The sequence below is a fragment of the Callorhinchus milii genome, unplaced genomic scaffold, assembly GCF_018977255.1.
Source record: "Callorhinchus milii isolate IMCB2004 unplaced genomic scaffold, IMCB_Cmil_1.0 Scaffold246, whole genome shotgun sequence".
NCBI lineage: Eukaryota > Metazoa > Chordata > Chondrichthyes > Chimaeriformes > Callorhinchidae > Callorhinchus > Callorhinchus milii.
In genome coordinates this window covers 4,363-75,730 of record NW_024704987.1, presented here as the reverse complement: position 1 = coordinate 75,730, position 71,368 = coordinate 4,363, and the positions used below count along the sequence as shown (strand labels likewise).

The 71,368-nt window shown below is 51.0% G+C and overlaps 2 protein-coding genes across 2 annotated transcripts; one reads left to right on the top strand and one right to left on the bottom strand.

The window, feature by feature from the left end:
* Positions 1-21,600: 21,600 nt before the first annotated feature.
* Positions 21,601-36,420, top strand: LOC121851955 (mucin-3B-like; the record flags this gene model as incomplete). Its single annotated transcript, XM_042346021.1, has 13 exons — positions 21,601-21,744; positions 22,748-22,783; positions 23,249-23,290; positions 26,716-26,820; positions 27,531-27,649; positions 28,079-28,137; positions 28,788-28,903; positions 29,252-29,314; positions 29,839-30,001; positions 33,206-33,370; positions 34,671-34,768; positions 35,493-35,577; positions 36,100-36,420. Coding segments are annotated over 13 exons (1,235 nt in total), but the record flags the coding sequence as incomplete, so codon positions are not given.
* Positions 36,421-38,570: 2,150 nt separating this feature from the next.
* LOC103191591 (mucin-3B-like) lies at positions 38,571-49,023 on the bottom strand. Its single transcript, XM_042346020.1, has 11 exons — positions 48,997-49,023; positions 47,771-47,956; positions 47,248-47,352; positions 46,269-46,387; positions 45,724-45,782; positions 44,709-44,830; positions 44,190-44,255; positions 43,021-43,183; positions 41,589-41,753; positions 39,430-39,515; positions 38,571-38,899 (listed from the first exon to the last, which is right to left on the bottom strand). Exons 2-11 carry the CDS (start codon positions 47,946-47,948, stop codon positions 38,853-38,855), a joined length of 1,110 nt encoding a protein of 369 aa, XP_042201954.1. The 5' UTR covers positions 47,949-47,956; positions 48,997-49,023; the 3' UTR covers positions 38,571-38,852.
* Between the last annotated feature and the right edge of the window lie 22,345 nt (positions 49,024-71,368).

Sequence of the window (71,368 nt, the reverse complement as noted above, 5' to 3'; positions counted from 1 at the left end):
CATAACCCCACAAACCCGTCTCCCCATAACCCCACAAACCCGTCTCCCCATAACCCCACAAACCCCTCCTCCCCATAACCCCACAAACCCGTCTCCCCATAACCCCACAAACCCGTCTCCCCATAACCCCACAAACCCGTCTCCCCATAACCCCACAAACCCGTCTCCCCATAACCCCACAAACCCGTCTCCCCATAACCCCACAAACCCGTCCTCCCCGATTCCTGTCCAGTTCTCTCTTAAAAGTTGTTATCGAATCAGACTTCACTGCCCTTTCAGATCATTCCAAATCCCAACAACTCACTGAGTGAAAACATGTCTTCTAACCCTCCCCTCGGCTTCTGTTGGTGATATCTTCAGACTGTGACTGCGGGTCACTCACCTACAGCGGAAACAGCTTTTCCCCATCTCACCTGTCAACACCTTTCATGATCTTGAAGACCTCTATCAGGTCCCCACGTAACCTTCTCTGCTCTAATGGGAAAAGTCCCAACTTGTCCACTGTCCTCATAGCTGAGGTTCCCCATTCCTGGTATCATTCTCGTGAATCTCCTCTGCGCCCTTTCCAGTGCCTTAATGTCTGTGGAGTCCTGTAGCTCAGTGGTTAGAGCACTCGCTTTGCAAGTGAGAGACCTGAGTTCAATTCCAGGCAGAGGGCGAAACCTTGGGCAAGTTTCCTTACTCCACACAGAGCCTAATAATAATCCTCCAAAACCCAAAACAATAATAAATTGGTCATTTTCAATCTACGACTGTTTGTGGGACATTGCTGTGCGCAATTGGCTGCCGCGTTTGCCCACAAATATACAGTTAATTCACTTTACAGCATATTCTGTGAAGCGCTTTGAGACGTCGAAAAGACATGAAAAGCGCTATATCAAATGCAAGGATTATTATTATTATAATGTCCTTCCTGAAGTAAGGTGCCCAGAACTGGATGAGATACTCCAGCTGAGGCCTAACCAGTGTTTTGTATAGATTAACCATGACCCCTACTCTTATACTCTATGCCCCTACAAATGAAGCTCAGTACACCAAATGCCTTTTTTACTGCCCTATCTACCTGTTCCACTACCTTTAATGAATCGCTTACTTGAATGCCCAGATCCCTCTGTACGTTCACCCGCCTTAAGATTGAGCTCCAAGTCTATATTGCCTCCGATCATTTTTCCTCCCTAAGTGTATCACCTCACACTTATTTACATTGAAATCCATCTGCCACATGTTAGCCCATTCCACCATTCTGTGTATGTCTGTTTGCAGTTGGTTACAGTCCTCCTCACTATTTACTACCCGACCTAACTTGGTATCATCTGCAAACTTGGAAACAGTGCTCTCTGTGCCCAAGTCCAGTGTGTTCTTGGTATTGTTGGTGCATTGTTGGTGCATTGTTGGTGTTGTTGGAGTTGTTGGAGTGTTGTTGGTGTTGTTGGTTTTGTTGGTGTCTTGTTAATGTTGTTGGTGTGTTGTTGTTGTTGGTGGTGGTGTTGTTGTTGATGTTGTTAGTGTTGTTGGTGCTATTGGTGTTGTTGGTGTATTGTTGTTGTTGGTGATGTTATTGGTGTGTTGTTGGTGTCTTGTTGGTGTGGTTGGTGTTGTTGGTGTGTTTTTGGTGTTGTTGGTTTGCTGTTGGTGTGTGTTTGGTGCTGTTTGTGTGTTGTTGGTGTTGTTGGTGTTGGTATTGTTGGTGTTGTTGGTGTTGTTGGTGTTGTTGGTATGTTGGAGTTGTTGGTGTGGTGTTGTTGGTGTTTTGTTGGTGTTGTTGGTGTTGTTGGTATGTTGTTGGTGATGTTGATGTATTGTTGGTGTGTTGTTGGTGTTGGTATTGTTGGTGTTTTGTTGGTGTTGTTGGTGTTGTTGGTATGTTGTTGGTGTTGTTGGTGATGTTGATGTATTGTTGGTGTGTTGTTGGTGTTGGTATTGTTGGTCTTGTTGGTGTATTGCTGATGTTGTTGTTGTTGGTGTTGTTGGTATGTTGTTGGTGTTGTTGGTGATGTTGATGTATTGTTGGTGTGTTGTTGGTGTTGGTATTGTTGGTGTTGTTGGTGTGTTGTTGGTGGTGTTGGTGTTGTTGGTGTTGTTGGTGTTGTTGGTATGTTGTTGGAGTTGTTGGGGTGGTGTTGTTGGTGTTTTGTTGGTGTTGTTGGTATGTTATTGGTGATGTTGATGTATTGTTGGTGTGTTGTTGGTGTTGGTATTGTTGGTGTTTTGTTGGTGTTGTTGGTGTTGTTGGTATGTTGTTGGTGTTGTTGGTGATGTTGATGTATTGTTGGTGTGTTGTTGGTGTTGGTATTGTTGGTCTTGTTGGTGTATTGCTGATGTTGTTGTTGTTGTTGGTGTTGTTGGTATGTTGTTGGTGTTGTTGGTGATGTTGATGTATTGTTGGTGTGTTGTTGGTGTTGGTATTGTTGGTGTTGTTGGTGTGTTGTTGGTGGTGTTGGTGTGTTGTTGGTGTTGGTATTGTTGGTGTTGTTGGTGTGTTGTTGGTGTTGTTGTTGGTGGTGGTGGTGTGGTGTTGTTGGTATGTTGTTGGTGTTGTTGGTGTTGTTGGTATGTTGTTGGTGATCTTGATGTATTGTTGGTGTGTTGTTGGTGTGTTGTTGGTGTTGTTGGTTTGTTGTCGGTGTTGTTGGTGTTGTTTGTGCTGTTGGTATTGTTGGTGTGTTGTTGGTGGTGTTGGTGGTGTTGGTGTTGGTTTGTTTTTGCTGTTGTTGGTGATGTTGTTGGTGTTGTTGTTCTTGTTGTTGATGTTGTTTGTGTTGTAGGTGTGCTGTTGATGTTGTTGTTGTTGGTGCTCTTGGTAATGTTGCTGTTGTTTTTGGTGGTGTTGATGGTAATGCTGTTGTTGTTGGCGTTGTTGTTGGTGTTGTTGGTGATGTTGTTGGTGATGTTGTTGGTGTATTGTTGTTGTTGTTGGTGGTGCTGTTGTTGTTGGTGTTGTTTGGTGTGCTGTTGGTGTGTTGTAGGTGTTGTTGTTGTTGGTGTTGTTGATAATATTGTTGTTGTTGGAGTTGTTGGTGATGTTGTTGGTGTTGTTTTGGTGCTGTTGGTGTTGTTAGTGTTTTGTTGATGTTGTTGTTTGTATGTTGTTGTTGGTGGTGTTGGTGCTGTTGTTGGTGTTGTTGGTGATGTTATTGGTGTGTTGTTGATGTGTTGTTGATTTTGTTGGTTTGCTGTTGGTGTGTTGTTGGTGTTCTTGGGGTGTTTTTGGGGTGTTGTTGGTGTGCTGTTGGTGTTGCTGGAGTTGTTGGTGTTGTTGGTGTTGTTGGTGTGTTGTTGGTGTTGTTGGTGTTGTTGGTTTTGTTGGTGTGTTGTTGCTGTTGTGTTGTTGGTGTTGGTGTTATTGGTATTGGTGTGTTGTTGTTGTGTTGTTGGTGTTGTTGGTGTCTTGTGTGTGTTGGCGTGTTGTTAGTGTGTTGTTTGTGTTGTTAGTGTGTTGTGTGTGTTGTTGGTGTTATTGCTTTTGCTGACGTTGTTGGTGTTTTGTTGGTGTTGTTGGTGTTGTTTGAGTTGTTTGTGTTGTTGGTGTAGTTGGTGTGTTGGTGTTGTTGGAGTGCTGTTGGTGTTGTTGGTGTGTTGTTGATGTTGTTGTTGGCATTGTTGGTGATGTTATTGGTGTGTTGTTGGTGTTGTTGATGCGTTGTTGGTGTTGTTCGTGTTGTTGTTGTGTTGTTGGTGTTGTTGGTCTTGTTGATGTATTGCTGATGTTGTTGTTGGTGTTGTTGGTGATGTTATTGGTGTGTTGTTGATGATGTTGGTTTGCTGTTGGGGTGTTGTTGGAGTTGTTGGTGTCGTTGGTGTTGTTGGTGTTTTGTTGGTGTTCTTGGTGTTGTCGGTGTGTTGTTGTTGTTGTTCTTGTTCTTGTTGGTGTTATTGGTGTTGGTGTGTTGTTGGTGTGTTGTGTATGTTGTTGGTGTTGTTGGTTTTGTTGTTGATATTGGTGTTTTGTTCGTGTTGTTGGTGTTGTTTGAGTTGTTTGTGTTGTTGGTGTAGTTGGTGTGTTGGTGTTGTTGGAGTGCTGTTGGTGTTGTTGGTGTTGTTGATGTTGTTGTTGTCATTGTTGGTGATGTTATTGGTGTGTTGTTGGTGTTGTTGATGGTTGTTGGTGTTGTTCGTGTTGTTGTTGTGTTGTTGGTGTTGTTGGTCTTGTTGATGTATTGCTGATGTTGTTGTTGGTGTTGTTGGTGATGTTATTGGTGTGTTGTTGATGATGTTGGTTTGCTGTTGGGGTGTTGTTGGAGTTGTTGGTGTCGTTGGTGTTGTTGGTGTTTGTTGGTGTTCTTGGTGTTGTCGGTGTGTTGTTGTTGTTGTTCTTGTTCTTGTTGGTGTTATTGGTGTTGGTGTGTTGTTGGTGTGTTGTGTATGTTGTTGGTGTTGTTGGTTTTGTTGTTGATATTGGTGTTTTGTTCGTGTTGTTGGTGTTGTTTGAGTTGTTTGTGTTGTTAGTGTTGTTGATGTGTTATTGGTGTTTTTGGTTTGCTGTTGGTGTGTTGTTGTTGTCCCCATAGCCCCGATCAACCCCACTCCCCCTCTCTCCCCCATAGCCCCGATCAACCCCACTCCCCCTCTCTCCCCCATAGCCGGATCAACCCCACTCCCCCTCTCTCGTCCCATAGCCCCAATCAACCCCACTCCCCTTCTCTCACCCCATAGCCCTGATCAACCCCACTCCCCCACTCTCTTCCAATAGTCCTGATCAACCCCACTCCCCCACTCTCGCCCCATAGCCCTGATCAACCCCACTCTCCCACTCTTGCCCCATAGCCCTGATCAACCCCACTCCCCCACTCTCGCCCCATAGCCCTGATCAACCCCACTCCCCCACTCTCGCCCCATAGCCCTGATCAACCCCACTCTCCCACTCTTGCTCCATAGCCCTGATCAACCCCACTCCCCCCACTCTCGCCCCATAGCCCTGATCAACCCCACTCCCCCGCCCTCTCCCCATAGCCCTGATCACCCCACTCCCCCACTCTTGCCCCATAGCCCTGATCAACCCCACTCCCCCACTCTCGCCCCATAGCCCTGATCAACCCCACTCCCCCACTCTCGCCCCATAGCCCTGATCAACCCCACTCCCCCACTCTCGCCCCATAGCCCTGATCAACCCCACTCCCCACTCTCGCCCCATAGCCCTGATCAACCCCACTCCCCCACTCTCGCCCCATAGCCCTGATCAACCCCACTCCCCCACTCTCGCCCCATAGCCCTGATCAACCCCACTCCCCCACTCTCGCCCCATAGCCCTGCAGACTTGTCTTCCCCAACTAATTATCTACTTATAGAACTTGAATTCTGCTTGAAGGCTCAGTTGAGGACGGGCAGGAGGCCGCTCATGTGGAACATAAACACCGGCAGAGTTGGGCTGAATGGCTGTTTCTGAGTTGTATATTCTAATGTATTCTCGTGTATACTTCTCTCTTAAAAGTTGTTATCGAATTGTCTTGATATACAAACAGTCGTGGATTGAGTGACCAAATTATTGTTATTTTTCTTTTTTTTGAAGGGATTATTATCCCCAGAAAAGCCATCCGCCAATCGACTAACAACCACGGTTCCTACTGCCTGCTAGTTTAACATGGGGTGCGTGTGTGAGGAGTGAGGAAACTTGCCCAACTTTTCTCCGCCCAGGAATTGAACCCTGTAACCATTGAGCTACAGGGCTCCACAGAAGGACAGAATCAACGTTTTCTTGTTGTGTGTTAGATTATCAGTTGGAGGGTGTGGTGGAAGCCCAGTGTGTTGCTCCGTGAGACAAAGGTTGCTGTTATTGAGCGAGCAATGTTTGGTGATAACACTATAAAGCCTGACGCCCACTCCCTGTCCCCTCAGTAGTGCCTTTAGATACAGAGATGGCTTTTCTCTCGTGTTGTGCAGCCCCTACACGTAGTCTGGCTCTCAGCTGCCTCCTTCTCACTAGTGTGATCCTGGCTGCAACTAAACAAGGTGAGACTCCTCAGCACCTTCTCGTTCCAGTTTGTGGTGGGCCACAGCCTCCCTCCCTCTTTTCCTCTCCCTCATTCCCTCTCTCTCCCTCATTCCTTCTCCCTTTCTCCGTCGTTCCCTCTCTCTCTCTCCCTTGCTCGCTGCCTCTCTCCCTCCCTTTTTCCTTCTCTCCACCACTCCCTCTCTCCCCTTCTCTCTCTCTCTCGCTCCTACTTTCCCTTGCTTGCTCCTACCTTCCTTTCCTCCCTCGTTTCCTTTCTCCCCCCTCATTCGCCCGCTCCCTTTCCACTAAACTCTGATCCCCATCACCCCAACCTCCACTGGTTCCCTGTCACCCCACTAAACCCCGTCCCCCCACCACCCCAGCCCTCGCCAGTCTCCACTGGCTCCCTATCACACACTTTGAATTCAAGATCCTCATCCTCACCTACAAGGCCATTCACGGCCTCGCTCCCTCCTACCTCTCCGACCTACTATCCCCCTACCTACCTGCTCGTACCCTCCGTCCCTCTGGCTCCGGTCAGCTCCACATCCCCCACCCCAACCGCTACCATCGGTGGCCTTCAGCCTCTCAGCCCCGAAGCTCTGGAACTCCATCCCCAGTGCCTTCGCCGCTTCCTCCCTTTCCTCCTTCAAGGCCGGTCTCAAGACTTTCTCTTTGACCGAGCCTTCAGCTCCCCTCTCAACTCTCTACCGCCTCCTCGGTCCCTCCCTTCCCTCCCCTCACCCTGAGCATTTCTCCCATGCTCATGTCCTGACCCAACTGTCCAGCACCTTGGGACGTCCACCCGACGTGAAAGGCGCTCTATAAATGAAATCTTGTTGTTGTTGGTGTTGTTGTGGTAAACCTGGTCCCTCCAGCCCTCGCCAGGCTCCACTGGCTCCCTATCACACACTGAACCCCGTCCCCCCATCACCCCAGCCCTCGCCAGTCCCCACTGGTTCCCTATCACAGAATGGATCCATTTGAAGCTCCTCTCACTCGTCTGCAAACCCCTTCATGCCCTGGCACCTCCCTTCCTCTCCCACTTGCTTACTCCCCAACCCACTCCCCGTTGCTTCCATTCGGCTGGCTCCAACCTCCTGCTTGTCCCGCGTCACCTCCCCTCCACCTTCAGCCACTACGTCTTGAAGTTTTGGAATACCTTCTCCCAATCCCATTGCCCTGACCCCCCCCCATCCCCCGCCCCCCACTCCCTTCTTTTTAGATCACTCCTGAAGAACTTCCTCTTCAAACGTGCTTCCGGTCACCTTCCCCCCCACTTCTCTCCCCTGGCTCTGCATGGTGCTCTGTCATTGTTAAGTGCTCCGAGATGCTGCCCTGCGTGAAGGGCGCTGTGTAAATGCAAGTTGTTGTTGTTGAAGTTATGTGATGTTGGTGTAACAGTACATGTAATTGTCAGACATCGGGGGCAAGAGCCAGTGAGAGTGGGAGAGCGGCTGAGCTGCTGTACTTACTGTGTTACTCTGTTTTGTGTTTGGTTAACGGCTTGACTTGAAAGTTGGAATTAGGAGGCTCAGTGTAAGATCACATCACACGGATAATAATAATAATAAGATAATATACATAATCCTTGCATTTGAACCAGTGCCTTATCACGTCTTTGAGTCGTCTCAAAGGTCTTCACACTGTAAAGTGAATTGACTATATAGTTTGTGGGCAAAACTTGGCAGCCAATTGCACACATTGACCAAATCATTATTATTTTTAATTTTTTTGGTAAGGGATTAATATCCCGAGGAAAGCGATCGCCCAATCAACTAACAAGCGGGTTTCTACTTACTGTTCTTAAACAGAGACGCGGGTGTGTATGTGTGTGCGGGGTGGGGTGGGGGCGGGGGGAGGGTAACAAAATTTGCCGAATATCTCGCCCTGACCTGACCTGCCCGGGAATCAAGCTCAGGTCCTCTCGCTTGCGAAGCGAGGACTGTTGAATGTCAACACAACGCAACTCACCTTTCACCTCGCACTGATTCACACTGGGAGACAAAGCTAGGAGTGGTGGGGTGGGGTGGGGGTGGGTGGGGGCGGTGGGGGAGTGGGAGCAAGCCAGGTGGGGTGGGGTAGGGGAAAGGTGGCCGAAAGCATGGTCAAAGAGAGGAGTCCTGTGGCTCCGTGGCTAGTGGCCTTGCCTCACAAGCGACAGGACCTGGGTTCGATTGCCGGGTGGGTCAGATGGGAGCGAAACGTTGGGCAAGTTTCCTCACTTCCCCCCCCTCCCCCCACCCTCCCCCCAACCCCCCACGCACACACACATGCCTCTGTTTACCTAGGAGTAAGTTGGAACCCAGTTGTTAGACGATTGACAAATTGGGGTGGGGGGGGGGGGGCAGTAATTTCTTCCAAATAAATAATAATAATTTGGTCACTTCAATCCAAACGACTGTTTTGGAGACATTTCACAACGGGAAGGCTGTTTGGAAGGTGCAGTTGAAGAAGAGGGTTTGAGATGGGTGTTGAGCAAGCAATGGAGGGGGCGAGGTGGAGGGACTGTGGGATGGAGTTCCAGAGGGTGGGGCAGAGAGGTTGAAGGCCCGGACGCCTAAGACTCTGCTCTGAATATCTCTGAAAGAGGTTGACCCCTCCAGGTGGATGGGCTGTCACTGCAATCCCTGGCCAATAAACGGTGCCACACGATGGTCACAATTGGACTGGCAGAACAGTTCAGCACATCAACAACAACAACAACACATTTACCCAGCGCCTTTCGTGTCAGGAGAACGTCCCAAGGCACTGGACAGTCAGGGATTTGGACCCGAGCTGGTGTTTGGAATCAGGAGGGGGTGGAGGACAGGTCGGAGATTGGAGGGTGACCAAAGGCATGGGCAAAGAGGAGGGTCTTGAGACGTGTCTTGAGTAAGGCGAGGGTGGGGGCAAGGCGGAGGGACTGCAATTCAGTTCCAGAGGATGGGGGCAGAGCGGCTGAAGGCCTGCACACCAACGGTGGGGCGGGCGAGGCAGGGAAGTGAAGCAAGCCGGAGCCCGCTGAGCGGAGGGAGTGAGCATAATGGTGGGGGTTAGGGGGTGGCAGAGGTCGGGGGGAGCAAGACCATGGAGGGCTTTGAAGGTGAGGACCAGAATCTTGAACTGTATCCGCTGTGTGGGAAGCCAGTGGAGTCAGGTGAGGATAGTGATAGAGTCACGGAGCCTGGTGGGGGTGAGGATGGGGGTGATAGGGTCGGGGAGCCTGGTGGGGGCGAGGATGGGAGTGATGGGGTCGAGGAGCCTGGTGGGGGTGAGGATGAGGGTGATGGGGTTGTGGAGCCTGGTGGGGGTGAGGATGGGGGTGATGGGGTCGGGGAGCCTGGTGGGGGTGAGGATGAGGGTGATGGGGTTGGGGAGCCTGGTGGGGGTGAGGATGGGTGATGGGTCAGGGAACCTGGTGGGGATGAGGATGGGGGTGAGGGGGTCGGGGAGCCTTGTGGGAGTGAGGATGGGGGTGATGGGGTTGGAGAGCCTGGTGGGGGTGAGGATGGGGGTGATGGGGTCGGGGAGCCTGGTGGGGGTGAGGATGGGGGTGATGGGGTCGGGGAGCCTGGTGGGGGTGAGGATGGGGGTGATGGGGTCGGGGAGCCTGGTGGGGGTGAGGATGGGGGTGATGGGGTGGGGGAGAGGACATGGGCCGCAGAGTTAGTTCTGGATGATCTGCAGCCTGTGGAGGGAGGGGTTGGGGGGTGGCAACAAGCAGGAGTTTGCACAGTCGGGTTTGGAGTAAGACAAGTAAACATGTCTCTGTTTACCAGCAGTCAGTAGGAACCCGGTTGTTAGTCAATTGGAGGATCGCTTTTCTGGGGGTAATAATACCTTCAAAAAAGTATAATAATTTGGTCACTCAATCCATGACTATGTGTGGGACACTGCTGTGACCAATTGACTGCTGCGTTTCACCCACAAAATACACAATGAATTCACTTTACAGTGTATTCTGTGAAGTGCACTGAGACGTCTCGAAGATAAGGCACCATATGAAACGCGAGGATTATTATTATATGTGCAAGCGCCAGGAGAGTGGAAGATGAACTAGATGGACATTGGTGTATTTTTCTTTTCTTATGTTCTTTTATTACGTAATATCCAGCTGGATATTATCCAATATCTTTATCGGAAAAGTGAAATTAATTTCTCCCTGTTTCCCGCTAACTGATTGCCTGAGTTTCAGTTCCCTTAAACATCATACGATCAGGAATGCTAGCAGGTGAGTAATGAGCTTTAAATTTGAACAGCATTCTTCAGCAGTAATCAAAGTGGACATTCAGTCTTCACTGCTAAATAAATGACTGAAGATTTAACCGTTATTCTGTGCAGAAAAAATGCATTTTAGCATGAGATTTTCATATGTGGGGTATCTGTAACTCTGTAATGCAAATGGTGCAGGTGTGTATGTAAGTATGTGTGTGTGAGTCTGTGTGTGTGTGTGAGTATGTGTATGTGTGAGTATTTGTGTGTATATGTGTATGTATGTGAGTATGTGTATGTGTGTATGAGAGTGTATGTGTGAATGTGAATGCAGGTGTACATGTGTGTGTGTGTTTGAGTATGTGAGTGTGTGTGAATATGTGTTTGTATGAGTATGTGTGTGTGAATATGTGTATGTTTGAGTGTGTGAGTATTTCTGTATGTGTGAGTATGTGTGTGTATGTATGTGTGTGCGAGTATGTGTATGTGAGTATGTGTATGTGTGTGAGTATGTGTGAATGACTGGTTCTACAGACTCACCAACACACTCACTAACAACAGGGACTGGATCTACAGGCTCATCAACAACAACAGGGACTGGATCTACAGACTCAACACCAACCCCAGAGACTGGATCTACAGACTCACCACCAACAACAGGGACTGGATCTACAGACTCAATACCAACCCCAGGGACTGGATCTACAGACTCACCACCAACCCAAGGGACTGGATCTACAGACTCACCACCAACCCCAGGGACTGGATCTACAGACTCACCACCAACCCAAGGGACTGAATCTACAGACTCACCACCAACAACAGGGACTGGATCTACAGACTCACCACCAACCCCAGGGACTGGATCTACAGACTCACCACCAACCCCAGGGACTGGATCTACAGACTCACCACCAACCCCAGGGACTGGATCTACAGACTCAATACCAACCCCAGGGACTGGATCTACAGACTCACCACCAACAACAGGGACTGGATCTACAGACTCACCACCAACCCCAGAGACTGGATCTACAGACTCACCACTAACCCAAGGGACTGGATCTACAGATTCACCACCAACAACAGGGACTGGATCTACAGACTCACCACCAACCCCAGAGACTGGATCTACAGACTCACCACCAACCCAAGGGACTGGATCTACAGACTCACCACCAACCCCAGGGACTGAATCTACAGACTCACCACCAACCCCAGGGACTGGATCTACAGACTCACCACCAACAACAGGCACTGGATCTACAGACTCACCACCAACAACAAGGACTGGATCTACAGACTCAATACCAACCCCAGGGACTGGATCTACAGACTCACCACCAACAACAGGGACTGGATCTACAGACTCACCACCAACCCCAGAAACTGGATCTACAGACTCAGCACCAACCCAAGGGACTGGATCTACAGACTCACCACCAACAACAGGGACTGGGTCTACAGACTCACCACCAATCCCAGGGACTGGATCTACAGACTCACCACCAACCCCAGGGACTGGATCTACAGACTCACCACCAACCCAAGGGACTGGATCTACAGACTCACCACCAACAACAGGGACTGGGTCTACAGACTCACCAACAATTCCAGGAACTGGATCTACAGACTCACCACCAACCCCAGGGACTGAATCTACAGACTCACCACCAACCCCAGGGACTGGATCTACAGACTCACCACCAACAACAGGCACTGGGTCTACAGACTCACCAACAATTCCAGGAACTGGATCTACAGACTCACCACCAACCCCAGGGACTGAATCTACAGACTCACCACCAACCCCAGGGACTGGATCTACAGACTCACCACCAATCCCAGGGACTGGATCTACAGACTCACCACCAACCCAAGGGACTGGATCTACAGACTCACCACCAACAACAGGGACTGGGTCTACAGACTCACCAACAATTCCAGGAACTGGATCTACAGACTCAATACCAACCCCAGGGACTGAATCTACAGACTCACCACCAACAACAGGGACTGGATCTACAGACTCACCACCAACGTCAGAGACTGGATCTACAGACTCACCACCAACAACAGGGACTGGGTCTACAGACACACCAACAATTCCAGGAACTGGATCTACAGAATCACCACCAACCCCAGGGACTGAATCTACAGACTCACCACCAACCCCAGGGACTGGATCTACAGACTCACCACCAACCCCAGGGACTGGATCTACAGACTCACCACTAACCCAAGGGACTGGATCTACAGACTCACCACCAACAACAGGGACTGGATCTACAGACTCACCACCAACCCCAGAGACTGGATCTACAGACTCACCACCAACCCAAGGGACTGGATCTACAGACTCACCACCAACAACAGGGACTGGGTCTACAGACACACCAACAATTCCAGGAACTGGATCTACAGACTCACCACCAACCACAGGGACTGAATCTACAGACTCACCACCAACCCCAGGGACTGGATCTACAGACTCACCACCAACAACAGGCACTGGGTCTACAGACTCACCAACAATTCCAGGAACTGGATCTACAGACTCACCACCAACCCCAGGGACTGGATCTACAGACTCACCACCAACCCCAGGGACTGAATCTACAGACTCACCACCAACCCCAGGGACTGGATCTACAGGCTCAACACCAATAACAGGCACTGGATCTACAGACTCACCACCAACAACAGGGACTGGATCTACAGACTCAATACCAACCCCAGGGACTGGATCTACAGACTCACCACCAACAACAGGGACTGGATCTACAGACTCACCACCAACCCCAGAGACTGGATCTACAGACTCACCACCAACCCAAGGGACTGGATCTACAGACTCACCACCAACAACAGGGACTGGGTCTACAGACTCACCTCCAACCCCAGGGACTGGATCTACAGACTCACCATCAACCCCAGGGACTGGATCTACAGACTCACCACCAACCCAAGGGACTGGATCTACAGACTCACCACCAACCCCAGGGACTGGATCTACAGACTCACCACCAACCCAAGGGACTGGATCTACAGACTCACCACCAACAACAGGGACTGGGTCTACAGACTCACCAACAATTCCAGGAACTGGATCTACAGACTCACCACCAACCCCAGGGACTGAATCTACAGACTCACCACCAACCCCAGGGACTGGATCTACAGACTCACCACCAACAACAGGCACTGGGTCTACAGACTCACCAACAATTCCAGGAACTGGATCTACAGACTCACCACCAACCCCAGGGACTGAATCTACAGACTCACCACCAACCCCAGGGACTGGATCTACAGACTCACCACCAATCCCAGGGACTGGATCTACAGACTCACCACCAACCCAAGGGACTGGATCTACAGACTCACCACCAACAACAGGGACTGGGTCTACAGACTCACCAACAATTCCAGGAACTGGATCTACAGACTCAATACCAACCCCAGGGACTGAATCTACAGACTCACCACCAACAACAGGGACTGGATCTACAGACTCACCACCAACGTCAGAGACTGGATCTACAGACTCACCACCAACAACAGTGACTGGGTCTACAGACACACCAACAATTCCAGGAACTGGATCTACAGAATCACCACCAACCCCAGGGACTGAATCTACAGACTCACCACCAACCCCAGGGACTGGATCTACAGACTCACCACCAACCCCAGGGACTGGATCTACAGACTCACCACTAACCCAAGGGACTGGATCTACAGACTCACCACCAACAACAGGGACTGGATCTACAGACTCACCACCAACCCCAGAGACTGGATCTACAGACTCACCACCAACCCAAGGGACTGGATCTACAGACTCACCACCAACAACAGGGACTGGGTCTACAGACACACCAACAATTCCAGGAACTGGATCTACAGACTCACCACCAACCACAGGGACTGAATCTACAGACTCACCACCAACCCAGGGACTGGATCTACAGACTCACCACCAACAACAGGCACTGGGTCTACAGACTCACCAACAATTCCAGGAACTGGATCTACAGACTCACCACCAACCCCAGGGACTGGATCTACAGACTCACCACCAACCCCAGGGACTGAATCTACAGACTCACCACCAACCCCAGGGACTGGATCTACAGACTCACCACCAACAACAGGGACTGGATCTACAGACTCACCACCAACCCCAGAGACTGGATCTACAGACTCACCACCAACCCAAGGGACTGGATCTACAGACTCACCACCAACAACAGGGACTGGGTCTACAGACTCACCACCAACCCCAGGGACTGGATCTACAGACTCACCATCAACCCCAGGGACTGGATCTACAGACTCACCACCAACCCAAGGGACTGGATCTACAGACTCACCACCAACCCCAGGGACTGGATCTACAGACTCACCACCAACCCCAGGGACTGAATCTACAGACTCACCACCAACCCCAGGGACTGGATCTACAGACTCACCACCAACCCAAGGGACTGGATCTACAGACTCACCACCAACCCCAGGGACTGGATCTACAGACTCACCACCAACCTCAGGGACTGAATCTACAGACTCACCACCAACCCCAGGGACTGGATCTACAGACTCACCACCAACAACAGGCACTGGGTCTACAGACTCACCAACAATTCCAGGAACTGGATCTACAGACTCACCACCAACCCCAGGGACTGAATCTACAGACTCACCACCAACCCCAGGGACTGGATCTACAGACTCACCACCAACAACAGGCACTGGGTCTACAGACTCACCAACAATTCCAGGAACTGGATCTACAGACTCACCACCAACCCCAGGGACTGAATCTACAGACTCACCACCAACCCCAGGGACTGGATCTACAGACTCACCACCAATCCCAGGGACTGGATCTACAGACTCACCACCAACCCAAGGGACTGGATCTACAGACTCACCACCAACAACAGGGACTGGGTCTACAGACTCACCAACAATTCCAGGAACTGGATCTACAGACTCAATACCAACCCCAGGGACTGAATCTACAGACTCACCACCAACAACAGAGACTGGATCTACAGACTCACCACCAACAACAGGGACTGGGTCTACAGACACACCAACAATTCCAGGAACTGGATCTACAGACTCACCACCAACCCCAGGGACTGAATCTACAGACTCACCACCAACCCCAGGGACTGGATCTACAGACTCACCACCAACCCCAGGGACTGGATCTACAGACTCACCACCAACAACAGGCACTGGGTCTACAGACTCACCAACAATTCCAGGAACTGGATCTACAGACTCACCACCAACCCCAGGGACTGAATCTACAGACTCACCACCAACCCCAGGGACTGGATCTACAGACTCACCACCAACAACAGGCACTGGGTCTACAGACTCACCAACAATTCCAGGAACTGGATCTACAGACTCACCACCAACCCCAGGGACTGAATCTACAGACTCACCACCAACCCCAGGGACTGGATCTACAGACTCACCACCAATCCCAGGGACTGGATCTACAGACTCACCACCAACCCAAGGGACTGGATCTACAGACTCACCACTAACAACAGGGACTGGGTCTACAGACTCACCAACAATTCCAGGAACTGGATCTACAGACTCAATACCAACCCCAGGGACTGAATCTACAGACTCACCACCAACAACAGAGACTGGATCTACAGACTCACCACCAACAACAGGGACTGGGTCTACAGACACACCAACAATTCCAGGAACTGGATCTACAGACTCACCACCAACCCCAGGGACTGAATCTACAGACTCACCACCAACCCCAGGGACTGGATCTACAGACTCACCACCAACCCAGGGACTGGATCTACAGACTCACCACTAACCCAAGGGACTGGATCTACAGACTCACCACCAACAAAAGGGACTGGATCTACAGACTCACCACCAACCCCAGAGACTGGATCTACAGACTCACCACCAACCCAAGGGACTGGATCTACAGACTCACCACCAACAACAGGGACTGGGTCTACAGACACACCAACAATTCCAGGAACTGGATCTACAGACTCACCACCAACCACAGGGACTGAATCTACAGACTCACCACCAACCCCAGGGACTGGATCTACAGACTCACCACCAACAACAGGCACTGGGTCTACAGACTCACCAACAATTCCAGGAACTGGATCTACAGACTCACCACCAACCCCAGGGACTGGATCTACAGACTCACCACCAACCCCAGGGACTGAATCTACAGACTCACCACCAACCCAGGGACTGGATCTACAGGCTCAACACCAATAACAGGCACTGGATCTACAGACTCACCACCAACAACAGGGACTGGATCTACAGACTCAATACCAACCCCAGGGACTGGATCTACAGACTCACCACCAACAACAGGGACTGGATCTACAGACTCACCACCAACCCCAGAGACTGGATCTACAGACTCACCACCAACCCAAGGGACTGGATCTACAGACTCACCACCAACAACAGGGACTGGGTCTACAGACTCACCACCAACCCCAGGGACTGGATCTACAGACTCACCATCAACCCCAGGGACTGGATCTACAGACTCACCACCAACCCAAGGGACTGGATCTACAGACTCACCACCAACCCCAGGGACTGGATCTACAGACTCACCACCAACCCCAGGGACTGAATCTACAGACTCACCACCAACCCCAGGGACTGGATCTGCAGACTCACCACCAACAACAGGCACTGGGTCTACAGACTCACCAACAATTCCAGGAACTGGATCTACAGACTCACCACCAACCCCAGGGACTGAATCTACAGACTCACCACCAACCCAGGGACTGGATCTACAGACTCACCACCAACAACAGGCACTGGGTCTACAGACTCACCAACAATTCCAGGAACTGGATCTACAGACTCACCACCAACCCCAGGGACTGAATCTACAGACTCACCACCAACCCAGGACTGGATCTACAGACTCACCACCAATCCCAGGGACTGGATCTACAGACTCACCACCAACCCAAGGGACTGGATCTACAGACTCACCACCAACAACAGGGACTGGTCTACAGACTCACCAACAATTCCAGGAACTGGATCTACAGACTCAATACCAACCCCAGGGACTGAATCTACAGACTCACCACCAACAACAGGGACTGGATCTACAGACTCACCACCAACGTCAGAGACTGGATCTACAGACTCACCACCAACAACAGGGACTGGGTCTACAGACACACCAACAATTCAGGAACTGGATCTACAGACTCACCACAACCCCAGGGACTGAATCTACAGACTCACCATCAACCCCAGGGACTGGATCTACAGACTCACCACCAACCCCAGGGACTGGATCTACAGACTCACCACTAACCCAAGGGACTGGATCTACAGACTCACCACCAACAACAGGGACTGGATCTACAGACTCACCACCAACCCCAGAGACTGGATCTACAGACTCACCACCAACCCAAGGGACTGGATCTACAGACTCACCACCAACAACAGGGACTGGGTCTACAGACACACCAACAATTCCAGGAACTGGATCTACAGACTCACCACCAACCACAGGGACTGAATCTACAGACTCACCACCAACCCCAGGGACTGGATCTACAGACTCACCACCAACAACAGGCACTGGGTCTACAGACTCACCAACAATTCCAGGAACTGGATCTACAGACTCACCACCAACCCCAGGGACTGGATCTACAGACTCAACACCAACCCCAGGGACTGAATCTACAGACTCACCACCAACCCCAGGGACTGGATCTACAGGCTCAACACCAATAACAGGCACTGGATCTACAGACTCACCACCAACAACAGGGACTGGATCTACAGACTCAATACCAACCCCAGGGACTGGATCTACAGACTCACCACCAACAACAGGGACTGGATCTACAGACTCACCACCAACCCCAGAGACTGGATCTACAGACTCACCACCAACCCAAGGGACTGGATCTACAGACTCACCACCAACAACAGGGACTGGTCTACAGACTCACCACCAACCCCAGGGACTGGATCTACAGACTCACCATCAACCCCAGGGACTGGATCTACAGACTCACCACCAACAACAGGCACTGTGTCTACAGACTCACCACCAACCCCAGGGACTGGATCTACAGACTCACCATCAACCCCAGGCACTGGATCTACAGAGTCACCACCAACAACAGGGACTGGATCTACAGACTCAATACCAACCCCAGGGACTGGATCTACAGACTCACCACCAACAACAGGGACTGGATCTACAGACTCATCACCAACCCCAGAGACTGGATCTACAGACTCACCACCAACCCAAGGGACTGGATCTACAGACTCACCACCAACAACAGGGACTGGGTCTACAGACTCACCACCAACCCCAGGGACTGGATCTACAGACTCACCATCAACCCCAGGGACTGGATCTACAGACTCACCACCAACAACAGGCACTGGGTCTACAGACTCACCAACAATTCCAGGAACTGGATCTACAGACTCACCACCAACCCCAGGGACTGAATCTACAGACTCACCACCAACCCCAGGGACTGGATCTACAGACTCACCACCAATCCCAGGGACTGGATCTACAGACTCACCACCAACCCAAGGGACTGGATCTACAGACTCAACACCAACAACAGGGACTGGGTCTACAGACTCACCAACAATTCCAGGAACTGGATCTACAGACTCAATACCAACCCCAGGGACTGAATCTACAGACTCACCACCAACAACAGGGACTGGTTCTACAGACTCACCACCAACGTCAGAGACTGGATCTACAGACTCACCACCAACCCAAGGGACTGGATCTACAGACTCACCACCAACAACAGGGACTGGGTCTACAGACACACCAACAATTCCAGGAACTGGATCTACAGACTCACCACCAACCCCAGGGACTGAATCTACAGACTCACCACCAACCCCAGGGACTGGATCTACAGACTCACCACCAAACCCAGGGACTGGATCTACAGACTCACCACTAACCCAAGGGACTGGATCTACAGACTCACCACCAACCCCAGGGACTGGATCTACAGACTCACCACCAACAACAGGCACTGGGTCTACAGATTCACCACCAACCCCAGGGACTGGATCTACAGGCTCACCACCAACCCCAGGGACTGGATCTACAGACTCACCACCAACCCCAGGGACTGAATCTACAGACTCACCACCAACCCCAGGGACTGGATCTACAGGCTCACAACCAATAACAGGCACTGGATCCACAGACTCACCACCAACCCCAGAGACTGGATCTACAGACTCACCACCAACCCAAGGGACTGGATCTACAGACTCACCACCAACAACAGGGACGGGGTCTACAGACTCACCACCAACCCCCGGGACTGGATCTACAGACTCACCATCAACCCCAGGGACTGGATCTACAGACTCACCACCAACCCAAGGGACTGGATCTACAGACTCACCACCAACCCCAGGGACTGGATCTACAGACTCACCACCAACCCCAGGGACTGGATCTACAGACTCACCAACAACTCCAGGAACTGGATCTACAGACTCACCACCAACAACAGGCACTGGATCTACAGACTCACCAACAACAACAGGGACTGGGTCTACAGACTCACCACCAACAACAGGGACTGGATCTACAGACTCACCACCAACCCCAGGGACTGGATCTACAGACTCACCACCAACCCCAGGGACTGGATCTACAGACTCACCACCATCCCCAGGGACTGGATCTACAGACTCAATACTAACCCCAGGGACTGGATCTACAGACTCACCACCAACCCCAGGGACTGGATCTACAGACTCACCACCAACAACAGGCACTGGATCTACAGACTCACCACCAACCCCAGGGACTGAATCTACAGACTCACCACCAACCCCAGGGACTGGATCTACAGACTCACCACCAACCCCAGGGACTGGATCTACAGACTCACCACCAACAACAGGCACTGGATCTACAGACTCACCACCAACCCCAGGACTGAATCTACAGACTCACCACCAACCCCAGGGACTGGATCTACAGACTCACCACCAACCCCAGGGACTGGATCTACAGACTCACCACCAACAACAGGCACTGGATCTACAGACTCAATACCAACCCCAGGGACTGGATCTACAGACTCACCACCAACCCCAGGGACTGGATCTACAGACTCACCACCAACCAAAGAGACTGGATCTACAGACTTACCACCAACCCCAGAGACTGGATCTACAGACTCACCACCAACCCCAGAGACTGGATCTACAGACTCACCACCAACCGAAGGGACTGGATCTACAGACTCACCACCAACAACAGGCACTGGGTCTACAGACTCACCACCAACCTCAGGGACTGAATCTACAGACTCACCACCAACCCCAGGGACTGGATCTACAGACTCACCACCAACCCCAGGGACTGGATCTACAGACTCACCACCAACAACAGGCACTGGATCTACAGACTCAATACCAACCCCAGGGACTGGATCTACAGACTCACCACCAACCCCAGGGACTGGATCTACAGACTCACCACCAACCACAGAGACTGGATCTACAGACTCACCACCAACAACAGGCACTGGATCTACAGACTCACCACCAACCCCAGGGACTGAATCTACAGACTCACCACCAACCCCAGGGACTGGATCTACAGACTCACCACCAACCCCAGGGACTGGATCTACAGACTCACCACCAACAACAGGCACTGGATCTACAGACTCAATACCAAACCCCAGGGACTGGATCTACAGACTCACCACCAACCCCAGGGACTGGATCTACAGACTCACCACCAACCACAGAGACTGGATCTACAGACTCACTACCAACCCCAGAGACTGGATCTACAGACTCACCACCAACCCCAGAGACTGGATCTACAGACTCACCACCAACCGAAGGGACTGGATCTACAGACTCACCACCAACAACAGGCACTGGGTCTACAGACTCACCACCAACCCCAGGGACTGAATCTACAGACTCACCACCAACCCCAGGGACTGGATCTACAGACTCACCACCAACCCCAGGGACTGGATCTACAGACTCACCACCAACAACAGGCACTGGGTCTACAGACTCCTCAACAATCCCAGGGACTGGGTCTACGGGCTCACCAACAACAGGGCCTGGGTCTACAGACTCACCAACACACTCACCAACAATCCCAGGGACTGGATCTACAGACTCACCACCAACCCCAGGGACTGGATCTACAGATTCACCAACAACAGGGACTGGATCTACAGATTCACCAACAATAGGGACTGGATCTACAGACTCAATACCAACCTCAGGGACTGGATCGACAGATTCACAACCAACCCCAGGGAGTGGATCTACAGCCTCACCTCTAACCCCAGGGACTGGATCTACAGACTCACCACCAACAACAGGCACTGGATCTACAGACTCACCACCAACTACAGGGACTGGGTCTACAGACTCACCAACAACAGGCACTGGATCCACAGACTCACCACCAACAACAGGGACTGCATCTACAGACGCACCACCAACCCCAACAACTGCATCTACAGGCACACCAGCTCCAGACTCCTCGCCATCTCCAGGTTATTTGTGTTTACTATCTTTTCTATTTCAATCTTTTTTTTTGGTTCATCCCAGTCACTTATCCTCTATGTTTCTCATCGTTTTCCACAAGGTCCACGCTATATTTTTCTTAATTATTTGTTTTCTAATTCACCCGCCCCGGTGTATACTTCTGATCATGGCATATAGGGCCTTCTTCTTCCTCGGGTGTAGATCCCTGGGCAAAGCTTATCCTCCCACCCAGTTGGCTATTGTCCTTGTGTGCGCCTCACTCAGCAGTGATGTTTGGTCAGTGTGTAGAGGGACTCCCCCACCATCCGGCTGCCAAACACACACCAGTGGGACATTAGGACTTGGAGCAGTAGCCATGACTTGTCCTCTCCGCCCTCACCAACCACGGGAAGGCTGTTTGACATCTAATTTAGCCTTCCTGAGACCAGCAAACCCAGCACTGTGACCTACACCGTCTGGTCTGTGAGCTGCAACGCCCTCCTCCACACTCGCACTCACCATCAATCGAGAGGACCTGGGTTTTATTCCCGGGCAGAGAGAATCTTGAGGCAATCAAACAAAATGACATTTGTATAGTGCCTTTCACATCAGGAGGACAACACATGGCACTGGAGAATCAGTGTTTTGGACCCGAGCTGGGGGTTGAGATCAGGGAGGGTGGGGTTGAGATCAGGGAGGGTGGGGTTGAGATCAGGGAGGGTGGGGTTGAGATCAGTGAGGGTGGGGTTGAGATCAGGGAGGGTGGGGTTGAGATCAGGGAGGGTGGGGTTGCAGGGAGGGTGGGGATAGGTGGGTGGTCGTAGGCATGGGCAAAGAGGAGGATTTTGAGGCGGGTCTTGAAGGAGGCAAGGGAGGGGGCGAGCAAGGCAGAGGGGCTGTGGGATGGTGTTCCAGAGCGTGGGGGAGAGAAGCTGAACGCCCGACCGCCAATTAGGTGATTGGTAATGCATGATTAAATGTATAATCTAATATTGTTTCACTTTCCTCACCCATTCTCATGCCGACTTACAGAAGGTTCTGAAACCTCTGCCACCACAAAGATACCAGGTACGGAGTCTAGTTCCTTCCTTCCTGTAGTGTTTAGAGCGCTCGCCTCACAAGTGAGAGGACCTGGGTTCGATTCCCGGCTGGTAGGGCGATACATTAGCCAAGTTTCCTCACTCCACACACACGCCTGTTTACTAAGCAGTGAGTAGGAAACCAAATGTTAGTTACTTGGTGGATTGCTTTTCTGGGGGTAATAATTCCTTCAAAAAAAAATAATAATTTGGTCATTTCAACCCACGAGTGTTTGTGGGACACTGCTGTGCGCAACTGCCTGCTGCGTTTAGCCCACAAAGTATACCGTCACTACACTTTACAGTATAGTCAGTGAAGCGCTTTGGGATGACTCGAAGATGTAATAAGGCGCTGTATCAAATGCGAGGATTATTATTATTATTGTAGTAAAAGACTGACTGTACGTAACCCTGAACTGTGTCTTTCTTCCGAAATTGTGAACCCTTCATAAAGAACACATCAGCACATTGGCTCCCACCACCCCAACGCCAAAAGGTATGAGCGAATGTCCCATTCCTACCCCAAACCAAACGAGGTTGGGCGTGAGTCCCCTCAGTATGAGTGGGGGAGAGGGTGGAGGGGGAGCGCTTTAAGTGGGGTCCCCTTGGAGCTGAACTGGCAATGGTGTATCAGAATCGAGTCTCCCCCCCCTGCCGGTCTCTAGTCCCGGTTCCTGAGCCAGGAGGGGCCGCATGTCCCAGGGCACTCACTGCTGATGGCAGCCCGGCCCGGCTCATCGGCAGGACCTGGAAGGGCCGACCAGTCACTGGGGGCAGGGAATCCTCCCCCTCAGCGCCTGGTAATCCTGCTTGCCAGAGGTGTGTGGGGGTGAGTGGGTTCTGGGCAATGAGCAGAATAAGACCATCTTATTCTTTATAGCCTTCCTTTAATTAAAAACCCGAGAACAGAGAAACCAAAGACACTCAGAAACTCATGCTTTGAAAATTCTTTACTTAATTAGAAAAGCAAAGTTTGTTAGTTCAATTATCACAACCCCAACAGAATCAGTTGTTGGTTAGTGGGAGGTAGGGGAAGGGGTGACTGTACAAAAGTGTAGAGTCTTGTAACTCAGTGGTTAGACCACTCGCCTCGCAAGTGAGAAGACCTGGGTGCGATTCCCGGACAGGGCGAAATGTTGGGCAAGTTTCCTTACTCCACACACACGCCTCTGTTTACCAGCAGTAAATAGGAACTCGGATGTTAGTCAATCGGAGGATCGCTTTTCTAGGGGTAATAATCCCTTCAAAAATAATAATAATTTGGTCACTCGACCCACGACTGTGTGGGGGACACTCGCTGTTGGGCACAATTGGCTGCTGTGTTTCACCAACAAGATATACAGTTAATTCACTTTACAGTGTATCCTGTGAAGCGCTTTGAGACTTCTTGAAAATGTGATAAGGCACTGTATCAAATGTAAGGATCTTTATCATTATAAGGTTCTGACCTTCAAGACCCACCTCAAGACCCTCCTCTTCGACCGTGCTTTCGACCTCCCTGCTTCCCCCGCTGCCCACACCCCACCCTGACCCTCAGCTCGGGTCTGAATCTCTGTCTGTCCAGCGCTTTGGAATGTCCTCCTGCCGTGAAAGGCGCTATATAAATATAATTTTGTTGTTGTTGAATGGTTCCAATCCTATCTCATACACCTGCTCCACTTTGTCTCCACGAATTAGCTTCTCCTCCAGCCCCCACACCGTCTCATGTGGAGTTCCTCAGGGCTCTGTCCTTGGCCCTCTCCTCTTCAACCTGTACATGCTCCTTCTTGGTGACATCATCTGCAAACATGGAGTCAACTTCCACATGTACGCGGATGACACCCAACTCTCTCTCTCTGCCTCCACCCTGAACTCCAGGACCCACTGCTGTCCTGACAGAATGTCTGTCAGACATCAAGTCCTAGATGAGAGCTAACTTTCTAGACCAAACTCTCCTGATTGGCTCCCGTCAGCGCCTCCTCACCTCGGGCGCTGACAGCATCACGATCACTCCTCCTTACTAAGCCAGTCAGGAACATGAGCATCTTGTTCCACCATCAACTGTCCTTTTTCTACCACATCTGTGTCTTAACTCATTCTGCCTTCCCCCACTACCGCAACATTGCCCGACTTTGCCACTGCCTCACCCCTCAGGCCATTGAAACCTTCATACATGCCTTCATTACGTCTAGGCTCGACTATGCACATCATTGCTTGTCAGCCTCCTCAACTCTTCCCTCCAAAGCTGCAGCTCATCCAGAATTTTGCAGTTCCAGTCCTCTCCCGCACCAGGCCCCGTGACCCCATCACCCCCCCCACCTCGCCCGAATCCACTGGCTTCCCAACCCTGAGAGAATTGAGTTCAAAATTCGCTTCCTCACCTTCAAGGCCCTCCATGGCCTTGCCCCTCCTACCTCTCCAACCTGCTAACCCCTTATCAACCTGTCTGCGTCCTCTGCTCATCAGGCTCTAGCCTGCTCCATGTCCCCTGCCCGTCCTGTCCTACCATCAGCAGTCGGGCCTCACTCTGCCCTCCCACTTTCATCATATTGCCTTTGCCTCACTCCGTCCCTTGCCTCCTTCAAGACACGGCTCAAGACCCTCCTCTTCGACCGTGTTTTTAACCACCCTCCTGCCCTCTCTGCCCTGCACCCTCCCTGATCTTAACCACCCCCACCCTTGTTCGGGTCCTAATCCCTGACTGTTCAGCACCTTGGGATGTTCCCCCCAGTGTGAAAGGCAACAACAACAAAATGACATTGATAGAGCGCCTTTCACGTCGGGAGAAAGTCCCAAAGTGCTAAACAGTCAGGACCCGAGCATGGGGGAGGGGTGAGGGTTGGGGAGGGGGGAGGGGTGAGGTACGTGTGAGCGAAAGCAGGGAGGTGGGAGGGAGACTGAAGGCACAATTGAAGGGAAGGGTCTTGAGACCGGCCTTGAAGGATGTGAGGGAGGAAGTGAGGCAAAGGAACCATGGGATGGAGTTCCAGAGTATGGGGGCAGAAAGGCCAATGGTAGGGCGGGTCGGGCGGGAGACATGGAGCAGGCCGGAGCCCGCTGAATGGAGGGAGCGAGCAGGTTGGTGGGAGTCAGCAGGTCAGAGAGGTAGGAGGGGGCAAGGCCATGAATGGCCTTAAAGGTGAGGACCAGGATCTTAAACTCTGGGGGATGAGAAGCCAGAAGAGTCGGGCGAGGGTGGGGGTGATGGGGTCAGGCGAGGGTGGGGGTGATGGGGTCATGGAGCCTGGTACGTGAGAGTACACGAGCTGCAGAGTTTTGGATGATCTGCAGCTTGTGAAGGGAAGAGTTGGGAAGGCCGATGAGGAGGGAGTTCCCGTAATCGAGCCTTGAGGTGACGAATGCGTGGGTGAGAGTTTGGGGGCCTGAGGGGTGAGGTAGTGGCGGAGTCTGGCAATGTTGTGGAGGTGGTGTTAGGCAGTGCCGTCATGGTGTGGATGTGGGGAAGAAAGGACAGTTCAGGGTCAAACAAGATCCCCAGGTTCCTGACTGGCGCAGTGAGGTGGGGTGTGCAGCTGTGGAGGCTGATGCTGCCAGAGCCCGAGGTGCGGAGGCGCTGGCGTGAGCCAATCAGGAGGGCCTCAGTCTTGCTGATGTTCAGTTGGAGGAAATTGTCCCTCGTCCAGGACCTGATGTCGGACAGGCAGTCGGTCAGGGTTCAGGGTGGAGGCAGAGAGATAGAGTTGGGTGTCATCCACATACATGTGGAAATTTAAACCATATCTGCGGATGATGTCACCAAAGGGGAGCATATAGAGGGTGAAGAGGAGGGGACTGAGGACAAAGCCCTGAGGGACACCGCACGAGACAGTGTGGGGGCTGGAGGAGAAGCCGTTTGCTGCGATGAAATGGAGGCAATTTTGAATGCAATTTTGGGTTGTATTATAGACTATTATAACCCTAACCCTTATCCGTTGTGAACAGGAAACCCGTGTAAGAATGGAGGAACCTGGACAGGAGTCGAGTGTAACTGCAAAGTCCCATATATTGGACAATACTGTGACAATGTTCAGGAAGAGATCAAAGTCGGTAAGTCAACCCATCGACACGTCAACCCACTCGCGACAACCAACAACAACAACTTTACACAGTGCCGCTCTCGCAGGGCAGGTCCCAGAGCGCTTCACAGTGATGGAGCACGACACCGGGGGAGGGGTGGGAGGGGGGGACCATAGGCCACGGTCGAAGAGGAAGGTCTTCAGCATGACTTGAAGATGGGGAAGGAAGGAGGGGGCGAGGCGGAGGGAGGGATAGAGGAAAAGTGTTCCAGAGTTTTGTGGCAGTTTCAAATCCCTTCAGGCCATGGCACCTCTCTGCCTCTCTGATCTGCTCACCCCCCACTGCCCCGCCCGCTGCCTCCACTCAGCTGGCTTTGGCCTACAGTTTGTCCCTCATCCCCTCTGCTCCACTGTCGGTGGCCGTGCCTTCAGCCACTTTGCCCCCAAACTCCCGCAATCCCTCTGCCTCGCCCCTCGCAACCTCCCTCCCACCTTCAAATCACGCTTAAAGACCTTACTTTCTGATTGTGCTCACGGTCATCTCCCCCTTCCCCCGGCTCAGGGTCAGACTCCGCCATAGTCAAGCACTCCAGGACACTACCCCACGTGAGGGGCGCTGTGTAAATACAAGTTGTTGTTGTTATGTAATGGCCTTCATGCTGGACAGCGACTCGGAGCTATTTATTTAGTTAATAAATAAGCCAATAAATCTTATTAACTGAGGTTTTCGATGTTTTACAGAGATAGTCGAAACAAATGTAGACGTCACTGTCAGGATCACCAATAAGGATTTCTCAGACCAGCTCAAGGACCCAAGCACCCCTGAGTACCAAGAATTCACAAAAAGCTTTACAGAGCAGGTCAGAAACAAGGGACATTCTTTCCGGGAGATGGGGAGCCAGGGGAGGGGGGTGGTCGGAGAGTGACCGAAGGGCGGGTTGAAGAGGAGGGTCTTGAGATGGGCCTTGAAGGTGGTGAGGGAGGGGGCGAGGCGGAAGGACTGTGGGATGGAGTTCCAGAGGGTGGGGGCAGAGAGGCTAGAAGCCAAATTGTTGATGGTGGGGCGGGGGCTGGGTGGGGGATGTGAGACAGGCTGGAGCCTGCGGAGCAGAGGGAGTGGACAGATCACCGGCTGATCACGGTGACGGGTTTCCATGTGTGTCAGACCTGGCTGACCTAGAACAGAGTTTGGTGATGGATATGTTTGTAGCTTGAGGGCGTTTGCCAGTGGCAAATCTTGGCGACCCACAATAACTGTGAGAAGAGTAATGTCACTCTCTGTGTTTCAGATGGACAAAACTTACCGTGGCATCACTGGATATAACGGAATTCACATTAACCAAATCAGGTTTGTTTTGCTGCAGGGCGGGTGAGTGCGTGTCTGTATGTGTGTGAGAGGTGTTGGATACCCTTTAAGAAAATAAGGACCAAATGACTAGGACCATCGGACCAAAGGAGATCAGGAGGTAGAGAAGCAGGAAGAACTGTTTTGGAGCAATGTTCCACAAACAGTTGTGGATTGAGTGACCAAATTATGATTATTATTTATTATTCCACCCATCGACTAACAACTGGGTTCCTACTTGGTGGTTAAACTGAGGCTTGTGTGTGTGGAGTAAGGAAACTTGCCCAATATTTCGCCCGGCCCAGGGATCCAAACCAGGTTCACTCGCTTACGAGGCGAGCACTCTAACCACTGAGCTACAGGACTCTGCAGTCTGATCCCCTCACCCCATTCACCCCTCTCCTACCCACTGCTCTCTCCACCCCACTTGCGCCACTCCTCCTACCTCCCACTCACCCCCACACCCCTGGCTTGTATGGTTAACAGGAGCTGAGAGGGAGGATTCCCTGCCCCCAATAACTGGTCGGCCCTTCCAGGTCCTGCTGATGAGCCGGGCCGGGCTGGGCTGCCATCAGCAGTGAGTGCCCTGGAAAACCCACAGAATTTTATCCTCCTGTTAATTGAATATTCTCTCCTTGTCTTTGGGCCAACAGGAAGGGCAGTGTTATTGTGGATCATGACGTAATTTTCGTAAGTGAAGCCAAGAATTTCACAGAATCCTTCCTCGCCGAAGTATCCAAGGAAATTGTCAATCAACTGAATAGCTCAGGTCAGAAGCTCTCTCTCCTCTCACCCTAAGCCCCCACCCCTCCCACCCCAAGCCCCCACCCCTCCCTTTCTCCCCCGCCCTCTCAGACCGTCTCTCCTTCCCTTCTCCCTTTTTCCCTGCATGGATTGAAGCTCATCCCCCAGTGCTGACACACCTAGCGCCTAGGCCCCATCCTCAGCAGCTCTCCTCCTCCATCCCTCCGCCTCACCCCCTCCTTGGCCGTCTTCAGAGAGTATGTTAAGACCTTCCTCTTTGACCGAGCGTTAGGCTCTGACACTGTCAAACCTTCCTCCCTGTGAAGCCGCTGTGCCAATGCAAGCTGTTGTTGAATCTCACTCTAACCCACAGGGAGTGGAGAAGAATTCGTGTTTGACGAGAAAGAGATCGATGTACAACCTCCAAATAAAGCCGGTAAGCTGGGAAACCTTGTCAACTATTGTACTGGTTACATGGTTAGATTAACTGGTTAAACTCCAACTGATATCCCAACACACATCGGGCAAGCGAGAGGACCTGGATTCGATTCCCGGGCGGGTCAGGACAGGGCAAAGTTTCCTTACTTCACACACACACACAGACACACACACACGCCTCTGTTTACGCAGCAGAAAGTAGGGACCCGCTTGTTAGCCAATTGGGGGATCGCTTTTCCGGGGATAATAATTCTTCAAAAATAAAATAGGATAATAAATTGGTCACTTCAATACACGAGTGTTTGTGGGGACGCTGCTGTGCGCAATTGGCTCCTGCGTTTCGCCCACAAAATAGACAGTCACTACACTTTACAGTCTATTCTGTGAAGCACTTTGAGATGTCTCGAAGGCGTGTTAAGGCGCTGTATCGAATGCCAAGATTCTTATTGTTGTTATAATTATTAATTATTATCATCATCTCACCGCTGTTGTGATGGTTTCTCCTATCACTCTCTCTCTCAGATCTCTGCAAGACGTTGGTGCCAGCAGAGGTCTCGGAGTTTTATGACACAGTTATTGACAGCTCTGGGCTGAGATGTTTGTCAGCTTGTCACCAGGACAGTCCCAACCCGCTACACTGTGGTACCGGCAAGTGTGGCCTGAGGGCCAGTGGCCCCATGTGCTTGTAAGTGGCTCTGTCATTACAGTCAGAGACTCTGTGTGTGTGTGTGTGTGTGATTATAGTGCAGATACTGTGTCTGTGTGTGTGTGTGAGAGTGTGTGATTATTGTGCAGAGACTGTGTGTATGTGGTTATAGTGCAGAGACTGTGTGTGTGATTATAGTGCAGAGACTGTGTGTATGTGGTTATAGTGCAGAGACTGTGTGTGTGATTATAGTGCAGAGACTGTGTGTGTGTGTGATTATAGTGCAGAGACTGTGTGTGTGTGTGATTATAGTGCAGAGACTGTGTGTGTGTGTGATTATAGTGCGGAGATTGTGTGTGTGTGATTATAGTGCGGAGATTGTGTGTGAGTGATTATAGTGCAGAGACTGTGTGTGTGTGTGTGTGTGTATGTGGTTATAGTGCAGAGACTGTGTGTGTGATTATAGTGCGGAGACTGTGTGTGTGTGTGATTATAGTGCAGAGACTGTGTGTGTGTGATTATAGTGCAGAGACTGTGTGTGTGTGTGATTATAGTGCAGAGACTGTGTGTGTGTGTGATTATAGTGCAGAGACTGTGTGTGTGTGATTATAGTGCAGAGACTGTGTGTGTGTGTGATTATAGTGCAGAGACTGTGTGTGTGTGACAGTGTGATTATTGTGCAGAGACTGTGTGTATGTGGTTATAGTGCAGAGACTGTGTGTGTGTGTGATTATAGTGCAGAGACTGTGTGTGTGTGAGAGTGTGATTATTGTGCAGAGACTGTGTGTATGTGGTTATAGTGCAGAGACTGTGTGTGTGTGAGAGTGTGATTATTGTGCAGAGACTGTGTGTATGTGGTTATAGTGCAGAGACTGTGTGTGTGTGTGATTATAGTGCAGAGACTGTGTGTGTGTGATTATAGTGCAGAGACTGTGTGTGTGTGTGATTATAGTGCAGAGACTGTGTGTGTGTGATTATAGTGCAGAGACTGTGTGTGTGTGTGATTATAGTGCAGAGACTGTGTGTGTGTGTGATTATAGTGCGGAGATTGTGTGTGTGTGTGTGTGATTATAGTGCAGAGACTGTGTGTGTGATTATAGTGCGGAGATTGTGTGTGAGTGGTTATAGTGCAGAGACTGTGTGTGTGTGTGTGTGTGTATGTGGTTATAGTGCAGAGACTGTGTGTGTGATTATAGTGCGGAGACTGTGTGTGTATGTGGTTATAGTGCAGAGACTGTGTGTGTATGTGATTATAGTGCAGAGACTGTGTGTGTGTGATTATAGTGCAGAGACCGTGTGTGTGTGTGTGATTACAGTGCAGAGACTGTGTGTGAGAGAGTGTGTGTGACTCACACGCATTGTCCAGAAAGACTGTGCACGTGTCTTTGTGTCTGTCATTAGAATCCATACAGCACAGAAACAGGCCATTCGGCCCAACCGGTCTCTGCAGGTGTTTATGCTGCCCTTCCTCAGCTAATAATAATAAAATAATCCTTGCATTTTATGTAGCGCTTTTCACGTCAGGAGGACGTCCCAAAGTGCTTCACAGAACACACTGTAAAGTGAATTGACTGTATATTTGTGGGCGAACACGGCAGCCAATTGCGCACAGCAATGTCCCACAACTAAGCCTTCAAGAATAACCTTCTAATCCTTTCTCCTTCATGTACGTACCTCTCCAGCTTCCCCTTAAATACATCTGTGCTATTTGCCTCAACAACACCTTGTGGAGCATGTTCCACATTCCCACCACTCTCTGTGTGAAGACATTTCTTCACACTTCCCCATTTGATCTATTTGTGACTATTTTATATTGATGGCCCCTGGTTTTGGTCTCCCCCACAAGTGGAAACATTTTCCCTATGTCGACCCTACCCAAACTTTTCATCATTTTAAAGCCCTCTATCAGGTCACCCCTTACCCTCCTCTTTACAAGAGAAAAGAGTCCAAGTATGTTCAGCCTTTCCTGATAGGTATAACCTCTCAGTTCTGGGATCATCGTTGTGAATCTCCTTTACACCTCTCCAGGGCCTCTACATCCCTTCCACAATGTGGGGACCAGAACCGCACAGTATCTAAGTGTGGTCTGACCAAGGTTCCATAGAGGTTTACCATAACTTCCCTGCTTTTTATTTCTATCTCTCTAGACATGAACCCCAAAGCCTGGTTTGCTTTTTTATGGCCTTATTAACCTGCATTGCTACTGTTAGTGAGTTGTGTATGTGTACCCCGAGGTCCCTTTGCTCCTCTACCCCATTTAGGTTTTTTCCAGGATGTATGTGACTTCCTTATTCCTTCTACCAAAATGTCCCCCCTCACACTTTTCTACATTGAAATGCATTTGCCATTTAAATGTCCCCTCAGCAAGTTTATTGATGTCACTGCAATGTGTTGCCGTCCTCCTCTGGATTAACTATTCCCCCAATTTGGTGATGGATGCAAATGTTGAAATTGTCCAGGTGATTCCTGAGTCCAAATCATTAATGTATATTGTGAAAAACAGTGGGTCCCAATACCCATCCTTGTGGAATACCACTGCCTGCGCACCCTCCCCCCTGCCAGTCTGAGTAGTTGCCCTCTCCCCCTACTCTCTGTTTTCTGTCTTGTAACCAGCTTGCTATCTATCCATTCTGCTCTTTCCCCTGACTCCATATGCTCTGAACTTATTCATTAGTCTATTATGTGGTACCTTATCGAACGCCTTTTGTAAATCTAAATATATTACATCTACCGCATTCCCTTGTCTACTCTCTCTGTTTCCCATTCAAAGATTTCAATGAGGTTCGTCAGCAAGACCTTCCGGTTTGAAATCCGCGCTCATTATCCTTTATTATGGCTTTCGTTTCTAGATGTTTTTCTGTTTCCTCCTTCAGTAAGGACTCCATTATCTTTCCTACAAGCTTGAAAGACCTTTTTTGACCAGAGAGGCTGTGTGTGTGTGAGTGTGGTGAGAGTGTGTGTGAGTGTGTGATTACTGTCCAGAGAGACTGTGTGTGTGAGAGTGTGTGTGATTACAGCGCAGAGGGACTCTGTGTGTGTGCGATTACTGTCCTTCAAGACCTTCTCAAGACCCTCCTCTTCGACCGTGCTTTCGATCTCCGTGCTTCCCCTCCATCCACCCTCCCTGACCCCGACCCCCAGCTCGGGTCCAAAACTCTGCCTGTTCAGCGCCTTGGGACTTCCTCCCAACGTGAAAGGTGCTACAAACATAATGTCGTTGTCGTTGTTGTGCTGTGTGTGTAGCTGTGACCTGACCCAGGAGTACTGGTACTATGGAGATCGCTGTGAGCTGAGAGTGCACAAGGCCGGGATGATCGCTGGGGTCACTGTGGCCGCTGCTGTCCTCCTCGTCAGTCTGATCGTCCTCACCATCTACACCATGAAGTACCGGCAACAAAAACAAGCCAGGTAACTGACTGACCGGCTCACTAACTCGCTAACCAACCAGCCCGCTAACTAGCTAACCAACTGGCCTGCTAACCAGCTAACCAACCAGCCCGCTAACTAGCTAACCAACCAGCCCGCTAACTAGCTAACCAACCAGCCCGCTAACTAGCTGACCAACCAGCTCGCTAACTAGCTAACCAACCAGCCCGCTAACTAGCTAACCAACCAGCCCGCTAACTAGCTGACCAACCAGCTCGCTAACTAGCTAACCAACCAGCCCGCTAACTAGCTAACCAACCAGCCCGCTAACTAGCTGACCAACCAGCCCGCTAACTAGCTAACCAACTGGCCTGCTAACCAGCTAACCAACCAGCCCGCTAACTAGCTAACCAACCAGCCCGCTAACTAGCTAACCAACCAGCTCGCTAACTAGCTAACCAACCAGCCCGCTAACTAGCTGACCAACCAGCCCGCTAACTAGCTAACCAACCAGCCCGCTAACTAGCTGACCAACCAGCCCGCTAACCAGCTAACCAACCAGCCCGCTAACTAGCTAACCAACCAGCCCGCTAACTAGCTGACCAACCAGCCCGCTAACTAGCTAACCAACCAGCCCGCTAACTAGCTGACCAACCAGCCCGCTAACCAGCTAACCAACCAGCCCGCTAACTAGCTAACCAACCAGCTCAGTAACTTACTGATGAGCTCACCATGTGGCTTTCTCTCTCGCTCACTCACTCTCTCACTTGACACTCATGAGTGTTGGGTGGAGGTGAGGCTGATGGGATGGGTTTGGTGTTAGGCCGGTGTGTGTCTCGGGGAAGAGGGGGGGGTGTCGAGGGGAAGATGGGTGGGTGGGGAGAGGGGAGTATGTCTAGGGGAGGAGGTGTGTCTGGGGGAGGGGGTGTGTCTAGGGGAGGGGGTGTCTAGTGGAGGGGGGTATCTGGGGGAGGGGCTGTGTCTCGGGGAAGGGGGTGTCTGGGGGAGAGGGTGTGTCTTGGGGAGGGAGTGTCTGGGGGAGCGGCTGTGTCTAGGGGAGGGGGTTGTCTAGGGGAGGGGTTGTCTAGGGGAGGGGGTGTCTGGGGGAGCGGCTGTGTCTAGGGGAGGGGGTTATCTAGGGGAGGGGGTTGTCTAGGGGAGGGGTTGTCTGGGGGAGGGGGTGTCTGGGGGAGTGGCTGTGTCTAGGGGAGGGGGTTGTCTAGGGGAGGGGGTTGTCTAGGGGAGGGGGTGTCTGGGGGAGCAGCTGTGTCTAGGGGAGGGGGTTGTCTGGGGGAGGGGGAGGAGGAGAACTGATAACTGACCATTTCTGTGACCTCAACAGGGAGGAAGAAATGAATGTGATTGAGAACTCTTGGATGGACGAGGAGGTGAAGTGGCCAACACGCAATATAGTGAACCCCATTGGGCTCTCAACCTTTGGTAAGGATGGACTCACTCCATTCTGGGAAGTGGGGTCTCCTCAGAGCCAAACTGGCCCCAAGGTGATGTGTTTGGCATCACAATGTCAGTATCGAACCCCCCCTCTCACCCCCCCATGACGGTCTCTAGTCCCCGGTTCCTGAGCCAGGAGGGGCCGCAGGATCCCAGGGCACTCACTGCTGATGGCGGCCCGGCCCGGCCCGGCTCATCTCAGGACCTGGAAGGGCCGACCAGTCACTGGGGGCAGGGAATCCTCCCCCTCAGCTCCTGTTTCCCCCAAAGCTAAAGCCCCAACTAACTAACTAACCAACTAACTAACGGGGAAGGGGGTCCTCGCTGGACAAGCAGCAGAAACGCTTGGCCAGACAATTTGGCTGCTGTGTTCCTCCCTCAAAATATATGCGGTCAACTCAGTTTATAGCAGCTCTGATCAGTTCTGATGAAACGTCATTGATCTGAAACGTTGACTCCCTTTCCTCTCTCCATTATGCTGCCTGACCTGCTGTGTGTTTCCAGCCACTTCTGTGTTAATATCAGGTTTCCAGCGTCTCCGATGCTTTGCCTCTCACCTGACAGTATATTCTGCAAAGCGCTTTGAGTGATACGGCGCTATATGAAATGCAAGGCTTGCTGTTGTTATTGCTATTATTGTTCCGTGCGTGCTGTGTGCAAGGTTTGTGGTTGCCGGTTGGGATTTATTGTTGTTGTGTGATCGATGTGACAGATTCCTCTGAAGGCAACCTCCTCTCTCACCAACATGGCTCCCTACCAACATTCCCAGATGTCAGTATCAACCACACCTACAACAGGTTTGTGTTTCCATGTCTCCCCAGAACACAGTGTGTAGTGCCGTCCCAGCAGCTCAGCAGTTAGAGCCCTCGCCTCGCAAGCGAGAGGACCTGGGTTCGATTCCCAGGCAGGTCAGGGTGAAACGTTGGGCAAGTTTCCTTACTCCAAACGCACACACACACATGCACACACACACACACGCACACACACACACACACACACGCCTCTGTTTACTCAGCAGTCAGTAGGTACTCGGTTGTTAGTCAATCGGTAGATCATTTTCAGGGGGGGTAATATTCTCCACAAAAAATAATAATAATAATTTGGTCACTCAATCCACGACTGTTTGTGGGACATTACTGTGCATAATTGGCTGCCGCGTTTCACTTTACAGTATATTCTGTGAAGCGCTTTGAGACGTCTCAAAGATGTGATAAGTTGCTGTATTAAATACAAGATTAATTATTATTATTTGTCTCTGTCTTTGTAACCCTAATGCTTTCACTCTCTCTCTCTCTCTCTCTCTGTGTATCTATTCACAGGTTTTCTCAGATGCCAAACTCCAGCTACTCAAACCTGTGAGGTCTCATCTCCCTCGGAACCCTACCTCACAAGCTCACAACTAAACAAATCAACCTCCCCGGTAACTCCAGCAATGCCGCTAAAAATATCAATATTTGCGCCCCTCCCCAATTAACCCCCCCCCCCGCCCGTCCTCTGTCTGTACGCAAGGGATAGGATGTGCAGTGCAGTAAAGCTGCGAAAATGTGGAAACAGATTCAGTGACTTTCAAAAGGGAATCAAATAGGAACTTGAAGAGGACAAATTTGCAAGGAATACCGGGAAAGTTAAGCCGAGGGAGGGGGGAGTGGGACTGATTGGATAGCTCTTCCAAAGAGCTGCTACAGGCAAGAGGGCTTCCTTCTGTGCTGCAATATTCTATGATTCTATAATGATCATCAGAGTTTATTGTACTCCACACAGTCATTACTCCTCCCTCACTCCCTCTTTCCCGAAACCTGGCTTCCTCTTCAAAGTATCATCAACTATGTGATAAGGCACTGTATTATATACAAGGATTATTATTATTATTATTATTATTATTATTATTATTCAGGAGCTGGGCTGGGCGGGGGCAGAGCAGGGGAAAGGTGAGGTGGGGGTGCAAATCCCAAATTGAAATTAGATTGAGAGCGCCTCTCACCAATGAACAACGCTGTTTGCAAATCCCTCCCCCAACAAATCTGAGCTTTTCTTTGCTATTTTTAATGAACGCTTCATTTTGTTTTGTGTTAAAAAATGTTATATCAAATGCAAGGATTATTATTATTATTATTATTATTATTGCTTTTTGTTTAAAAACGGGAGACAAACCCATGTGTTTTTTTTCTCCGTTTATTGTAAGAATTTGTTGACAACGCGAATTAATAAAGACGCACACCAGTCGTGAAAGCCTTGCACCCGGAGTTTTCCTTGCCCCGTCGGTTTTCCAGAATTTTCTGTGTGTTCGGCAGAATTCTACCAATAACCTCCTGTTCCATTTGTGTTTAACAATAAGACTTTGTCCTTGTCCTTGTCCTGGCTACTGAGTGCTGTGTCTCTAAATTCATCCCATTCCCTGTATTTCTATCAACTCAACCCCCCTCCCCCACTCTCTCTTTCTCTCACATTCTTTCGCTCTCTCTCTCGCTCTCTTTCAATCGCTCTCATAAGGACATAAGAACATGAGAAACGCTAGATGAGAAAAGACCAAGTTCCATCTTGTTCTCCTCCCACATCCTGGCGGTTTCTGGCTCACATGTCCCGAGCGACTTCTGTACTATATCCCATCATGTTATTTCCTAAAACTATCTCAAATGTGTTTGATCTAATCTCATCTCTTTCACTCGCGCTCTCACTCTCAGTTCCTGGTCGATGTTTCCCCCACAGAATGCACAGTAACTGCACTTTGCGGTCTATTCTGTGAAGCGCTTTGAGATGTCGGGAAGCCATGATAAGGCGCTGTATCCAATTCAAGGATTATTATTATTCCTTTCCCGCTCCCTCCACTCAGCGGGCTCCAGTCTCCTCCATGACCCGCCCATCCTGCCCACTCCACCATCAGCATTTAGGCCTTCAGCCTCTCTGCCGCCACCCTCTGGGAATCTCTTTCACAAGCCATTGACATGTCATTGGTATCAACATTTTTATTCACATGATATCATGCAAGATATCAGCCCATCTCTGTCTATCCCTCTCGCCTCCGAGAGGAGTTGTGGGTTCAAGCCCCAAATACACACATCGGGGAGTCTGAGCTCACAGTCCAGGCTGACGCGGAGAGAAACGCATTGTCTGAGACGACATATCCTTTGGATGAGACGTTAAACCTCATTCACAACCACAGAAGGTCCGTGCCCTGCTCAGGCGGACATTAAAGATTTCCCGCGGTGCTGTTGGGAAACGAGAAGGTAGTTTCTCTCCATCTCTCCTGTCTGTGATGGCTGACAAGCCCCCAAATAAAATCATTCACTCGCTTGATGGCTATTTGCGAGGATGTTGTGATGCGCACGATTGCGTGAGTTCGCCCACGAAAGACACAGTCACTTCGCTTCACGGTGAAACATGTGAAGCAATTTGCGATGTCTCGACGATACGATCAAGGGCAGGATCCAATGCGAGTGTGATCACAGAGCGCAATGCTTCAAAACACGGGTAATTCAGCCCAAAACAGTGCTTGCTGCTGATAGTATTCCACATGAGTCTTCCCAAGAGAGTGCGGGGGAGAGCGCGGGGTGGGATTGATCAGGGCTATGGGGAGAGAGCGGGGGAGTGGGGTTGATCAGGGCTATGGGGAGAGAGCGGGGGAGTGGGGCTGATCAGGGCTATGGGGAGAGAGCGGGGGAGTGGGGCTGATCAGGGCTATGGGGAGAGAGCGGGGGAGTGGGGTTGATCAGGTCTATGGGGAGAGGGGTTGATTTGGAAGCTCTTCTTAAAGAGTGGGCACAGACACGATGGGCCAAATGGCCTCCTCCTGTGCTGTATAATCCTGTGATTCTATGATTTTATTGCATTCAATTTCATTTCAGATCACATCACCGCGTACATTTTGATTTGCTCGTTCTAAACTAAAGGGGTCGAAATTGGCTCTGAATGTCAGAGGAAGAAGATTGGGGAAAACAAAACAATGGGGACTCCCCCCCCCCACCCCGGCTCAGTGGGAGGCATTCTTGCCCCCAAAACTCCCCACCAGCCAGTCAGAAGGTTGTGGTCCCGAAGCCCCCCCAGTGGGAGTTGGTGTTGGGAGGAGTACTGTGTTTCACTGACTCTCCAACGATGATGGAGTTGTGGAAGTTTGAGGAGATTCTGCAATAGATTTGGAAACAGAAAGTTAGTGGGAAAGAACATTTTGGGGTTGGGATGAAAACACAGTAACAGAACGGTTTGAGGGAGAGTGTAAACGCCTTTCAGGGCGTCTGAATGCACTTCACGGGCAATGGCTATGTGTTTTGATGGTGATTTGCATCCAGAGACATCCCCACAAAAAGCACAGAATGACTGGAATCGGGGGATTGTCGGACAGTCCATCAGCTGTCAACTCGCGGATGACTTTTTTTCCTGGGGATAAAATTCCATTAAAAAAAAAACTGATAACAATGACTGGGCCACTCAACCCATGATGTTTGTGGGGACGCTGCTGTGCAAAGTTGGCTGCCGTGTTTCGTCAACAAAATACACAGTCACTACACCTGACAGTATAGTTTGTGAAGCGCTTGGCGACGTCTCAACAACACAATCAGGTGCTGTATTAACTACAGGAATATTATTATTATTAATCATTATTTATCAAATGCATCAAACATCGAGAGAGCCGCTGCCGCTGCTCTGGGCTGTACCTCGGCCAACTCCGAACACAGTGAGCTTCGGCCACTCAAAGTCTTCCTCCCACAATGAGCTGTTTTCCACACTCATCAGCTTCTCCCTGTGTAGAGGACACAACATTCCATCATTCCCTCCTCTTCCCCCTCCTCCTCAACCAACCCTCTCCCTCCTCTCCCCCCGCCCACTCCCCACCTTCCCCCTCCTGGCTCCAAGGTGACCTGTTTGACAATGGATGTGATCTACTCCCGGTTCCTGAGACAGGAGGGGCCGCGGGATCCCAGGGCTCTCAGTGCTGATGGCGGCCCGGCCCGGCCCATCGGCAGGACCTGGAAGGGAATCCTCCCCCTCAGCTCCTGCAGCAAAGCCCTAACTCACTCACTAACTCACTCACTAACTAATACCTAACTAACTAACTCACTCACTCACTAACTAAGTAACTAACTAACTCACTCACTCACTAAGTAAAAACTAATTCACTGACTAACTCACTAACTAACTCACTAGCTCACTAACTAACACACTAACTCACCAACTCACTCACTGACTCACTAACTAACTCACAAACGAACTCACTAACTGACTCACTGACTCACTAGTCACTGACTCAGTAACCGGCCGCGCTGTGTGTGGGTTTCGCTGGTTAGACCCCAGCAGTTACCCCCAATGCTCACTCTGGGCTCCCCCCAAACTGTGAGAGTATGAGAGAGAGTGAGCGCATCAATCAGAGAGAGAGCCACGTGATGAGTTAACCAGGAAGTTAGTGAGCTGGTTGGTTGGGTAGTTAGTGAGCTGGTCGGTTGGGCAGTCAGTGAGCTGGTCGGTTGGGCAGTCAGTGAGCTGGTCGGTTGGGCAGTCAGTGAGCTGGTCGGTTGGGCAGTCAGTGAGCTGGTCGGTTGGGCAGTCAGTGAGCTGGTCGGTTGGGCAGTCAGTGAGCTGGTCGGTTGGCCAGTCAGTGAGCTGGTCGGTTGGCCAGTCAGTGAGCTGGTCGGTTGGCCAGTCAGTGAGCTGGTCGGTTGGCCAGTCAGTGAGCTGGTCGGTTGGCCAGTCAGTGAGCTGGTCGGTTGGCCAGTCAGTGAGCTGGTCGGTTGGCCAGTCAGTGAGCTGGTCGGTTGGCCAGTCAGTGAGCTGGTCGGTTGGCCAGTCAGTGAGCTGGTCGGTTGGCCAGTCAGTGAGCTGGTCGGTTGGCCAGTCAGTGAGCTGGTCGGTTGGCCAGTCAGTGAGCTGGTCGGTTGGCCAGTCAGTGAGCTGGTCGGTTGGCCAGTCAGTGAGCTGGTCGGTTGGCCAGTCAGTGAGCTGGTCGGTTGGCCAGTCAGTGAGCTGGTCGGTTGGCCAGTCAGTGAGCTGGTCGGTTGGCCAGTCAGTGAGCTGGTCGGTTGGCCAGTCAGTGAGCTGGTCGGTTGGCCAGTCAGTGAGCTGGTCGGTTGGCCAGTCAGTGAGCTGGTCGGTTGGCCAGTCAGTGAGCTGGTCGGTTGGCCAGTCAGTGAGCTGGTCGGTTGGCCAGTCAGTGAGCTGGTCGGTTGGGTAGTCAGTGAGCTGGTCGGTTGGGTAGTCAGTGAGCTGGTCGGTTGGGTAGTCAGTGAGCTGGTCGGTTGGGTAATCAGTGAGCTGGTCGGTTGGCTAGTTAGTGAGCTGGTCGGTTGGCTAGTTAGTGAGCTGGTTGGTTGGCTAGTTAGTGAGCTGGTTGGTTGGGTAGTTGGTGAGCTGGTTGGTTGGGTAGTTGGTGAGCTGGTTGGTTGGGTAGTCGGTGAGCTGGTTGGTTGGCTAGTCGGTGAGCTGGTTGGTTGGGTAGTCAGTGAGCTGGTTGGTTGGGTAGTCAGTGAGCTGGTTGGTTGGGTAGTCAGTGAGCTGGTTGGTTGGGTAGTCAGTGAGCTGGTTGGTTGGCTAGTCAGTGAGCTGGTTGGTTGGCTAGTCAGTGAGCTGGTTGGTTGGCTAGTCAGTGAGCTGGTTGGTTGGCTAGTCAGTGAGCTGGTTGGTTGGGTAGTCAGCGAGCTGGTTGGTTAGCTAGTCAGCGAGCTGGTTGGTTAGCTAGTCAGCAGGCTGGTTGGTTAGCTAGTCAGCGGGCTGGTTGGTTAGCTAGTCAGCAGGCTGGTTGGTTAGCTAGTTAGCGAGCTGGTTGGTTAGCTAGTTAGCGGGCTGGTTGGTTAGCGAGTTAGTGAGCCGGTCAGTCAGTTACCTGGCTTGTTTTTGTTGCCGGTTCTTCATGGTGTAGATGGTGAGGACGATCAGACTGACGAGGAGGACAGCAGCGGCCACAGTGACCCCAGCGATCATCCCGGCCTTGTGCACTCTCAGCTCACAGCGATCTCCATAGTACCAGTACTCCTGGGTCAGGTCACAGCTACACACACAGCACAAGGTAATTGACTGCTCTGCCAACACCATCACCCACACCATCACCCATACCACCACCCACACCAACACCCACACCATCACCCACACCACCACCCACACCACCACCCACACCACCACCCACACCACCACCCACACCAACACCCACACCATCACCCACACCACCACCCACCACACACCCACACCACCACCCACACCACCACCCACACCAACACCCACACCCACACCATCACCCACACCATCACCCACACCAACACCCACACCAACACCCACACCAACACACCCACCATCACCATCACCCACACCCACACCATCACCCCCACCTACACCCGCACCAACACGCCACCAACACCCACACTCACACCACCCACACCTACACCCACACTCACACCACCCACACTCACACCACCCACACTCACACCACCCACACCAACAACAAAACCCACTCGTACACCAACACCCGCACTCACACCTACACCAACACCTACACCCACACCAACACCCACATCCACACCATCACCCATACTATCACCCACACCCCACCAACACCCCACTCACACCACCCACACCCCCACCCCCACCCACACCAACAACCACACTCACACCACCCACACCAACACCCACATCCACACCGTCACCCACACCAACAACACCCACACCATCACCCACACCAACAACACCCCCACCCACACCCCCACCAACAACCACACTCACACCACCCACACCAACACCAACACACACACACCAACTCCAACACACACCCACACCAACACCAATGCACACACCCAAACCAACACCCACACCAACATTCACACCAACATCCACATCCACACCCACACCAACATTCACACCAACATCCACACACACACCAACATTCACATCCACATCTACACCCACACCAACATCTACACCAACACTCATACCAACGTCTCACACTGGTACTTGCCCACCAACTCCTCCCTCCCCCCACCTCCCACTGTGATTCCCAGCCCAAGATTCCCCCCTTTGACTCTCACTGTGACCCCCACCTTCACCCCCTTCCACCACCTCACTGCCCCTCCCCCCATGTCTGGTGCCTAAACCCTTGTGTGTTGCCCCCCCCCCCATCCCCCATGTCTGGTGCCTAAACCCTTGTGTGTTGCCCCCCCCCCCCCCATATGTTGCCCCCCGCTGTATGTGGTGCTTTTCTCCTGTTCTCCCCCCGGGTACCTCTAAGTGCCCTCACTAGGTGGCACTAGCGCAGTGCGGGTACTTACAAGCAGATGGGTCCTCGTGTGGTCAGGCCACACCGGCCTTGTGAGCAGGTGAGTGGTTCGTTGTGGACAGCGTTACAGCGAGAGGCACACACCAGGCCTGACCCCGTCGCCACCATCTCGAAATGTGGCTTCATCTCCTCACTGACTGCAGCCGCACAGGCATCTGCCAAAACACCAGCCTGGTCACCATTGACACCCATCCCAACACCCACCCTAACACCCACCCCAACACCGACATCCACCCCAACACCCACCCCAACACCGATACCCACCCCAACACCCACCCCAACACCCACCCCAACACCCACACCTACACCGACATCCACCCCAACACCCACCCCAACACCCACTCCAACACCCACTCCAACACCCACTCCAACAACAAGATTGTCTTGAGACCGGCCTTGAAGGAGGAAAGGGAGGAAGCAAGGCGAAGGCACCCAGCCCAACACCCACACCCACACGCACCCCAACATGCACCCCAACACCCACACGCACCCCAACACACCCACACACACCCCAACACACACACCCAACACACACACCAACACTGACCCCAACACCCACCCCAACAGCCATAACCAAACCATCACCCACCCCAACACCAACGGCCACCCCAACACCAACATCAAACCCACACCCATACCCACCCCAACACCCACCCCAACACCCACACCAGCACCTACACCAACATCAACACTAATATCAACAGCAGTAACAACATCCACCCTAACACTAACAGCCTTTACCAAACTTTTACACATGGTCACCCCAACACCAACGCTGCAGCTCTCAACTCGACACCTCCACCACCTCCGACTTTAAGATGCCCCCCCCCCCCCACTTTGTTCTGGATTCCTCCCCCCACCGGAGGAAATAGTTTCTCTTCCGTTACCCCATCGAATACCATTATCATTTTAAACAGCTCAATCAGTTCACTGCTCAACCTTCGAAACTCAAGGGAATCCAGACCAAAGTTTACGCAACCTATCCTCCTAATTTAACCCTTTCAGTGCTGGTATAAAATTAGTTAGATAACTCTGCACATAGTTTATGTAGTGTTTACATGCAACATATTCTGTGATTTACGTGTAACGTATCCTGTGGTTTAAATGTGGTTTGCCCGGAGTTTGCTCATGATGTGCCCTGGGTTAAGATTTCTCACTTACCGTCAGCATCTGATTTCTCAAACTTCACTGTCGTGAAGCTACTGTTGATCTGAAAACTGAAATTCCCTGTAAACAACAGAAACAGGTCATAACAGATAGTGAGAACCACTGTCACAGGGCAAGAGAAAGAGAGAGATTCACTCTGACACAGACAGAGAGAGTTTAGGAGATCAAGGACCTCAAGCACTTCACAGGACTCACTGTAAAGTGTAGTGACTATGTATTTTGGGGAGAACGCCAATTTCTGTACAGTGATGCCCCACAAATAGCCGTGATGTGAGCAAGCGAGTTGTCAGCCAGCACACTGAGAGAGAGGCAGAGACAGAGCGAAGTCTCTTCTCTTTTCTCTGACAGTACCACAGAAGATCTTTCAACAACCGTCTGAACAGGGCGCAGACGAGGAGTGAGGTTCTACATCTCATGTGAAGGTCAGCGTCTCCGACAATCCAGTGCTCTCCCCCCCCCCCATACATTCTGACAGATTATGAGCTATGGAGAGGGGTTTGGAGAGTTCCTCACCACTACTGCTGGCTTCCAGTTCATCTTGTATGCTACTCTGGGTGTTACTGATAAAATCCTCTGTGATCTTCTCAGGAGGCAGAACGAACATTATTTCATGGTCAACCACGATGCTGCCCTTTCTGGGTAACAACAACAACACATTACATTTACACAGCGCGTTTCACGTCAGTAGGACATCCCAAGGCGCTGGACAGTCAGGGATTTGGACCCGAGCTGGTGGTGGAATCAGGAGGGATGGAGGGCAGGGAAGGTAGGGATAGGTGGGTGACTGAAGGTGAGGTTGAAGAGGAGGGCCTTGAGATAGGTTTTGAAGAGGTAAGGGAGGGGGTGAGGTGGAGGGACTGTGGGATGGACTTCCAGAGGGTGGAGGCAGAGAGGTTGAAGGCCCACTCACCAATGGTTAGGTGAGTGAAATGGGGGACGCGAAGCAGGCCAGCTTGCTGAGTGCAGGGAACAGGTGGATTGGTGGAGATAGAGAGGAACAAGGCTGTGGAGGGCTTTGAAGGTGTGGGTAAAAGAAAAAGATTGTTTATTTTGTTTGAGGGATTATTACCCCCAGAAAAGCAATCCACTAATTGACTAACAACCGGGTTGCTACTTACTGCAAGCTAAGAGAAGTGTGTGTCTGTGTGGAGTAAGGAAGGAAACTTGCCCAACGTTTCGCCCCTGCCAGGAATCAAACCCAAGTTCTCTCGCTTGCGAGGTAAATTCTCTAACCACTGTGCTCCACAATGAGAGGTGTTTAATTTTGGTGCAAAAATTGGGAGGGAGTATACACTCAGTGGCACCATCTTGCCAGAGCATCCAGCAGAGCAGGAAGAGGGGCATTGAAAGTACAGGGTGATAAGCGGATTTCCAGACTCTTTACTGGTGTTTTTGGCTGGGATGCAGGAATGTCCTGGAATGGGAATGTCGGGACAGGTTGGGGTGGGAGGGCTCTCACTGAAACCTCTACACAGCTCACAGTAACGATCAAGGATGTTTGTGGAAGAAGCTGCATTGATGAATTCACCTCAATTCTTTCACGATCACTTTGTCGTATCCATCAATGTTGCCATAAATCTGATCCATCTGTGAGTTAAGCAGAGGCAAGATGGTCACCACATGGGATGCACAGTAAGTGGGCGGAGATATGGTGAGTGGGCAGAAACTTGGGGTGTGGGCAGAGTCACAGTGAACGGGTGGAGGCAGTGTGTGGGAGGAGACACAGTGTGTGGGCAGACTTGGGGTGTGGGCAGAGTCACAGTGAGCGGGTGGAGACATTGGGTAAGGGAGGAGACACAGTGAGTGGGTGGAGATACCGTGAACAGGTGGAGACAGGACTGGGACAGAGAGCTCCAGGAAAGGTGGTTGAGGACAGGGCACTGGGATTTATTTAAGAAGCAGCTGGGCGCTGTGTTGGGGGAAAGGTCAGGTGGGTGTTTCTGGAGGGAGGAGATTAATGGTCAGAATGGGCTTCTTCATCCGAAAGGACCTTGTGGTGTTGTGAGGTCAAACTTGTTCAGTGAAGGTGTGTGCAAACCCAATTTGTATTCATTAGTATTCAACAATTCAAACCTGGTTCTTAAAGTCTCTCGTGAAGTTCTTAAACTCCGTGCTTTGGTTGTCCGCCATCGCTGGTTTGAACTCTTCGTTTCCTATTTTCACTGAGGCACCAAATGTATTGGTGACGTTCTCTGTAAACGAGTTTACAGCGCTTAGTGAGCGACAACAACCACCACAACAACTTGCATTTGTTTTGCGCCCCTCACGCGTGTAGCGTCCCAGGGCACTTGAACGCAACACACACAGGAGAGGACTGTGTTTTACACATCATTGAAAACAAACTGTTATGAATAGAGGTGTTGGGTAGAAAAAACACTGCTGGAAACCTAGTTCTAAGGGCAAAACCTTGTCGGCCCTTCCAGGTCCAGCCGATGGGCCGGGTCAGGCTGCCATCAGCAGTGAGTGCCCTGGGACACTGCGGCCCCTCCTGGCTCAGGAACCGGGGCTAGAGACCGGCACAGAGTGGGGGGGGGCTCGATTCCCACATTCCCTTGGCAAACACGTCACCTTGGAGCCAGTTCTGTTCCAAAGATCTTACCTCCTCTCCCAAGGAGAAAGGAACAGAGGGTGAGGGGGTGACAGGGAGGGAGCGTCAGTGGGGTGGAGACTTATATTGTGTGCAAAGATCAGCACAGACTAGTTGGCCCTGATTACCTGTTTCTACGCTGAACAATCCAGGTTCACCAACAAACAGACATAAAAACAAACAACAATAAAATTACATTTGTACAAAGGGAATAGAACTGTTTTTATAGCCATTTTACACCCACAAACAACAACAACAAGTTACATTTACACAGTGCCTCTCACCTCAGGAGGACGTCCCAAAGTGCTGGACAGTCAGGGATTTGGACCCGAGCTGCGTGCGCAAGAGAAAGACAACAAGAACCAGTTGTATTTACATAACTGGGGTTCCATGGGGACCTAAGAGGGAAGGGGTGGGAAGATGACCAAAGGTGCGGTAAAAGACACTTGATTGACAAATACTCACCAACTTTAACTGTCTCAGACGCGGATTCACAGAACTTGCCGATGAACGGAGAAACACACTTACACTCGGTACCAGTCCAGGTCCCTCCATTCTGACACTTATTTACTGAGGGGGTGTGAAATGACAGAGCGTTAGTTGTGACACACGCTGAGCAGACAACCCCAACACACCTGGTTCCATCGACCCCCCACCCCTCCCTATGGACCATCCCCACATTCCGTGAGTCCTGTAGCTCAGTGGTTAGAGCACTCGCCTCGCAAGTGAGAGGACCTGGGTGTAATACAAAGCGGGTTCCAACTTACTGCCAAACAGGTGAGAGTGTGGAGTAAGGAAACTTGCCTAAAGTTTGCCCTGACCTGCCTGGGAATCAAACCCAGGTCTCTCGCTTGAGAGGCGAGGGCTCTAACCACTGGGTACTGGACTGCATGGTTGACCTGAGTTTGAAATAGTCTTCAAGACATTCTGTCAAGAGACACAATGAGAAAATCTTCAACGAACGGCATGAAAGGAATATTCACTATACCTGCTGACGGAGCTTTTGAAGTTGAAGTTGGTTTGGTGGTTGTTGTCGTTGGGGGTGAGGTGGTTGTGCGTTTGGTAGTTGGGGGTAAAGTGGTTGGGGGTGAGGTGGTTGGAGGAGGGGTAGTTGGGGGTGAGGTGGTTGGGGGTTTGGAGCTGGCAGTTGATGCTTCACTTGTCATTGTTGTTCCTGTTGCATTGGGAGAAGGAAATGACAGCCATATATCATTACACTGTGTATCTGCTAAGACTTCACCTAAAACTCCATGAGCAAACACAACAAAGTAGAGGACAGGAGAGCGCAGAGTGAGAGGGTGAGGGATGATTCAGGATAGCAACAGCACGTTTATAAGTATTTCTCTATTCTTCGCTCCACCAAAGTAATTGTTTCACTGCGAGGGACAAAAGGTAGACAGAGCTAATGGTGTAGAGGAGGGAACTACAGCTCACAGACCAGGAGGTCACAGTGCTGGGTTTGCTGGTCTCCAGGGAGGCTAAATTAGATGCCAAAGCCTTCCCGTGGTTGGTGAGGGCGGAGAGCCATGACTCCTGCTCCAAGTACTTATTTACCATGTCCCATTATGTACCATGTCCCACTGGTGTGTGTTTGGCATCTGGATGGGGGGATGGGGGGGTGGACAATCAGCTGTGACGCCCTCTACAGACTCGCCAATAATCACTAATGAGGCGCATACATAGACGATGGCCATTTGGGTGGATGGACAATCGTTGTCCAGGGATTTACACCCGAGGACGAAGGTCCCACAACACAATCAGAGGTGTAAACTGGTGCAGATGAATTAGAAAACAAACAAATAAGAAAAATAGAATGTGGTCCTTGTGGAAAATGATGAGATTAGAAACATTTTTCTCAAACAGGATAAATAATAAATAATAATAATCCTTGTGTTTGATATAGCGCTTTTCACATCTTCTGGATGTCTCAAAGCTTTTCACAGAATATATTGGAAAAAGTGGATTGACTGCATAGTTTGTGGGCGAAACATGGCAGCCAATTGCGCACAGCAGCGTCCCACAAACAGTCGTGGATTGAGTGACCAAATTATTACTGTTTTTTGCTCTTGAGGGATTATTATCAGGAGGGTGGAGAAATAAAATTTCCCAAGGTTTCATCCCTGCCAGGAATCAAACACGGGTGTGCCATTTGCGAAGTGACAGACACAACCAAAAATAAGTTTGAAATAGAAAAGATGGCGAAACACAAAAAACCTGGAGATGGCGAGGAGGTTGGAGATGGTGAGGAGCCTGCAGATGGTGAGGAGGTTGGAGATGGTGAGGAGCCTGCAGATGGTGAGGAGGTTGGAGATGGTGAGGAGGTTGCAGCAGTTAATGGTGTTGAGGGGTTTGCAGGTGTAGCAGTTAATGGTGTTGAGGGGTTTGCAGTTGAAGCAGTTAATGGTGTTGAGGGGTTTGCAGGTGAAGCAGTCAATGGTGTTGACGGGTTTGCAGGTGTAGCAGTCAATGGTGTTGAGGGTTTTGCAGTTGAAGCAGTTAATGGTGTTGAGTGGTTTGCAGGTGAAGCAGTTAATGGTGTTGAGGGGTTTGCAGGTGTAGCTGTTAATGTTGTTGAGGGTTTTGCAGTTGAAGCAGTTAATGGTGTTGAGTGGTTTGCAGGTGAAGCAGTTAATGGTGTTGAGGGGTTTGCAGGTGAAGCAGTTAATGGTGTTGAGGGATTTTCAGGTGTAGCAGTTAATGGTGTTGAGGGGTTTGCAGTTGAAGCAGTTAATGGTGTTGAGGGGTTTGCAGGTGTAGCAGTCAATGGTGTTGAGGGGTTTGCAGGTGAAGCAGTTAATGGTGTTGAGGGGTTTGCAGGTGAAGCAGTTGATGGTGTTGAGGGTTTGCAGTGAAGCAGTTAATGGTGTTGAGGGGTTTGCAGGTGAAGCAGTTAATGGTGTTGAGGGGTTTGCAGGTGAAGCAGTCAATGGTGTTGAGGGGTTTGCAGGTGAAGCAGTTAATGGTGTTGAGGGGTTTGCAGGTGAAGCAGTTAATGGTGTTGAGGGTTTGCAGGTGAAGCGTTAATGGTGTTGAGGGGTTTGCAGGTGAAGCAGTTAATGGTGTTGAGGGGTTTGCAGGTGAAGCAGTTAATGGTGTTGAGGGTTTGCAGGTGAAGCAGTTAATGGTGTTGAGGGTTTGCAGGTGAAGCAGTTAATGGTGTTGAGGGGTTTGCAGGTGTAGCAGTTAATGGTGTTGAGGGGTTTGCAGGTGAAGCAGTTAATGGTGTTGAGGGGTTTGCAGGTGAAGCAGTTAATGGTGTTGAGGGTTTGCAGGTGAAGCAGTTAATGGTGTTGAGGGATTTGCAGGTGAAGCAGTCAATGGTGTTGAGGGGTTTGCAGGTGAAGCAGTTAATGGTGTTGAGGGGTTTGCAGGTGAAGCAGTTAATGGTGTTGAGGGGTTTGCAGGTGAAGCAGTTAATGGTGTTGAGGGGTTTGCAGGTGAAGCAGTTAATGGTGTTGACGGGTTTGCAGGTGTAGCAGTCAATGGTGTTGAGGGGTTTGCAGGTGAAGCGTTAATGGTGTTGAGGGGTTTGCAGGTGAAGCGTTAATGGTGTTGAGGGGTTTGCAGGTGAAGCAGTTAATGGTGTTGAGGGGTTTGCAGGTGAAGCAGTTAATGGTGTTGAGGGGTTTGCAGGTGAAGCAGTTAATGGTGTTGAGGGGTTTGCAGGTGAAGCAGTTAATGGTGTTGAGGGGTTTGCAGGTGAAGCAGTTAATGGTGTTGAGGGTTTGCAGGTGAAGCAGTTAATGGTGTTGAGGGGTTTGCAGGTGAAGCAGTTAATGGTGTTGAGTGGTTTGCAGGTGAAGCAGTTAATGGTGTTGAGGGGTTTGCAGGTGTAGCAGTTAATGGTGTTGAGGGGTTTGCAGGTGAAGCAGTTAATGGTGTTGAGGGTTTGCAGGTGAGCAGTTAATGGTGTTGAGGGGTTTGCAGGTGAAGCAGTTAATGGTGTTGAGGGTTTGCAGGTGAGCAGTTAATGGTGTTGAGGGGTTTGCAGGTGAAGCAGTTAATGGTGTTGAGGGGTTTGCAGGTGTAGCAGTTAATGGTGTTGAGGGGTTTGCAGGTGAAGCAGTTAATGGTGTTGAGGGGTTTGCAGGTGAAGCAGTTAATGGTGTTGAGGGGTTTGCAGGTGAAGCAGTTAATGGTGTTGAGGGATTTTCAGGTGTAGCAGTTAATGGTGTTGAGGGGTTTGCAGGTGAAGCAGTTAATGGTGTTGAGGGGTTTGCAGGTGTAGCAGTTAATGGTGTTGAGGGGTTTGCAGGTGAAGCAGTTAATGGTGTTGAGGGGTTTGCAGGTGAAGCAGTTAATGGTGTTGAGGGGTTTGCAGGTGAAGCAGTTAATGGTGTTGAGGGTTTTGCAGGTGTAGCAGTTAATGGTGTTGAGGGGTTTGCAGGTGAAGCAGTTAATGGTGTTGAGGGGTTTGCAGGTGAAGCAGTTAATGGTGTTGAGGGGTTTGCAGGTGAAGCAGTTAATGGTGTTGAGGGGTTTGCAGGTGAAGCAGTTAATGGTGTTGAGGGTTTGCAGTGAAGCAGTTAATGGTGTTGAGGGGTTTGCAGGTGAAGCAGTTAATGGTGTTGAGGGTTTGCAGGTGAGCAGTCAATGGTGTTGAGGGGTTTGCAGGTGAAGCAGTTAATGGTGTTGAGGGGTTTGCAGGTGAAGCAGTTAATGGTGTTGAGGGGTTTGCAGGTGAAGCAGTTAATGGTGTTGAGGGTTTGCAGGTGAAGCAGTTAATGGTGTTGAGGGGTTTGCAGGTGAAGCAGTTAATGGTGTTGAGGGGTTTGCAGGTGAAGCAGTTAATGGTGTTGAGGGGTTTGCAGGTGAAGCAGTTAATGGTGTTGAGGGGTTTGCAGGTGAAGCAGTTAATGGTGTTGAGGGGTTTGCAGGTGAAGCAGTTAATGGTGTTGAGGGGTTTGCAGGTGAAGCAGTCAATGGTGTTGAGGGGTTTGCAGGTGAAGCAGTTAATGGTGTTGAGGGGTTTGCAGGTGAAGCAGTTAATGGTGTTGAGGGGTTTGCAGGTGAAGCAGTTAATGGTGTTGAGGGGTTTGCAGGTGAAGCAGTTAATGGTGTTGAGGGGTTTGCAGGTGAAGCAGTTAATGGTGTTGAGGGATTTGCAGGTGAAGCAGTTAATGGTGTTGAGGGGTTTGCAGGTGAAGCAGTTAATGGTGTTGAGGGGTTTGCAGGTGAAGCAGTTAATGGTGTTGAGGGGTTTGCAGGTGAAGCAGTTAATGGTGTTGAGGGGTTTGCAGGTGAAGCAGTTAATGGTGTTGAGGGTTTGCAGGTGAAGCAGTTAATGGTGTTGAGGGGTTTGCAGGTGAAGCAGTTAATGGTGTTGAGGGGTTTGCAGGTGAAGCGTTAATGGTGTTGAGGGGTTTGCAGGTGAAGCAGTTAATGGTGTTGAGGGGTTTGCAGTTGAAGCAGTTAATGGTGTTGAGGGTTTGCAGGTGAAGCAGTCAATGGTGTTGAGGGTTTGCAGGTGAAGCAGTTAATGGTGTTGAGGGGTTTGCAGGTGAAGCGTTAATGGTGTTGAGGGGTTTGCAGGTGAAGCAGTTAATGGTGTTGAGGGGTTTGCAGGTGAAGCAGTTAATGGTGTTGAGGGTTTGCAGGTGAAGCAGTCAATGGTGTTGAGGGGTTTGCAGGTGAAGCAGTTAATGGTGTTGAGGGGTTTGCAGGTGTAGCAGTCAATGGTGTTGAGGGGTTTGCAGGTGAAGCAGTTAATCGTGTTGAGGGTTTGCAGGTGAAGCAGTTAATGGTGTTGAGGGGTTTGCAGGTGAAGCAGTTAATGGTGTTGAGGGGTTTGCAGGTGAAGCAGTCAATGGTGTTGAGGGTTTGCAGGTGAAGCAGTTAATGGTGTTGAGGGGTTTGCAGGTGAAGCAGTTAATGGTGTTGAGGGGTTTGCAGGTGAAGCAGTTAATGGTGTTGAGGGGTTTGCAGGTGAAGCAGTTAATGGTGTTGAGGGTTTGCAGGTGAAGCAGTTAATGGTGTTGAGGGGTTTGCAGGTGAAGCAGTCAATGGTGTTGAGGGGTTTGCAGGTGAAGCAGTTAATGGTGTTGAGGGGTTTGCAGGTGAAGCAGTTAATGGTGTTGAGGGGTTTGCAGGTGAAGCAGTTAATGGTGTTGAGGGGTTTGCAGGTGAAGCAGTTAATGGTGTTGAGGGTTTGCAGGTGAAGCAGTTAATGGTGTTGAGGGTTTGCAGGTGAAGCAGTCAATGGTGTTGAGGGGTTTGCAGGTGAAGCAGTTAATGGTGTTGAGGGTTTGCAGGTGAAGCAGTTAATGGTGTTGAGGGGTTTGCAGGTGAAGCAGTTAATGGTGTTGAGGGTTTGCAGGTGAAGCAGTCAATGGTGTTGAGGGTTTGCAGGTGAAGCAGTCAATGGTGTTGAGGGGTTTGCAGGTGAAGCAGTTAATGGTGTTGAGGGGTTTGCAGGTGAAGCAGTTAATGGTGTTGAGGGGTTTGCAGGTGAAGCAGTTAATGGTGTTGAGGGGTTTGCAGGTGAAGCAGTTAATGGTGTTGAGGGGTTTGCAGGTGAAGCAGTTAATGGTGTTGAGGGTTTGCAGGTGAAGCAGTTAATGGTGTTGAGGGGTTTGCAGGTGAAGCAGTTAATGGTGTTGAGGGTTTGCAGGTGTAGCAGTTAATGGTGTTGAGGGGTTTGCAGGTGAAGCAGTCAATGGTGTTGACGGGTTTGCAGGTGTAGCAGTCAATGGTGTTGAGGGGTTTGCAGGTGAAGCGGTTAATGGTGTTGAGGGGTTTGCAGGTGAAGCAGTTAATGGTGTTGAGGGGTTTGCAGGTGAAGCAGTTAATGGTGTTGAGGGTTTTGCAGTTGAAGCAGTTAATGGTGTTGAGGGGTTTGCAGGTGAAGCAGTTAATGGTGTTGAGGGGTTTGCAGGTGAAGCAGTCAATGGTGTTGAGGGGTTTGCAGGTGAAGCAGTTAATGGTGTTGAGGGGTTTGCAGGTGAAGCAGTTAATGGTGTTGAGGGTTTGCAGGTGAAGCAGTTAATGGTGTTGAGGGTTTGCAGGTGAAGCAGTTAATGGTGTTGAGGGGTTTGCAGGTGAAGCAGTCAATGGTGTTGAGGGGTTTGCAGGTGAAGCAGTTAATGGTGTTGAGGGGTTTGCAGGTGTAGCAGTCAATGGTGTTGAGGGGTTTGCAGGTGAAGCGGTTAATGGTGTTGAGGGGTTTGCAGGTGAAGCAGTTAATGGTGTTGAGGGGTTTGCAGGTGAAGCAGTTAATGGTGTTGAGGGATTTGCAGGTGAAGCAGTCAATGGTGTTGAGGGGTTTGCAGGTGAAGCAGTTAATGGTGTTGAGGGGTTTGCAGGTGTAGCAGTCAATGGTGTTGAGGGTTTGCAGGTAGCGTTAATGGTGTTGAGGGGTTTGCAGGTGAAGCAGTTAATGGTGTTGAGGGGTTTGCAGGTGAAGCAGTTAATGGTGTTGAGGGATTTGCAGGTGAAGCAGTCAATGGTGTTGAGGGTTTGCAGGTGAAGCAGTTAATGGTGTTGAGGGGTTTTGCAGGTGAAGCAGTTAATGGTGTTGAGGGGTTTGCAGGTGAAGCAGTTAATGGTGTTGAGGGTTTGCAGGTGAAGCAGTTAATGGTGTTGAGGGTTTGCAGGTGAAGCGTTAATGGTGTTGAGGGGTTTGCAGGTGAAGCAGTCAATGGTGTTGAGGGGTTTGCAGGTGAAGCAGTTAATGGTGTTGAGGGGTTTGCAGGTTGAAGCAGTTAATGGTGTTGAGGGGTTTGCAGGTGAAGCAGTTAATGGTTGAGGGGTTGCAGGTGAAGCAGTTAATGGTGAGGGTTTGCAGGTGAAGCAGTTAATGGTGTTGAGGGTTTGCAGGTGAAGCAGTTAATGGTGTTGAGGGTTTGCAGGTGAAGCAGTCAATGGTGTTGAGGGGTTTGCAGGTGAAGCAGTTAATGGTGTTGAGGGGTTTGCAGTTGAAACAGTTATTGGTGTTGAGGGGTTTGCAGGTGTAGCGGTTAATGGTGTTGAGGGGTTTGCAGGTGAAGCAGTTAATGGTGTTGAGGGGTTTGCAGGTGAAGCAGTTAATGGTGTTGAGGGTTTTGCAGTTGAAGCAGTTAATGGTGTTGAGTGGTTTGCAGGTGAAGCAGTTAATGGTGTTGAGGGTTTGCAGGTGAGCAGTCAATGGTGTTGAGGGTTTGCAGGTGAAGCAGTTAATGGTGTTGAGGGGTTTGCAGGTGTAGCGTTAATGGTGTTGAGGGGTTTGCAGGTGAAGCAGTTAATGGTGTTGAGGGTTTGCAGTTGAAGCAGTTAATGGTGTTGAGGGGTTTGCAGGTGAAGCAGTTAATGGTGTTGAGGGGTTTGCAGGTTAGCAGTTAATGGTTTTGAGGGGTTTGCAGGTGAAGCAGTTAATGGTGTTGAGGGGTTTGCAGGTGAGCAGTTAATGGTGTTGAGGGGTTTGCAGGTGAAGCAGTTAATGGTGTTGAGGGGTTTGCAGGTGTAGCAGTTAATGGTGTTGAGGGGTTTGCAGTTGAAGCAGTAAATGGTGTTGAGGGATTTGCAGGTGAAGCTGTTAATGTTGTTGAGGGGATTGCAGGTGTAGCGGTTAATGGGGTTGAGGGGTTTGCAGGTGTAGCGGTTAATGGTGTTGAGGGGTTTGCAGGTGAAGCAGTTAATGGTGTTGAGGGGTTTGCAGGTGAAGCAGTTAATGGTGTTGAGGGTTTTGCAGTTGAAGCAGTTAATGGTGTTGAGTGGTTTGCAGGTGAAGCAGTTAATGGTGTTGAGGGGTTTGCAGGTGTAGCAGTCAATGGTGTTGAGGGGTTTGCAGGTGTAGCAGTCAATGGTGTTGAGGGGTTTGCAGGTGAAGCTGTTAATGGTGTTGAGGGGTTTGCAGTTGAAGCAGTTAATGGTGTTGAGGGTTTGCAGGTGAAGCAGTTAATGGTGTTGAGGGTTTGCAGGTGAAGCAGTTAATGGTGTTGAGGGGTTTGCAGGTGTAAGCGGTTAATGGTGTTGAGGGGTTTGCAGGTGAAGCAGTTAATGGTGTTGAGGGTTTGCAGGTTGAAGCAGTTAATGGTGTTGAGTGGTTTGCAGGTGAAGCAGTTAATGGTGTTGAGGGGTTTGCAGGTGTAGCAGTCAATGGTGTTGAGGGGTTTGCAGGTGAAGCTGTTAATGGTGTTGAGGGTTTGCAGGTGTAGCAGTTAATGGTGTTGAGGGGTTTGCAGTTGAAGCAGTTAATGGTGTTGAGGGGTTTTCAGGTGAAGCAGTTAATGGTGTTGAGGGTTTTGCAGTTGAAGCAGTTAATGGTGTTGAGGGGTTTGCAGGTGTTGCAGTCAATGTTGTTGAGGGATTTGCAGGTGAAGCTGTTAATGGTGTTGAGGGGTTTGCAGGTGTAGCGGTTAATGGTGTTGAGGGGTTTGCAGGTGAAGCAGTTATTGGTGTTGAGGGTTTTGCAGTTGAAGCAGTTAGTGGTGTTGAGGGTTGCAGGTGAAGCTGTTAATGGTGTTGAGGGGTTTGCAGGTGTAGCGGTTAATGGGGTTGAGTGGTTTGCAGGTGTAGCGGTTAATGGTGTTGAGGGGTTTGCAGGTGAAGCAGTTAATGGTGTTGAGGGTTTGCAGGTGAAGCAGTTAATGGTGTTGAGGGTTTGCATTGAAGCAGTTAATGGTGTTGAGTGGTTTGCAGGTGAAGCAGTCAATGGTGTTGAGGGGTTTGCAGGTGTAGCAGTCAATGGTGTTGAGGGGTTTGCAGGTGAAGCTGTTAATGGTGTTGAGGGGTTTGCAGGTGTAGCGGTTAATGGTGTTGAGGGGTTTGCAGGTGAAGCAGTTAATGGTGTTGAGGGTTTTGCAGTTGAAGCAGTTAATGGTGTTGAGGGATTTGCAGGTGAAGCAGTCAATGGTGTTGAGGGGTTTGCAGGTGTAGCAGTCAATGGTGTTGAGGGGTTTGCAGGTGAAGCTGTTAATGGTGTTGAGGGATTTTCAGGTGTAGCAGTTAATGGTGTTGAGGCTTTTGCAGTTGAAGCAGTTAATGGTGTTGAGGGGTTTGCAGGTGAAGCAGTTAATGGTGTTGAGGGTTTTGCAGGTGAAGCAGTTAATGGTGTTGAGGGGTTTGCAGTTGAAGCAGTTAATGTGTTGAGGGTTTTCAGGTGAAGCAGTTAATGGTGTTGAGGGTTTTGCAGTTGAAGCAGTTAATGGTGTTGAGTGGTTTGCAGGTGAAGCAGTCAATGGTGTTGAGGGGTTTGCAGGTGAAGCAGTCAATGGTGTTGAGGGGTTTGCAGGTGAAGCTGTTAATGGTGTTGAGGGGTTTGCAGGTGTAGCGTCAATGGTGTTGAGGGGTTTGCAGGTGAAGCTGTTAATGGTGTTGAGGGGTTTGCAGGTGAGCGGTTAATGGTGTTGAGGGGTTTGCAGGTGAAGCAGTTAATGGTGTTGAGGGTTTTGCAGTTGAAGCAGTTAATGGTGTTGAGGGATTTGCAGGTGAAGCAGTCAATGGTGTTGAGGGGTTTGCAGGTGAAGCTGTTAATGGTGTTGAGGGATTTTCAGGTGTAGCAGTTAATGGTGTTGAGGGTTTTGCAGTTGAAGCAGTTAATGGTTTTGAGGGGTTTTCAGGTGAAGCAGTTAATGGTGTTGAGGGTTTTGCAGTTGAAGCAGTTAATGGTGTTGAGGGATTTTCAAGTGTAGCAGTTAATGGTGTTGAGGGTTTTGCAGTTGAAGCAGTTAATGGTGTTGAGGGATTTTCAAGTGTAGCAGTTAATGGTGTTGAGGGTTTTGCAGTTGAAGCAGTTAATGGTGTTGAGGGGTTTGCAGGTGTCGCGGTTAATGGGGTTGAGGGGTTTGCAGGTGTTGCGGTTAATGGTGTTGAGGGGTTTGCAGGTGAAGCAGTTAATAGTGTTGAGGGGTTTGCAGGTGTAGCAGTCAATGGTGTTGAGGGGTTTGCAGGTGAAGCTGTTAATGGTGTTGAGGGGTTTGCAGGTGTAGCGGTTAATGGTGTTGAGGGGTTTGCATGTGAAGCAGTTAATGGTGTTGAGGGGTTTGCAGGTGAAGCAGTTAATGGTGTTGAGGGATTTGTAGGTGAAGCAGTCAATGGTGTTGAGGGGTTTGCAGGTGAAGCAGTTAATGGTGTTGAGGGATTTTCAGGTGTAGCAGTTAATGGTGTTGAGGGGTTTGCAGTTGAAGCAGTTAATGGTGTTGAGGGGTTTGCAGGTGTAGCAGTCAATGGTGTTGAGGGGTTTGCAGGTGAAGCAGTTAATGGTGTTGAGGGGTTTGCAGGTGAAGCAGTTGATGGTGTTGAGGGTTTTGCAGTTGAAGCAGTTAATGGTGTTGAGGGGTTTGCAGGTGTAGCGGTTAATGGTGTTGAGGGGTTTGCAGGTGTAGCGGTTAATGGTGTTGAGGGGTTTGCAGGTGAAGCAGTTAATGGTGTTGAGGGGTTTGCAGGTGAAGCAGTTAATGGTCTTGACGGGTTTGCAGGTGTAGCAGTCAATGGTGTTGAGGGGTTTGCAGGTGAAGCAGTTAATGGTGTTGAGGGGTTTGCAGGTGAAGCAGTTAATGGTGTTGAGGGGTTTGCAGGTGAACCAGTTAATGGTGTTGAGGGGTTTGCAGGAGTAGCAGTTAATGGTGTTGAGAGGTTTGCAGGTGTAGTAGTTGATGGTGTTGAGAAGTTTGCAGGCGTAGTAGTTGATGATGTTGAACAGTTTGTTGTTGTTGTTTTGAATGCTGTAATCCATTTGTATCTTTTGTAGATTTTGAGGAGTCTGGAAAAATAAGATTAATCCAATTGGGACTTTCACAGTGATCAACATATTATATTTGCTATGTGCTTCATCATTGTTAGCAGCGTGACCTTACTGTCATTATGTCTAATCCTACCAACAGGATAACATAGCTTAAGGGAGCAGCCAATCTGCACAAAGCAACAAGAACATCAAATAGCATTTACACAGCGCTTTGCACATCAAGAGGTCATCCCAAGGCACCCAAGGTGGAGGGCGGGGAGGGTTTGCGTTCGGAGGGTGACCAAAGGCGCAGTCGAGGAGGAAGTTCGTGAGACGGGTCTTACAACACCTTACAAACAAGCAGGCGGTGAAGAGTCAAATTACCAGTAGATGGTTGAAAGCCAGATTATTGGAGCAAGATCTTTCTTTCCTCTCATGATGTATTTAGTTTGTCACTTGAACAGGTGGACGGGACATTGGTTTGGGGACATTGAATTTTTTGTCCTGCACTGGAGTGTCACCTTCGACTGTGAGCTCAACATTCCCCACACGGAACTTGGAGACATATGCTTCTCATCAGGAGTAGAAAGTATGACCAATGGTGTGAAATAATAATAATAATAACAATAATCCTTGTATTTGAACTCACGCTTTATTATGTCTTCGAGACGTCTCAAAGCGCTTCACAGAATATACTGCAAAGTGTATTGGCTGTGTATTTTATGGGCGAAACGCGGCAGCCAATTGCGCACAGCAGTGTCCCACACAGTCATGTATTGAATGAGGAAATTGTTATTCATTTATTTATTTTTATGAAGGGATTATTAACCCTGGAAAAGGAATCCACCAATTGACTAACAACTGGGTTCCTGCTTACTGCTGGGAAATAGAGGCACGTGTGTGTGTGTGTGTGTGTGTCTGTGTGTGTGTGTCTTGTGTGTGTGTGTATATGAGTGTGTGTGTGTGCGCGTCTGTGTGTGTGTCAATGTATCAGTGTCTGTGTGTGTGTCAGTGTCTGTGTGTGTGTCAGTGTGTGTGTGTAGTGTAAGAAAACTTGCCCAACGTTTCGCCCTGTCCTGGCCAGGAATCAAACCCACGTGTCTCGCTTGCAAGGCGAGTGCTCTAACCCCTGAGCGACAGGACTCCACAATGTGGGCTCAGAAAGGGTAGGTCTTTTCTGACAAATCGTATAACCTATTTTGACAGGTGGCAACCCATATTGATTCTGGGACGCCATATATTGCAGACTATTAAACTTGCAAAAAGGTGTTTGTCAAAGTAGCATAACAATAACATAATATGTAGGAGCAGGAGGAGGCCATTCGGCCCTTCGAGCCTTTGCACCGCCATTCAATCATGGCTGATCTTCTAGTCTCTCACACACCTACACACTGTCTCTCTCACACACACACACACACTGTCTAATAACCTGACGCTGCCTTATCCCCATATTCTTAATCCCTTTTGCAATAAGAAACCTATCTGTCTCAGTCTTGAATATTTTCAAGGACTGAGCGTCAACAGCCATTTGGGGTAATGAGTTCAATACATTCACCACCTTTTGAGTGAAGAAGTTCTTCCTCAACTCAGTGCGAAAGGGTTGGCCTCTGATTTTAAGGTTGTGACCCCTGGTTTTAGTTTCTCCAACCGGGGAAACAATCTCCCACTATCTACTCTATCTGCCCTTTGATGAGCTTATGGTGGAGTCCTGTGGCTCAGTGGTTAGGGCACTCGCTTTGCAAGCGAGAGACCTGAGTTCATTTCCAGGCAGGTCAGGGCGAAACCTCGGGCAAGTTTCCTTACTCCACACAGAGCCTAATAATAATCCTCCAAAACTAAAAACAATAATAAATTGGTCATTTTCAATCTACGACTGTTTGTGGGACATTGCTGTGCGCAATTGGCTGCCGCGTTCGCCCACAAATATACAGTCAATTCACTTTACAGTGTGTTCTGTGAAGCGCTTTGGGACGTCCTCCCGACGTGAAAAGCGCTATATCAAATGCAAGGATTATTATTATTATTATTATTATTATTATATTCTGGAGAATATAGGCCCAAATTGGTCAACCTATCCTCATGAAAAATATCTCTCAAAACATCAAAACATAGGAAAATAGGAACAGAGGCTATTCAGCCCCTCAAGCCCGTTCTACCATTCTATAAGATCATGGTTGATCTGTACCTCAAGCTCTCGCCTCGTATCCCTTGATACCCTGAGCTAACAAATATCTAACTACTTTATATAGCATCCCTCATGCAGATTAGCATCCCAGAGCGATTATTCAGTGAATTATTGAGGAGGTTAGAAATCAATCATTTCTGCATTTTACTGTCCTCTAGTCCAACTTACTGCTTAATGAGATACTCAAAATAAAAGATCGTTTAAAGATAATTAGGATTAAAAGTAAGAACTGAGATACCCATCAATCTCATTAACTTTACTGAACATTAATATTGTTTTTAGCCCTTGATTGTGGATTACAGGAAGTCTTAGACTATTACAAACTGGAAGAGAAAGCCAAAAGACTTCCAGGGTGTTAATTGCGGCATTACTCACTATCTGAAAACAGTGCGAGGCAGTAATAAACAAGGCAAACAGGATTTGGTATTGCTATATTGCTAAATCAGTTGAGTTGATAGGCAGACGTCATAGTCAGTCTGTACAGTTCTCCCGTCAGCCCCACCTAGAAATCTTGGGTTCAAGTATTGAGTCAAACAACTGCTAAGGAAAATGTACACTTGAAGCAGCTGTCCAGACAACATTCCGTGTGGTGTTTATACTCCATGTGAGTCTTCACTCACTTCTCACTCCCTCCCACCCTCAGATTCGGCCACTGTCAAGCGCTCCGGGACACCCGGTGTGAAGGGCGCTGTGTAAATGTGCAAGTTGTCGTTGTTTTTTAAGGGATTATTACCCCCCGAAAGCGACCCGCCAGTTGACGAACAACCGGGTCCTACTTACTGCTGAGTGAACAGAGGCATGTGGAGTAAGGAAACTTTCCTAGCATTTTGCCCTGCCCGGGAATCGAACCCGGGTCCTCTTTAACAAACCCGTGTTGGCTCTCCTTTATTAACCCATATTTTTCTAAGTGAAAATTTATTACAGTCTCTAGACATTTCCCCACTACTGACGTTAGGCTGACTGGCCTGTAGTTCCCGGTTTTATCATTCTGCCCCTTGGTCTACAGGGGAGTAACATTGCAACCCTCCAGTCCTCTGGCACCATCCCCGGTGTCCAAGGAGGATTGAAAGATTGTGGCCAGAGCCTCTGCTATTTCCATGATTACTTCCCTCAGTACCAAGGATGCTTCCCGTCCGGACCGGGTGACTTATCTATCTTGAGCACCGACAACCTTTTTAGGACCACCTTATTTTTATCTTATCCAATTTCTCTCCCCTCTCCTCCGATACTATGGCATTGGCTGCATCCTCTTCTTTTGTGAAGACAGTTGCAAAGTACTGATTCAGTACGTCAGCCGTGCCCTCTGCCTCCACAAGATTTCCTCTTTGGTCCCTAATCAACCCCACCTGAACTTTGACTAATCTTTTATTCTTTATATGCTTATAAAATACCTTAGGTTTCCCTTTTATGTTCCCTGCTAATCTTTTCTCACACAATCTCTTTGCCCCTCTTATTTCCTTTTTCAGTTTTTTTATGTTAATCCCAATCTCTTTAGTCATCCAGGGAGGTTTGGATGCCCTCCTTTCTCCTTTGTGGGAATGTACTTGTTCTGTCCCCAAACTATCACCTCCTTGAAGGCTTCCCATTGCTCATTAGCTGTTTTACCTGCCAATCCTTCTTTCCAGTCCATCTTGGCTCGGTCCCTTTTTAATTCACTGAAATTAGCTTCTTCCAGTTGAGCATCTTCACCTTTGATTGTTCCCTGTCCCTTTCCATCAGTACTCTAAACCTAATGATGTTGTGATCACTGTTGTCCAGATGCTCTCCTACTGAAACCTGCCCCACTTCATTCCCCAGAACTTGGTCCAGTACTGCTTCCTTCCTCGTTGGGCTGGAAACCGTCCTTGAGCCAAACAACTGCTAAGAACAATTTAATGAGGGTTGTTAAAGCTTGCTATCTATCTCTTGGTGTTGTGCAATGAAACACATGAGGCTTAAATTCATTAAAAGGACAATATGTGACTACAACAAAATACCTGGCTCATTCATTCATCAAAGGAACAAGTTAAAGATTGTGCAAGTGACTGCTGGGAAGGTGGAAAGTGAACTAGATGGACCTTGGTCTTTTTTTCTTATGTTCGTATCACAAGGGAGCTGTTATTTATGGCTAGTTGTCTCCCTCTCCCAAACTATTTTGGAATTGCACCAGCAATTTAACAAGTCCTCAAGATTGGTAATTCCCCCGTCCTGATAATTCCATTCTGGATAAAGAAAATGTGGGTTCCTGTAGTTCAGTGGTTGGATCTCTCACCTCACAAGCAAGAGGACCTGGGTTTGATTTCTGGGCGGATCAGAGCAAAATGTTGGGTGAGGGGGGGTCTCTAGATTGTGGTCAGTCGACTCTGAGAGGGAGTGGGTGAAGTGGAGTGACCTTGGGCGGGAGAGAGGGGTTGAAGTGAAGGCACTCCTGGAGGGAAGGTGTGAGGTGAGGGAGAGACTTCGGGAGGGAGTGGGTGAGGAAGAGGGACTCCAGGAGGGAAAGGCGGTGGGAGGAGGTGAGTAACTTAAGGAGGGAGGGAGGATGTGATGTAGAAGGAGGTAGGGAGAGAGGCAGTGGGTGAGGTGGAGGAACTCCAGGAGAGATGGAGGGAGTGAGTGACTGACGGTGGCGGTGAGATAGAGGGAGGAAGGAGGTAGGGAAGGTGTGAAGTGGAAGACTTTGGGAGGGAGGTAGGCAAGGTGATGGGATGGAGGGAGGGAGAAAGGGAGGGAAGGGATGAGGGGGATGGACTTAGGGAGAGAGAGCAAGAGGGCAGGAGAGCCGGAGGGAGTGAGTGAGGGAAGCAAGGAGGGGCTGAGGTGGAGAGACTCAGGTTGGAGTTGAGGATGGTGGGGACAGAATGGCTGAAAGCTGCCCCCTGGTGGCAGGAGGGGACAGAGCGTGGAGTGATTTGAAGCCGAGCCCCAGGATTTTGAACGGTATCCTCTGGGGGATGGGGAGCCAGCGGAGCCGGGCGAGGGCGAGATTGGGGGAGATGGAGTCACGGAGCCTGGTGCGGGAGAGGACACGAGCTGCAGAGTCCCAATCCCCCAATCCTGTCCCACCCCGTCCTCCCCCACCCGCAAACTCCGCTCCCCGATCCCCCGAATCCTGTCCTCCCCCACCCACAGCTCCGCTCCCTGATCACCCCAGTCCTGGCCAGACTGCACTGTCTTCAAATCCCTCCACTCCTCTGCACCCCCCGACCTCTCTCCTCAAAACAGTACCCATTGCTTTCATTCCCCCGGGTCCGGCCTTCTCCTCGACCCCCGATTCCTCCCCTCCACCCTCGGCGGCCGTGCCTTCAGTCACTGTGCCCCGAGGCTCTGGAACTCCCTTCCCCACTCCCTTCCCCTTCCCCCCTCTCTTCCTATTCTCAGGTCTCGGCTGAAGTCCTTTCTTTTCGACCGAACCTTTGGTCACCTTCCTCCCCCTTCCCATGGCTCCTCCCCCTCCCCTGGCTCCTCCCCCTTCCCCTGGCTCCTCCCCTGGCTCCTCCCCCTCCCCTGGCTCCCCCCCTCCCCATGTCCCTCCCCTGGTTCCTCCCTGGCTCCTCCCCTGGCCCCTCCCACTCCCCCTGGCTCCTCCCCCTCCCCTGGCTCCCCCCCTCCCCTGGCCCCTCCCCTGGCTCCTCCCTGGCCCCTCCCCCTCCCCCTGGCTCAGCCCCGAGATCCATTACTGTGAAGCTCTGAGACGCCGTCCGGTGTGGAGGGCACTATATACATCCAAGTTGATGTTGATGTTGTTGTTGTTGTTGTTGTTAGTCTGTTGGTGGATCGCTTTTCTGAGGGTATTAATCCCTTCACAATAATCATTTAAATTTACGGAACATTGGCGTCTTGTTTGACCCTGAACTGATCTGATGAGGATGTGGAGGAAACCCCACATCCGTACAATGACCCGCTCAGCCTTCCCCACTCCACAACATGGCCCTGCGCCTCCCCCGCCTCACCCCTCAGGCTGCTCAAACTCTCATTCATGTGTTCATCCCATCAAGGCTGGACTACGCCATCTCCCTCCTCGTCGGCCCCCAACTCCTCCCTCCTCAGGCTGCAGATCATCCAGAACTCTGTAGCTCATGTCCTCTCCTGCACCAGGCTCCGTGACCCCCATTACCCTCATCCTCCTCTTCGACCGCGCCTTCGTGCACCCCTTCTATCCTCACTCACTCACTCACTCACTCACACTCACTCACACACATTCTCACTCACCCGATTGTGAATTCACACAAAGGAGCAGAAGGCAGAGGAGAGCTTGGCTGGTTAGAAGTCCCTTTATTCTCCGTGATGGTTGTCCAGGGCTCGGGGCCGACATGGCGTCCAAGTCAGGTGTAGTCGCTGGTAGGAATCGGGGTGAGAGAGGAACGTTCTCTTGAGGAATGGTTCTGGCAGAGACTGTAAAACACACGTCCTTCAGTCAGTGAGTGTCATTCGCTTCTACTCTAGATCCTCACGGCTAGGGTTTTATGATCCAGCAAATAGTGGTAACCTTTGGACAGGTAAAGGCACCAACCAACCCCTCACATGCTCCAGACACCAACTGCACACCTACAAAGCAAACAGGTTCCTAATCCCCCACAACCCCATTCCCTGCTCTCCTGTGGAGTCCTGTAGCTCAGTGGTTAGAGCACTCGCTTTGCAAGCGAGAGACCGGAGTTCAATCCCAGGCAGAGGGCGAAACCTCGGGCAAGTTTCCTTACTCCACACAGAGCCTAATAATAATCCCTCCAAAACCAACACAATAATAAATTGGTCATTTACAATCTACGACTGTTTGTGGGACATTGCTGTGTGCAATTGGCTGCCGCGTTCGCCCACAAATATACAGTCAATTCACTTTACAGTGTGTTCTGTGAAGCGCTTTGGGACGTCCTCCCGACGTGAAAAGCGCTATATCAAATGCAAGGATTATTATTATTATTAACCACACCCCCTCACACACCAGGTTCAACACAGCAGGGAATGGGGTGAGAGTAGAGAGCTCCAGTGGGGGAGAGTGAGAGTTAGGGGGAGAGATAACAGTAGAAAAGACTCAGACATTTTACTGGGGGCTGATGGAATGAGGTTCTCTATATTCCCATTGACCAGATTGTGTTGCAAAAACAACTTGCATTTACACAGCGACCTTCACGTGGGGTAACATCCCGGAACACTTGACGATGATAGAATCTGATCCCAAGACAGTGGGAGACACACACACACGCCAACCCTTCCTCATCCCCTTCATCATCCCCTTGATTCCCTTCTCCATCATGTGTTTTTGGTCAGTTGAGTGTCTGACACACGAGGAAATCCATCACCGTGGCTTAAGAGTCTCCAAACCAAAGTGAGATTTCCATGCGTCCCACCTACACATGGAAATTCTTGAGATAAACCCACACACAGCTTCGCCATCGAGAGAGAGAGAGAGAGAGAGAGAGCGAGCGAGCGCTGTCTGGCCAAGCTTTCCCGCTGCTTGTCTAGCTCAGAACCCCCTCCCCGTTAGTTAGTTAGTTGGGGCTTTGGCTGTGGCGGTAACAGGAGCTGAGGGGGAGGATTCCCTGCCCCCAGTGACTGGTCGGCCCTTCCAGGTCCTGCCGAGGGGGCCGGGTGGGGAGGGAGAGACAGAGGGGGCAAGGCGGAGGGGTTGAGGGAGAGAGGTGGGGGGAGGCGAGGGCGCAGAGGGGCATGGGGTGCCGGTGGGAGGCGGGGGGCGGCGGGGAGGAGGGGGATAAACACAAGCTGTTGCTATAAATGGGAATTGGATTGATCACATTGTCCAAGTGAGTTGTGGGAGATTGTCAGGAGAGCGAGGACTCAGGGTAGAGCAGAGAGGGTGTGGGGATCAGCTTCTGCATGAATCAAACCAAAGGAATTTTACTCTGATTTTATGGCTGGTTTTGATATAAATTGAACAAATAGAAACCGAGGGTCATAAAGTAGGAAAGGGATCAGAGATAAGCTTTGAGACATCTCGAAGACGTGATAAAGCCCTGTGGCTCAGTGGTTAGAGCTGTTTTAAACCCAAGGATTGGAATCACAAAATCATCGTCATATTAATAGTCCTTGTATTTGATATAACGCCTGATCACGTCGTCCAGACGTCTCAAAGTGCTTCACAGGGATACACTCTTATCCAGCTCAAGGCTATGTGAGATTTACCTGTTTACTGCCGTCCCTCAAACCCACATTGGACTCTATCTCTACCCCCTCCGCAGCCCATTCCACTCCCTCACACCTCGCTGTGGGAACAAGCTCTGTTGGATTCTGTAGATTCCTGTAGCTCAGGGGTTAGAGCCCCCGCCTCACGAGGTCCTGTGTTCGATTCCCAGTAGGGTCTGGGCGAAGGGTTGGGCAAATTTCCATACTCCACCCCCACACACAACCCCCTCCCCACCACCGCACGCACACACACCTCCCTCCAAAAACATTCTCTTGACCTATCCCTGCTCTCCAACTTCCCTCCCCATCTCCAACCCCCTTTTCCTCTCCAGGGTCCAGGAGCAAGTTGTTGCTTCCCAACTCCGCTCCTTCCACTCCCGTCACTCGCGGTATTGCCTTCTCCAAACTCCACAGCACAGAGACAGCGCTGGTCAAAGTGACAAAGGACATTCTGTCCATTAGTGACCGGAGCTCCCTCTGTTCCCCATTCTTTTCCATCTCTCCGCTGCACCTACAACACCCCCCCACTCCAGTCCCCCTCCCCCTTCCCACCACCCCTCCTGGCCCAATCCCTCAGCTCGGGTGTAAACCCTTCACTGTCCCAGCGCCTCGGGACATCCTCCCAACGTGAAAGGTACTATATAAATGCAACATGTTGTTGTTGAGCAGATGAGGGAGATCTCTAACATCCACCTGAACAGGGAGACGGGGAGTGAGTGAGGTTTAATGTCTCATTTGAAGGACAGTGTCTCCGACATTACAGAGCACCCCCCAAACCTCCCACCACCGAGCCCCCGCCACCACCATCCCCCACGCCCCACCCCACACCCACCCACCCCCAGCACTGCTTTGGAGTGTCAGCTTAGACTGTGTGATTCTAAGTCCTGACCTGGGGGCTTGAAACCACAACCTTCTGACTCTGAAGTGAGAAGCTACCACCGAGCCGGGCTGACACGCCCCGAGCCGGGCTGACACGCCCCGAGCCGGGCTGACACGCCCCGAGCCGGGCTGACACGCCCCGAGCCGGGCTGACACGCCCCGAGCCGGGCTGACACGCCCCGAGCCGGGCTGACACGCCCCGAGCCGGGCTGACACTCACTGAGCCGGGCTGACACGCCCCGAGCCGGGCTGACACTCACTGAGCCGGGCTGCAGTTTAAAAGAGAAAGCAGTTTGTCTCTCTCTCCCGGAGTCCTGGCTGAAGGTCCCTCACGTAAAATCGCTTACTCAACACCGTGGCTGTTAGTTTGTGGACGTTGCTCAGTGCAAATCAGCAAATTCACCCACAAAACCAGTTATAGCCCATCACAGTAATTCCTGCTCAGTCCTTTGAGCAGTGGGTGGTTTGATATGGCTCTTATCCAGTTCAAGAGTACGTGTGAGTTATCTGTTTACTGCCGTCCCTCAAACCCACATTGGACTCTATCTCTACCCCCTCCGCGGCCCATTCCACTCCCTCACACCTCGCTGTGGGAACAAGCTCTGTTGGATTCTGTAGATTCCTGTAGCTCAGGGGTTAGAGCCCCCGCCTCACGAGCCAGGGGTCCTGTGTTCGATTCCCAGTAGGGTCTGGGCGAAGGGTTGGGCAAATTTCCATACTCCACACCCCCCCCCCCCCCCCCCACACACACACACACACACGCGTACACCTCCCTCCAAAAACATTCTCTTGACCTATCCCTGCTCTCCAACTTCCCTCCCCATCTCCAACCCCCTTTTCCTCTCCAGGGTCCAGGAGCAAGTTGTTGCTTCCCAACTCCGCTCCTTCCACTCCCGTCACTCGCGGTATTGCCTTCTCCAAACTCCACAGCACAGAGACAGCGCTGGTCAAAGTGACGAAGGACATTCTGTCCATTAGTGACCGGAGCTCCCTCTGTTCCCCATTCTTTTCCATCTCTCCGCTGCACCTACAACACCCCCCCACTCCAGTCCCCCTCCCCCTTCCCACCACCCCTCCTGGCCCAATCCCTCAGCTCGGGTGTAAACCCTTCACTGTCCCAGCGCCTCGGGACATCCTCCCAACGTGAAAGGTACTATTTTAATGCAACATGTTGTTGTTGAGCAGATGAGGGAGATCTCTAACATCCACTTGAACAGGGAGACGGGGAGTGAGTGAGGTTTAATGTCTCATTTGAAGGACAGTGTCTCCGACATTACAGAGCAACAACAACAAGATTCCATTTATTGAGCGCCTTTCACGTCGGGAGGACGTCCCAAGGCGCTGTACAGTTGGGTCAGGACCCGAGCAGTGGGGAAATGGTCAGGGTGAGGGGAGGGAAGGGAGGGAGCGAGGAGGGGGGAATGGTCAGGGTGAGGGGAGGGAAGGGAGGGGGCGAGGAGGGGGGAATGGTCAGGGTGAGGGGAGGGAAGGGAGGGAGCGAGGAGGGGGTAGAGAGTCGAGAGCGGAGCTGAAGGCTGAAGGTCAAAGAGAAAGGTCTCGAGGCCTTGAAGGAGGAAAGGGAGGAAGCGGCGAAGGCACTGGGGATGGAGTTCCAGAGCCTCGGGGCTGAGAGGCTGAAGGCCACCGATGGTAGGGCGGTTGGGGCGGGGGATGTGGAGCAGACCGGAGCCGGAGGGACGGAGGGTACGGGGGGTACGTGGGGGATAGTAGGTCGGAGAGGGAGGAGGGAGCGAGGCCGGAAATGGCCGTGTAGGTGAGGATGAGGATCTTGAATTGGATCCTCTGGGGGATGGGGAGCCAGTGGAGGCGAGCGAGGGCGAGGGTGAGGGCGAGGGCGAGGGCGAGAGTGAGGGTGGGAGTGATGTGGTCGCGGTGTCTGGTGCGGGACAGTACTGGAGCTGCAGAGTTCTGGATGAGCTGCAGTGTGGAGGGAGGGCCGGGAAGGCCGACGAGGAGAGAGTTCCCATAGTCCGGCCTTGAGGTGATAAAGGTGTTGACCAGAGTTTCAGCCGCGTGAGGGGTGAGGTAGTGCCGTAGTCTCTGGTGATGTTCCGGAGGTGATGGAAGGCGGTGCCAGTTGTGGTGCGGATATGAGGGAGAAAGGACAGCTCAGGGTGGAGGGGAACCCCAAGGTTCCTGATGGCTTTGAGAGGTGGAGAGTGCGGAGCTGATGGTGTCAGTGCCTGAGGTGCGGAGGCGCTGACGTGAGCCAATGTGGAGGGCCTCAGTTTTACGCACATTGAGCTGAAGAAAGTTGTCTCTCGTCCGGGACTCGATGTCGGACAGACAGCTGTCAGGACATCGGGGGTCGTGGATTTGAGGGTAGAGGAGGAAAGGGAGAGTTGGGTGTCATCCGCACACATGTGGAAGTTAACCCCATATCAGTGTGTGTCACCACAGGGGGAGCGTATGGAGGGTGAAGAGGAGGGGACCGAGGACAGAGCCCTGAGGAACACCGCACGAGACAGTGCGGGGGGTTGGGGGGGAGGAAAAACCATTTGTGGAGACAAAGTGAAGACGGTGGGAGAGGTACGACCTAAACCACTCAAGGACAGTGCGTTGAAGGTTGAGGTGGGAGGACAAGCGGTGGAGGAGGATAGAGTGGTCGACCGTATCGACCACCCCCCAAACCTCCCACCACCGAGCCCCCGCCACCACCACCCCCCACCCCTAGTACTGCTTTGGACTATCAGCTTAGACTGTGATTCTAAGTCCTGACCTGGGGGCTTGAACCCACAACCTTCTGACTCTGAGGTGAGAAGCTACCACTGAGCCGGGCTGACACGTACTGAGCCGGGCTGATACACACTGAGCCGGGCTGACACGCACTGAGCCGGGCTGACACACACTGACACACACTGAGCCGGGCTGACACACTGAGCCGGGCTGATACACACTGAGCCGGGCTGATACACACTGAGCCGGGCTGACACACACGGAGCCGGGCCGACACGCCCCGAGCCGGGCCGACACGCCCGAGCCGGGCCGACACACCCTGAGCCGGGCCGACACGCCCGAGCCGGGCCGACACGCCCCGAGCCGGGCCGACACGCCCCGAGCCGGGCCGACACGCCCCGAGCCGGGCCGACACGCCCCGAGCCGGGCCGACACGCCCCGAGCCGGGCCGACACGCCCCGAGCCGGGCCGACACGCCCCGAGCCGGGCCGACACGCCCCGAGCCGGGCCGACACGCCCCGAGCCGGGCCGACACGCCCCGAGCCGGGCTGACACGCCCTGAGCCGGGCTGACACTCACTGAGCCGGGCTGCAGTTTAAAAGAGAAAGCAGTTTGTCTCTCTCTCCCGGAGTCCTGGCTGAAGGTCCCTCACGTAAAATCGCTTACTCAACACCGTGGCTGTTAGTTTGTGGACGTTGCTCAGTGCAAATCAGCAAATTCACCCACAAAACCAGTTATAGCCCATCACAGTAATTCCTGCTCAGTCCTTTGAGCAGTGGGTGGTTTGATATGGCTCTTATCCAGTTCAAGAGTACGTGTGAGTTATCTGTTTACTGCCATCCCTCAAACCCACATTGGACTCTATCTCTACCCCCTCCGCAGCCCATTCCACTCCCTCACACCTCGCTGTGGGAACAAGCTCTGTTGGATTCTGTAGATTCCTGTAGCTCAGGGGTTAGAGCCCCCGCCTCACGAGGTCCTGTGTTCGATTCCCAGTAGGGTCTGGGCGAAGGGTTGGGCAAATTTCTGACACACACTGACACACACTGAGCCGGGCTGACACACAC

Bases quoted from the DNA above. Each gene is read 5' to 3' on its own strand.
- LOC103191591 (XM_042346020.1), bottom strand. From the start codon at position 47,948: ATGACAAGTGAAGCATCAACTGCCAGCTCCAAACCCCCAACCACCTCA. The intron at 41,754-43,020 runs GTAAGTACCCGC...CTGTGTGTGTAG, and splicing joins ACACGAGGACCCATCTGCTT to CTGTGACCTGACCCAGGAGT. The intron at 38,900-39,429 runs GTACAGCCCAGA...AATCTATTGCAG, and splicing joins TGTGTTCGGAGTTGGCCGAG to AATCTCCTCAAACTTCCACA.